The sequence below is a fragment of the Panthera pardus genome, unplaced genomic scaffold, assembly GCF_024362965.1.
Source record: "Panthera pardus isolate Hobbes unplaced genomic scaffold, ASM2436296v1 HiC_scaffold_1, whole genome shotgun sequence".
NCBI lineage: Eukaryota > Metazoa > Chordata > Mammalia > Carnivora > Felidae > Panthera > Panthera pardus.
In genome coordinates this window covers 14,813,914-14,886,002 of record NW_026526654.1, presented here as the reverse complement: position 1 = coordinate 14,886,002, position 72,089 = coordinate 14,813,914, and the positions used below count along the sequence as shown (strand labels likewise).

General features: G+C 46.2%; 2 long non-coding RNA genes across 2 annotated transcripts; both read right to left on the bottom strand.

Moving 5' to 3' along the window:
• Positions 1–38,366: 38,366 nt before the first annotated feature.
• On the bottom strand, positions 38,367–71,105 carry LOC109264088 (uncharacterized). The gene is made up of 3 exons (XR_008417299.1): positions 70,965–71,105; positions 70,592–70,802; positions 38,367–38,544 (listed from the first exon to the last, which is right to left on the bottom strand). It is a non-coding gene; the product is annotated as an uncharacterized LOC109264088 (long non-coding RNA).
• LOC128773055 (uncharacterized) lies at positions 62,792–64,018 on the bottom strand. Its single transcript, XR_008417310.1, has 2 exons — positions 63,776–64,018; positions 62,792–63,531 (listed from the first exon to the last, which is right to left on the bottom strand). It is a non-coding gene; the product is annotated as an uncharacterized LOC128773055 (long non-coding RNA).
• Positions 71,106–72,089: the final 984 nt, after the last annotated feature.

Genomic DNA, 72,089 nt, shown 5'->3' with positions numbered 1-72,089 from the left:
GGGGTTGTTTTTATTCCAGTCGCTTACTTTCTGGACTCCTTCTAATGCCGGCCCAAGTTACTAGTAGGAATCCCAAGCCTTTTATTTGCTGTGCATTAGTCTGCGTGGGCTGCCTTGCAAAATGCCACAGACCGGGGGCTTAAACAGAAGGAACGCATTTCCTCACAGTTCTGGAGGCCGGAAGTCCAAGACTGAGGGGCTGGAGGGGTGGGCTTATCCTGTGTTCTCTCCTTGGCCCGTGGGCGACCGCTCTCCCACTGCCTTGTCGCATGGCCACCCCTCTGTGTACGTGCACCCGTGGTGTTCCTCTGCCTATAAGGACACCAGGTCCAGCCTGGTGGCCGCATTTAACTTAATAACCTCTTCAAAGTCCCTGCTTCTAAATATGGCGAACTTTAGAGGGACTGGGGGCTGGAGGGACACAATTCAGCCCGCAGCACCAGGTCACGCGCATTCTCCACGCTCCCCGTGTGGTCACTTCACGCCCCCGCTGCCATGCAAGGCAGACCCAGAGAGCCTGCATTTTACCGAAAGGAAATGGAGGCCGGGCAGACAACTTGACCCCCTCGTGGGCGGGCCGGAAGTCTGTGCTGGAGGTGACACTCTCAGTCCCCCAGGCCGAGCTGACTTAGCTCTTTATTCAGAGCATCAGCATGTTTGCAAATGACTGTGCTCTGTTTGTGCGGAAGAGAACAGCTACTTGCTCCCATGTTAAAACAACTCCAGGATGCTGAGCTTTCGTGGCCTCTGGCCAAAGTGGCTATTGTTTTTCTGTGTCCTCCCTCGATACGCTCTGTTCTTGCTATTGTCCGTGCAGGATCCTCTCCGGGATGTGTGGGAGCTGCCTCGTTGTCCCCTGAAGCCAACCATGAACTTGTCTCCCACCCTCCTCCTTCAGTGACATCACATGGGGAACCCGGACAGGCCATGGTGGGAGTCTTCGATGTTTATTTATTTTTGAAAGAGAGAGAGCAGGGGAAGGGCGGAGACAGAGAATCCCAAGCAGGCTCCATGCTATCTGGCCCAGAGCCTGACGCAGGGCTCGAACCAACGTACTGTGAGATCACGACCTGAGCCGAAATCAAGAGTCCAACACTTACCTGACTGAGCGTCCCAGGTGCCCCGGTGGGAGTCTTTACATAATGGAAATTGGCAAACGCTACAAATGGGGGCTGTTTTTTGCTAGAAAACAAATTACACTTGGTTTTTAGAGCCAGTTTTTGAGCACGCCATTGCCTATGTGGCACCCAGTGCCATATCCTCTTACAATTTGCTCATAAAAAATACAATGAATCCTTATCTTGAATGTGTTATTGGGGAGACTGGGTGGCTCGGTCGGTGGGGCAGCTGACTCTTGATTTTGGCTCAGGTCATGATCCCAGGACATGGGATCAAGCCCCGAGTTGGGCTCCATGCTAAGCTTGGAGCCTGCTTAAGATTCTCTCTCTCTTCTTCTGCCCCTGTCCCCCACTCACGTGCTCTGTCTCTAAAATAAAAAATAATAGTAAACTCATTTTAAGAAGACAGTGTTATTTATTTACTTATTTATTTACTTATTTAATGCATGAACTTTGTGACAACTTGCAATGTTTCTCTTTAGAGATCGTTTTTCTTACCCCCTCTGTTAGCAAAATATATAAATATCCATGATGCTGCTTCTAAAGTGTTATAATACACATTTTTAAAATGCTATTGAACTGCTGTTTGTTTATTAAATAAAGGAAAACCAGAACGTCATTGCTGTACAAGGTTTTCCTACAAAAATTTACATGGTGTATAAATATGTATGTACCTATGTACAAAAATGTCAAACACCCCGAATTCAATTGTCAATTTTTAGTTCATGTAAAGCTACATCAGTGAATTTATTTCTAAGTCAATGATATCAGAGTTAGCGGTATAAATTTTGTATCACACAAAAATATACTGACTGGCTTCCTTCCGCATGTGGTTATACACATTGATTCCTCTATTAGTAAAGCACATGACTGTCGCTGACATTCTTTGGGATAAATGTGCATTGCTAGGGAAAGAACACCAAGCCCCAGTGGATGTGTTCCAGAAGGACACTGGGCCACAGGACCTCAAGCTTCCCTTTGGCATCAGTGGGCTAAAGTTTTAAAACGTTTGTTTAAATGGACTGTCCCTCCAGTTCTCATTATCACACCAAAGTCCCCACCCCTTCCTTACCCTCTGTCCCGTGGGACTTGGCTGCTCTCAAGTTCCTCCAGGGGAGATGAAGCCTCTCAGAATGACCTGGCCTGGGATGCCTCCTCACCCCAGCCACCAACTCCATGCACACCCCCCTGTGAGTTGCCATGGCCAGCAGCCCCCCACGGAGGAACCCAGCTGTCCTCAGGTGGCCCGCACACTTCATCAACACACATTGGATTCAAAGCCATCATATTCAGTGAAGCTAACCCTCTAATCACGACGCCTGAAATGAAAAACTGAACACAAACATCCGATTTTGTAATAAGAAGGACAGAATTTCCAACTCTTTCGCTACCGAACGGCCTGATAGGCAGGTAAGAGGCCACTTTCTGTCTCTGCGACCTTCAGGGCCTGCACCGGCTGGCACATTTCCTGAGGAACATCTCCCTGCCGGGCCCTGGGACAAGGACTCATCACCTCACTTTGTCCTCAGTACAAGCGCGTGAGGCAGAGATTAAATTTTCATCTCATGGCTGGAGACACTGAAGCTCACGTGAGTTCACGTCCTTGTTCAGCTTTGCCTCCCTAATGAGCGGCAAGGCCGGGACTCGAGCCCGGGATTACCCTGTTCCAGAGCCTGACCTCCCTCTGGCCGTCATGTCGCCTGTGGTTCTGGACTCAGCGACAGAATCTGGGAACTGGAAAGTCATCAAGCCCCAGATATTGGGTGTCCAGAGAAATCAGAGGTTTGGAAGGAAAGGACCATGTGGACACGATGAAATGAATCTTTCTCCTCACACCTTTGAAGAGACCAGGGTTTCCTGCTCTGTCATTGCCCTACTGTGAAGCTCAGTGGAGTCCAGCTCTGTATTCCTTTTACTCATTTGTAAACAAGATTCATTCTTACCCCCAACCCGCATCGCGGGTGGTGCAGATGAAGTATATAATGTCTGTAACAGCCTTTGAGCACATCAAAGGCAGCGCTGTATAAATACTATATTATTATACACGTTCCCATAGGAAGCATCTCCAGGACCCTTTGATCCATAAATATTTCATTGACTCAACTCGGCCAAAGCCATTGTAGACTCTGAGGCATCGTAAGGTAATTGACCACAGAGAGAGCTCAGAAAGGAATGCATTCTGCATCTGTCTCAGAGCTCTCTCTCTCTTCTTAACGCTTTCATTTCAGCTTGCCCATTTGAAAAAATTATTTAATATCAGTTTTTGGATTTTCAGGTTTTGCCTAAGTGTGTTCCTGCACATGGTTCCTGGTCTCATGAGAGCAAAAAGGAGGGTGGACATTGATGCGTTGAAAAAGGAAAAAACAACAACAAATCATACTATTTAAGGGGAAAGAAACCCTAAAATATTCAGGTCTCTGCCCTCAAAGATAACATCTGATGCTCCTAGAGCTACTTTTTCCTGTGTCTATAGCTTTTTGGATTTCATTTCATTTCTTTTCTAAAAGAAAGGCAACAAATAGATTTTTCACCTCATTTGAAGAAGGGATAAATTTAAATGATATCATTTTACCCAACATATCAAATCTGTTGTTACTTTCTTTAGGTCTTTTGGATGCCTTGATTTATTTAAAAAAATATTAAATATGACATAAAATGCGTTCTGTTTAACCACATTTACCTTTATTTATTATAAATCTACAAACGCTCCTCATCTTCAAACCCAGAAGGAACCCCAGGACAAACAGCAGGTGGTGATATTTTTTAAAGATGAATCTTCTTCAGCAAAATCTATGCATTTTAGGGAACATATGTAAATGCAACTCATATATGAAAATTACCAACAAGTAAAGAAAATTTTCAGAATTTTGGAGTAATACTATCATGACAGGTCAGCAATACTCTAACAAACATAAATGTCTGCAATCCCAGGAAAAGAGCGTAACTAAAAGCTAAAATCAGTTGGCTTAACCATTTAATCTCAACGATTTCTTCGACTTCCACTCTGCTGACTCAAAAAAATAAAAAAATCAACAACAAAAAAACCAAGGAAGAGGAATTGAAGAGGTTGAGTTCATTCACCTAAAAGGTTACATCAGTGAAATAAGAGCTCCCACTCAGCTTTGTAGCAGATGTGCGCTGACGTTTGTAAAGTGGTGTTAATCATCATGATCACACAAAAAAAGAAAAAGAAAAAAGAAAAGAGACTCATTTAACACACATTTATTTTCATACGGTATTCTCTTCGACCAACATGGCCACTGAAAATACTAATTTCTTTTTTTTTTTTTTGAGGGGGGTGGGCAGAGCATGTGTGAGCAGGGGAGGGGCGGGGCGAGAGGGAGAGAGAGAACCCCAACAGGCTCTGCACCATCAGCCTAGAGCCTGGTGCAGGGCTCGACCTCACAAGCTCTGAGATCATAACCTGAGCCGAAACCGAGTCAGACACTTAGCCTACTGAGCCAACCAGGCGCTCCCGGAAATGCAGATTTATTTTTATCTACATACTTTGACAAGTGCCAGATCCCTGCCGGTCTCCTGTCTTACTGCGGTAGCAACAGCTCTGTTTGCCTGGCCAGGATGCCCAACTTAGAAGTGTTTACTTACGTGTCTGCTTACGGATGTATGCCAAGTTTGTTGCTACCAGAAGGATCATGCTCAAATCAACGATAACACTTGACGACATGGATGAAACTTTGCATGTAATTCACAAGTCACTCAGATTCAAGTGCACATACTTAGGAATATCCCTCAGTCCTGTGAAATATTGCCTCCTCTATGATATAGAAATGCTGCTTCATGTTCTCACAGCTCTCATCTTGGACCATGGCCCGTATAAAGAATAGTCATACGCTCACCAAAACTTACTCAGTATACACCAGACACATCAAATTTGTCATTTTTATTAGCCTCTAAAACACATCCACCCATTCATTGCACAAATGACTATTGATCATCTACAAAGTATTGGACACTGTTCTAGGTGACGGGGAAATAATACAGAACAGGGACCTACCTTCCTGGAGTGGGCATGGATTGTTGGCAAGTAAACAAGTAATAGATAATATAAATCCAGGGAGTTGCACTGTTTATGAAAGAATTAAAACAGGGCCAGAGGATGTGGACCATCTGGTGGGGCTGAGGGGTTGTCAAGGAAGTCCTCCCCCCGGAGGTGACATTTCAGCAGCCACCTGAATGGTGAGAAGGAGCAGACCATTCAGAGATCTGTGGGAAGAAGTCCATAGTCAGGAAGCGCTGGGGCCCCACTGGGGCAATGGCATGACCGTCAAGGGGTGAAGCGTAGAGGAAGACCAGGATTTGATCCTGTAGGGGCATTAAGATTTGATTCTTTACCTTCATTGTAATGGAGGCCCTTTAGAATTGGATACAGGAAATGACATGATCTATTTTACATTTTTCCAAAATTGTGATCTGTGTGACAAATAGATTGTCCAAAAACGAGGATGCGTGCAGAAGACTATGTAAATGCTACTGCAGGGTCCAGGAGAGGGACGATGGGGCATGGAGGACAGGAGCTACAGTGGAGACCGGGAGCTAGGTTAATCTTGGGTCTTCAGCAGGTGATGTCAAGAAGGGATGCACTGGGCAATGGTGTTATTATGGAAACACCTTGTGGAGACCAGACGGGAGTCAGGAAGGTTGGAGGAACACCCAGAGGGCCCCCCAAGTCTCACCACAGGGCTGGGCTGGGCAGAAGCATCCTGCACCATCACACAGTCTGAGGAAGGTTGGGCAGAATCCTGAGCCAGAGTCAGCCAACAAGGAGGCTCACATCTCCAAGGAATGGCTGCTGTAGGAGCTCTGCCACACACAGTCCCTAGCAAGGAACAGCCCTGGAGAGGTGCAGCTACAGCTCAAACACAACAATGGATCTCAAAGCTCAGCAGGGTCCATGTTCAGCTACACAAGTTCAGTAGGAGGTCGGTGAGGTGCACACTCGAGGCTACCAGGGAGTAGAGGTCAGGCCAGCACTCACAGGAGAGAGGGAGAAGATGGTGCCTAGGGTCTGGTTCCAGGAGACAGAGTACGTTGTGGTATGTCCATGGTATATCCATGGATATGGTATATCCATGCAGTAAACTACTTCACAGCAGCCGGGGCACTGAGAAGCTTCCCATAAACTGACAAGATTTACTGAGAAGAACAACGTCTAACATCTGTACAAAGGAATGCTCTTCAGCAGGAAAAAGGATCAAACTACTGATACAGGGTCTGTCTGGATGAAGAGTCATTGCACATGCTGAGTGAAAGAAGCCCCACACAGAGGCCGCGTATCGCGTGGTCACACTCAGATCCACTTCTGACTAAGGCAAAACCATTGAGATAGGACTCAGAAGACAGGTTTCCAGGGGAAAAGACTGGCTTCAAAGGGGCATGAAGGAACTTCCAAAAAGGGTGATGGCCCATTCTAGATCCTGATCCTGGTGGTGCTTACACAATCGTAAGCATTGGTCAAAACTCATTGAACTATTCACATTTTTGTGGTCCACTTTACTGAATATAACTTATACTTCAATAAACCTGACTTTAAAAAAAAAACCCACAAAGTGCAGAAGAAAAGTATGTTGAAGATGCTACCTTTGACATAAAAAAAAAAAAAAAAAAAGTAAGAATAAAGATTGGCAGGGGCGCTTGGGTGGCTCGGTCGGTTAAGTGTCTGACTTCAGCTCAGGTCATGATCTCATGGCTCGTGAGTTTCAGCCCCATGTCAGGCTCTTCGCTGACAGCTCAGAATCTACTTCAGATCCTCTGTGCCCCCTCTCTCTCTGCCCCTCCCCTGCTCTCTCTCTCTCTGTCTCTCAACAATAAACATTAAACAAAAAGAACAAATATTTGCATTTTCTTGTATAATTGTGTTAAATTGTACAAGTATACACAAATGAATGAGTGGTAATGTTAGGAAAGGGAACACAGTGCATAAAAGACAGGTATGGGGGGGGTAATCTACTACACACCTACACCCAACATCATGTAAAATAAATAAGTAAAATTACTTTATTTTTATATAGTTATAAAGAAAAGAGAGAGGGAGGACTCGGGAGGAGAGCAGACACCTACCATGGGTCCACAATGGTGATGTGCTTGTGGATGTGTAGCAGCCCCGGGGAAGAATAAGGAAAGGAGGAGAAGCAAGGATGCCTGTTGCACTTGCTCAGAGGAATGGTTGATTTCATCTCAACTTGACCGGGCAAAGGGGCCCCTAGATGTCTGGTAAAACATTTTTCTGGTTGTGTCTGAGAGGATGTTTCCGGAAGGGATTAGTGATTGATGGGGTGGGCTGAATAAAGAAGATCGCCCTCACCAAAGCTGGTGGACATCATCCAATCCATGGAGGGGTTGGTTAGAACAAAAAAAGCAGAAAAGGGCAAATCTGTTCTTTCAGCCGGAACATCTAGCTCCCCCTGCTCTTGCACGCGAGCGCTCAGGTTCTCAGGCCTTCAGACTCGGACTGAGTCACCCTACCGGTGCTCCTGGTCTCCAGCTTGCAGACGGTAGGTGGCTCGGCCTCCATGATCGTGTGGGCCACTTCCTGTAGTAAGCCTCCTGTTGTAGCTCTCTTTCCATTTCCTTTTGGTTCTGTTTCTCTGGAGACCTCTGACTTACTGTTTGAGAAGCCTGATGGCACTTCCAGAGAGAGCCGATGAACAACCTGGGGGCTGTAGTAGTCTCACATTCAGGGCTGAACTCCAGGCTGGGGACGAATGTCAGCAGCAGCATAAGGTTAGGACAGGACAACGTGGAGAAGGAAGAGGAGTCTTGGGCAGTCCACAGGAGGCGTGCATGAAAAATAAGGGCAGCTGGATATGGCCACTGGTGTCAGGGGACAATGCAGGGAGAGAGGGGTCCTTAGGGGAAAGCCAACACCATGTCTTAAGAAGGAAAGTCTGGTCTACCGTGTCAGATGCGTCTGAGATGTCAGAGCACAGGAAGACCAAGAATTAATGGCTGGATCTCTCATGACGCTCACTAGTGATTCTGACAAAAGCTGCCTTAGAGAAGGTGGTGGGGACAGCACTATGTTGGAATGAATTTGTTAAGGGGAAGATGGGAGGTGGGGATTGGTGACAGTGAACAGACACCAACCGAGCAAGCTCTGTAAAGGGATCCCAGGTTGAGAAAGAGTTGTTTTTCCATCTGATTGCTGTCATCACACATCTGTGTACTGACAGGAATAACACGGAGGGGAGGGATCAGAGCGTGCAAAGAGCTTGAACAAAAGTTGGAACAAAATTGTTTCCAAGGTGCTGCTTGGTAAATTTCCATCTGAAAGTACACCATGCGTACCCGATATCACTGCATGAGAGAACTGCTCTGCTGCGGGTCTAATTATCTATTTGTCATGGCCTAAAACAGCACAACCTCGCGCCCTTTCCAAATTAATAATTCTGTGCAGAAGCAGCTATTCATTTTCAAATTCTCAATTTAATTAAGGTCATTACAGCTCTTTCAATAATATAATTTTCATTTGCTTTTAATACATCCCAACATTTTTCTTTCTTTGAAATCGGGTGACCTTTTAAAGTGTATCCTCCAATGTGCACCATGGGCATGAGGGATGTCCAATGGCCGTCAAAATCCTTTACCTAAAACCAAAGGTGGTCGTCTTAGCGTGGCTTCTATAATAGTCATCACGGAGTCGTTCTTTCAGGGAAGGAACACGAGAAATGCAAAAACAAGTAAGACACGGTATCTTTTTCATAGGAAATGTATCAGCGGAAGAGGGGAGTTAAAATACCTGTATAAATCACTAAAATACGTCATTCATTAAGTTGCGTAAAGGAGGGGCAAGCCACTCTCCAGACCTGCAGGGGGACGTCGATTTCCATCCAGTGTGCCAAAGGACGGTGGGGCTGGGAATGCCCCGGGAGGAAACTGAGGGTGCTTGCCAGTGAGGTGTGGGGTGGGAAACCACAACCCAGTACCCCAGAGCTGGTAGCAGCAAGAGCCACCACCCTCCCAGCCTCAAGGGACAAGTGTTCACTCAAAGGGAAGGGGTGGAGAGATTTCTGCAGAGAAGCAGCAAGAGTCCAAGGACACAACCAGCCAGAAGTGACCTCATGGCAGGACAGACTTCCCTGGCTTCTCTCTCCTCTTTCCTCCGACCTCCTCCCGGGGACCTCCCCCCCCCCCCCCCACCGGGCCTCCCCAACCAGAAGCTGCAGCCTGGGACCTGTCCGTGCAGCCCAGACAGCATCCTGCGACGCAGAGAAGGGCGAATCGGGAAGGGAAATGGAAGCAAGCTGGAACAACAGATGTGAAGGGGGCGGCAGGAGATCTGAGATAGGAAAGTGAACAGAGATGAGGTGTGTTTCTCCAGGCGGACGTCAGAGGCAGACCAAACGCAGAAAAGTGCGGACCAGAAGTCTGGCGTGCGTCAGCTGTGACTAGAAAGAGACAGAAAGAGACTAGGGACAGAAAGAGAACTAGAGAGAACTAGGCCTGGGCGGGAACACCGTGCTCAGGGCTTCAGTTTGATTTTGCAGAAAAGGAAGGAGAGCTGAAAGTAACAAACTGCCAGTGAGGCAAAGAGAAAAAGGGAGAAGCAGGAGGCAAGAGGCAGACAAAACAGGAAGAAACTGCCTGGGAAAGTACCAAGGTGTGGACCGCGGTCTGTCTTTCCATAGAGCCTTTTAATTAAAATCATTCTTATCGGGGCAACAATTTAAGTGAATTTTCCAGAATAGCAGAGATTCGGCTACAGCTAGAATATTTCCATCACCATTAGCACGATGAATAAGAAATATTTTGGGGAAAGGCAATGACCGTCATCTTGGAAGGGGCGAAATGCACTTTAGAACTTGACCGGACGCAGAAGCCACGTTTTCACTTTATAGAAATGGTGCTGCTGTTGTGGAAAACAGGTTGGCAGTTACTCAAGAGATTAAATGGAGAATGACCACGTGACCCAGCCGTTTCACTCCCAGGTGTAGGTTCCCCCAAAATGGAAAGCAGGGACTTCAATAGATATTGGCACCTGCATGTTCATGGCAGCATTATTCACAAGAGCTAAAAGGAGGAAAGAGCCCAAGTGTCCATCCACAGACAAACGGATAAACAAAACGTCGTAGGTACACACAGTGGAATATTATTCAGCCATAAAGACAATGAAATTTTGATATAAGTTACAATATGAATGGCTCTTAAGAACATGATACTTAGTGAAATAGATCAGACACAGGAGGACACACACTTGATAATTCCACGCAAACAAGATACCTCAAATAGGCAAATCCAGAAAAAAGGAAGGTAGAATAGAGGTTATGAGAAGTATGGGAAGAATTTTTAATTGTTTCTTGGGCTCAGGGTTTTTATTTGGTACGATAAAGAAGGTTGGGGTATAGATAGTGATGATGGTTATACAACATTAGGAATGTATTTTATTTCATTGACTTGTACAGTTGCAAATGGTCAAAATGGTAAACATCATGCTATTTGTACTTTACCATAATTAGAAAAAAATTGGGGCGCCTGGGTGGCTCGGTCAGTTAAGTGTTCAACTCTTAGTTTTGACTCGGGTCATGATCTCACAGTTCATGGGATTGAGCCCCATGTCAGGCTCTGCACTGACAGTGCAGAACCAGCTTGGGATTCTCTCTCTCTCCCCTTCTGTCTGCCCCTCCCCTGGTCACCCTCTCTTTCTCTCTCAAAATATATACACTTAAAAAAAAAACAAAATCAAGGGGTGCCTGGGTGGCTCTGTCGGTTAAACATCCAACTTCAGCTCAGGTCATGATCTCACGGTTCGTGGGTTCAGGCCCCACATCAGGCTCTGTGCCAACAGCTCAGAGCCTGGAGCCTGCTTCGGATTCTGTGTCTCCCTCTCTCTCCGACTCATGCCCTGTCTCTCTCTGTCTCTCAAAAAAGGAATAAAAACATTTAAAAAAAAAAAACAACCTACCAAACTACACAACAACAAATATTGGTGTCAATATTTGTTTTGCAACAAATAATGTGCAACAAATACCTGGAAGCAATAGTTATTAAATATTACACCAATATTACACCAATATTTTCTCTTGACGTAATTTGCATCAAGAAGAAAGAATCCCTGTGTTCACTTTTATGACGTCTCTTAAATTGCCATCCCTGCTAATGAAGAATAGAGCAGGTCCAGGCACCCAGAGTAAGCTCTGGAACACTCCACTAATAATCCTACTGTGTAGCAGGCACACTGCCTTTACTTCCCCATTAACAAAACACACACACACACACACACACACACACACACACAAGGGTCAGGGGACGGGGACTCCTTTCTTTGCTTATTCTAAGAAGCCATTCTGAGAGACCAATTTACATAGAAGTAAAGACCTAGTTGTACAAACTGTGGTAATTTTACAAACCATACACTGTCTGGGCTTCCGTTAAGGAAATACTGTGAGTTTAACGTTATCCAAGAAAACCAAAGAAGGATCATTCTAATGCAAATGACTCATTCTGAGCCATTCACCAATAGAAGTCTTCCTGAATGGCGCACAAGTTGAGTTGTTAATATAGTTTGTTTAGTTGCTTTTTGGTTGTTTCTTTTGGTCTATTTTACTTTAATCAGAGTAAAAAATAACGGAGAAAGAAAAGGGGGGGCATGGGTGGTGAATTTCAAAACTTTTAAGTGTCTATTTTGCGTCACAAGCACATTTCCGAGCTGTTCCTGAGTCAGGACAATAGGAAATCACCCACTCAAAAGTAGACACCGAAGTTAACAGAATTAAATTAAATTACTCCCCTTGCATGTTTAAAATCTTTTCTCAATCTTTCAGTGAGATTCATTTGATCCACATGAAAAAGAAATTTAGAACTTGCCCTTTAAAGACAAAAATTAAAAGACCAGCAGCATCTTCGTGTCCAAAAAAAAAAGGGACATTTCTTCTATTAATAAATTTTCTCTCGAAAAGTACCTCAAAGCATCTGTTATTTTCTGTTAAGATAAATGAGAAGGCAAAAATGACTTTGTTTCACACCTGCTTGAACAGGAACAAAGGTGGCTTCACTAAGAAATGAGCGATAATTTCAAAAAGATGTAAACTAACAAGTTTCTAATTTTCTTCTTAAAAGCGGATGTTTTTAAGAGGCAAAAATTTCCCACTATTCATACACAGAAAACATTTTTCTAAATACTCCCTCTTTCACTTTTATTCATCATAAAGCGAATCTCAGCCTACTAATACTGATGCTTTAGAGGAGCGTTTATAACAATAAAATTTTGTCTCGTGGCAAAAAGAAGTAAAAGGGAACTATTGAAATTAAATGCTCGTGTTATCTTGCGACCCAAAGCCACACTGATCCTGCAGTGTTCTGAAACTTTGCCTACGGTTTTGAAATAGTCACAAGGAAGATTCTCAGGTTCCTGGTGGATTTCTTTCCATAACACTTTGGATCCCCCGTTGACTCAGCTGCAAGCAGTCTCCTGCCGAGAGCGAAAACAATCAGCACTTTGGAAACTGAGGCCCACATCAGCAAGAAAGGGCCTCGTGATAAAGAACCCCCACGTCCCCAGGGGCCAGGCTGGGTGTGATTTCTATTCCACCTTCTGCAGGGAGATCTGTGAGCCCGCAGGAATATCTGGTGATTCCCCTTCTCACCTCCGGGAGCCAGCACCCAGGTCCCGTGTTTTGACAGAAGTCTGAAGACCGACCATCCCTCCTGTGTGCTGTTAAAATGTGTTCATCTAAGCAATAATTTTTTAGTGCCAAGCTTCAAAATTCTACCCTTAGTCCCCTTCCCCTTTCTCCTTTTTGATTCTTAACTGATGAAATAGATCTCCCGAATGACTTAGCATCAGTACAGAAAGGACTATCTTTGCCATCAAAGGGGTAACAAAGGCAGGAAAGCTGCCTCTCTGGGAAGCCCTCCCGGGCCCTGAATTCAATGTCATCTCTTTCAGGTAGCTATACTTTGGCCTTTCAAATACAATGAATCTGAGACTTTGCAGCAAAAATACCGTTTAGAGGGGGAAAAGTTAGACTTATTCTTTACATGGGCACTTTGTTTTGTCCGTTTCTTCCAGTTTCTCAAAATTAAATTTCGAAGACAAGTATTAAAATGCATGAAACAGATGATGCCGCCACCTAACATACACTTCTCAAGTTCACTTTCCTTCGATGTCTCTTCCTACCACAACAGCCTTGTGGTGACACAAGCACCGCCTTCCGAAACAGGGATGGTTATCACACGGGAAGCCATCGCGGTCACAGTGTATGATTAGATTATTCAGATCATTCTTTAACCATTACTATGCGATTAAAATCTAGCATATTTTCCTAATCAATGAACTATTTCATAGGTATTTATTTTTCTGAGCTCTGGGTGCAATGCGGCAAGCCCCCTGCCTATTCCCGTTTTATATTTATATATTATTCGTGTTAGAAGTCCCTGACTTTCTTGGGGCGCCCAAGGTGGGGGGCTCAGTCGGTTGAGCATCGGACTTCAGCTCAGGTCATAATCTTGCGCTTCGTGAGTTCAAGCCCCGCGTGGGGCTCTGTGCTGACAGGTCGGAGCCTCGAGCCTGCTTCGGATTCTGTGTTTCCCTCTCTCTCTGCCCCTCCCCCGCTCACACTCTGTCTCTCTCTCAAAAATAAAAAACTGGAAAAAAAAAAAAAAAAAAGGAAGTCCCTGACTTTCTTTAAATTGGCAAGCTGAGAGGTATTACTAGTTCTTTTTTTTTTTTTTTAAGTTTACTTATTTATTTTGAAAGAGAGAAAGCACGAGCAGGGGAGAGAACCCCGAGAAAAAGGGAGAAAGAGAATCCCAAGCAGGCTCCACACTGTCAGTGCAGAGCCCAATGCGGGGCTCGAACTCACGAACCATGAGATCGTGACCTGAGCCTAACTAAACCAAGACGTGGACACTTTACCAAGTGAACCACCCAGGCGTCCCAAGGTTCCAATCAAGTTTGTTGCTCTTCTTCTAAATATATATATATAAAAATATATATATATATATGTGTGTGTGTGTGTGTGTGTGTACATATATATGTGTGTGTGTGTGTGTGTGTATATATATATATATATATATATAATGTCACTCCTTGCTTATTTTTAAAGTTTTCCATCAACTTTGGTGATAATTATATAATTAAATTTTTGAGCTGCAGACGTTTTTTATAATGTAGGTTTACCTCCCATATTTTAACATAAGATAGATGCAGAACCAAATTTGCATTTATGTTTCCTTTACGTAATTGGAAAATGTTATTTCAACCTACCTACCTTCTCATGCTCTCAATATGTTCTCAAATCATTTTCTAGTTCGAATAATCTACACTTATGTACTTGTTATTTATTTATAAGAAATAAAATGTAATAATGCCATATTCATATTTTACCTTGAGCTAGGATATTTTGAATATCCTTTAGAAAATACCATCAAATGCTCATTTCAGTTTTCCCTCTAATAATAAATACCACCCTAAAAAGTCACAAAACAATTTTTATCCATTTTTCTATTACTCTGAATTATTTTATATAGCTACTTTTAGTAGAAACATCCAAGTAAAAATGAATGTAAAGACAAAATGACAGTAATTTCTTTCACTTCTTAAAGCTGTAGAGAATCACCTCATTTTTTAATTTTTTTTTTTACATTTATTCATTTCTGAGAGAGAGACAGAGTGCAGGCAAGGGTGGGGCAGAGAGACAGGGAGACAGAATCTGAAACAGGTTTCAGGCTCCAATCTGTCAGCACAGAGCCCAACGCGGGGCTCGAACCCACAAACCATGAGATCATGACCTGAGCCGAAGTTGGACACTCAAACGACTGAGCCACCCAGGCGCCCCACGAATCACCTCATTTTTATACATCTTCCCAATTACGTTAAAATAATGTCTTCGACTTACCTCGACGTAAATCGGCTGCCCCCAATGGGCATTGACAGATCTGAAACATAAGTTTATCTAAATGTTGGTGCAAGAGGTTGGCATCTGGGTGGCTCAGTCGGTTGAGTGTCCGACTCAGGTCATGATCCCAGGGTCATAGAATCGAGCCCCAAGTCTGGTTCTGAGCTGAGCACAGAGCCTGCATGAGACTTTCTCCCTCTCTCTCTCTCTCTCTCTCTCTCTCTCTGTCTCTCTCTCTCTCTCTCTCTCTCTCTTTCGCTCTCTCCTGCCCCCACTCACGTGCACTCTTTCTGTCTAAAACTAAATACACACATATATACGTAAGTATTTAAAAAAATAAATGTTGGTGCAAGAAAAAGAAAAAAACCCACATCCATAACCAGCAAGCTAACTGTCGTCTGTGTAATTTAAAGGAAAAAATCTGCAAAAGAAAAAACATTTTCCCTTTCATGTTTAACATTTACTATAATCTCTCATCTCATTCTTTTGTCCCCCCTGAAACTATAATCTCTCATCTCATTCTTTTGTCCCCCCTGAAGCATCCAGTCATTGTTAAGATTGTCAAGCATATTCTTCAGCCTGAATCTGTATCCCCAGCCCATTTTGAGGAGTAATTCTGTAAATCTGCCCCAGAGCCCCCATGCACACCAGGGATTGGGTCCTGTCTCAGTGGGAAGATTCTTTAACTGGGGTGGTTGCTTTCTGAGCTTTTGCACAAGACCTTAAGAAGAGTCGGAGAGAGATGTTCATCTAAACTGATATTTGAGGGGCACCTGGGTGGCTCAGTCGGTTGGGCATCCGACTTTGGCTCAGGTCATGATCTCGAGGTTTGAGAGTTCGAGCCCCGCATCGGGCTCTGTGCTGACGGCTCAGAGCCTGGAGCCTGCTTCGGATTCTGTGTCTCCCTCGCTCTCTGCCCCTTCCCCGCTCATGCTCTGTCTCTCTCTGTCTCAAAAATAAATAAAGCATTTAAAAAAAATTTTTTTAATTAAAAATAAATAAACTAATATTTGAGTTGGACTTTCCAAAATTACCCTCCTTTTAATAACAACTGCATAAAATAAGAAGTGCCCTTGAAGAAACATGATTACACACCTCAAAGTAGAATAACACAAAACTTCTCAGACGCTTTACTCTTTACTGCCAATGTGGATTTTTAACAAGCTCTTACCAAAAATACGCGAGGAACTGGAAAATCTTATGAGTAAAAGAGCCATTTACCTTTAGATGACATTTGAAACTTGAACACCCACAGTGTTGACAGAGGGTTATTTAAAATGCAAGGGGTGAGGTGGGTAAGTAGAACATGGCAGAACCAAGAGGAAATCAGCAGCCTGTGTGCTCGTCTTTATTTATTAAAATGTTTTTGGTGCTGGAAAGTCATATCTTTTGAATCCATTTAATGCTGTTTGAGATCAGATGACCAGACAGCCAACGAAAAACAGGAAAGCCATGTAGAGCTCATGTTTGCAAGGAACCACAGAGGCAAGTTTTTAATCCCTCTTTTAGTCCAATACATGTGGTATAAATAAAAATAGAAAATTAATAATAAAAACAGACACACCTGTAACTGACCATGGTCCCCATGCACACATTCAAGGTTTTGAGCACTGAAACTGATGTAGGTTTGAAGACCATTTGCTTCATCCAGGTCAACACCATCGCTCTTTGCGCTTTGAAAATTCGAGACCCCTAAAGAGGAGAAGCTTCGCTTAATGTTCACGCCAGCCACAAATCCTACCTGTAAGTGCAGCACAATCCTCTATCAATTCCTTCCAGCCCCTGCCTTGTGATTATACAAACTCTAGCTTCCGCATTTATTAAAGATGAGAACAACAAAAACCCCCAGAGGTGACAAAGGAATCTGATACAATGGAATGTTCTGGAATAAGGAGACTGAGTGATGAACACATGTGGAAAGGTGGCTTTTCACCCCATTCCTTTTGCATCTTTTGGACCATGTGAACGTGTTGCCTGCTCAAAAAGTAAATAAATATTTTTGTGTGTGGGGAGATTCCGGGGCCCCACTCTAGACCTACTGAAACAGAATCTGTAAAGCGGGGCCCCGGAATCTTCATGGGAACGAGCTCACCAGGTAGGCCTGGTGTATAAGGAGGTAAGCAACAAAGGATGGAGAATATACATTTTTTATTTTAATGTTTATTTTTGACAGAGAGAGAGAGACAGAGCATGAGCAGGGGAGGGGCAGAAAGAGAGGGAGACGCAGAATCAGAAGGAGGCTCCAGGCTCTGAGCTGTCAGCACAGAGCCTGACGCAGGGCTCGAACTCATGGACTATGAGATCATGATCTGAGCCGAAGTCGGACGCTCAACCGCCTGGGCCACCCAGTTGCCCAGAGGATGGAGAATATACACACAGAGACGCCCTACGAGTCCGGTAACACAAAGAACACTGAAAATCCACCAACGCCAGAAGGACCCTCCCACGCCAGCCTGCTCTGATGTCTGACTCCGTCTCCAATGTGTCCTTGTAAAATTGTATGCCGCGTGGCATGCAGAGGGAATTCTTGCCCTCACCAGGCTCACCCCTCAATCTACTCACCCGCTGATCCCTGATCAGTACGAACTCTTCCCTGAAGAGACAGGTTCCTCATATGCTCCTCCTTCATCACCCTCTTGGGCCCATCGCGATCCCCTTCGATACTTGTCAGTTACTGTAATGATCTGAAGGCCACCCACCAATGACTGTCCAGCAGCCGCGTGCACCTGTTTTTCACCCTCCATCCTTCCTGAAACTCTGTCTTCCCAGGAACTGTGTGATATTACGCTGTCCTGATTCTCCCCTCTCTCTATCGTGCTGTCAGCGCAGAGCCCAGTTTGCATCCTCTGTTCTTCTCTGTCCCTCCCCCACTGACTCCCCCCACCTCTCAAAAATGAATAAATAAACTTTCTTGTAAAAAAGGCATCATCGGGAACTTAAGACTACAATTTTAGCTTCTCTCTACTTAATTTTACAGCCACGCCTCCGGTTATTCTCTCCCATGCGTAGTAAATGTTCCAAACAGAAAACAATATAAAGGGGGCACCTGGGAGGCTCAGTCAGTTAAGCATCTGACTTCAGCTCAAGTCATGATCTCACAGTTCGTGAGTTCGAGCCCCGCATCAGGTGAGCATGAGCCCCACTTCGGGTGATCCCTGCTTTTCTCTCTCTCTCTCTCTCTCTCTCTCTCTCTCTCTCTCTGTTCCTCTCTCACTTGTGTCCTTTTGCTCAAAAAGAAAGGAAGAAAGAAAGAAAGAAAAGAAAAGAATATAAATTATTTCTCATTTCAAGGTTATAATTTAAACTTTTTTCCTCCAGTCTGAATTTTTCTCTTTACATATCAAAATTTTACCAGAAGTCTGTCTAGAATCTAAAACTTTGATACGTGTAGGAAAAATACAAATTCAAGCCAGAAGTATCAAAGATTGCATTTAGCCTCTTACCTGTACAACCAATAAACCAGAAATCTATGTACAAAATAACAATTTCAAGGCACTGGATATTTAACAACAAAGACAATGATGCCAGAGGACACGAACAGGGTGAGTCCTATCATCACCCCAGCTCACTTCCTGCAGAAAGTTTCCAAGCTGAGCCACCAGAAGCGAAAATCCAGGCTGGGTCTGGCAGTTGAGGAGACCGAGCTGGGAAAGGTCTGGAGGAGCGAAGGGTGCCGTAGTTTGCAGGGTAGAGTATCCCTGAGCTATGGGACAGGTTCAAGAGGCCTAAGAGAGGGGTCATTGGAGTCCCCATAAGGAGAGAAGGAGGAGACTGAGAAAATAATCGAGGATTTAAAAGCCAAAAACTTTTCAAAAGTTGGTGAGATCTCTGTGCCCACACATCCAAGAAACTCAACACGCTCCAAGAAAAAGAAACACGAAGAAAACTACACAAAGACATGTCAAAATCAAATCGCCCAAAACCAGGGAAGAAACACAAAATGGATCCAAAATAAGACAGGAAATGAAGAAAAGAAAATCAAAGAGCCGATGAGGCAAGGAGAAAACGGAAGCATCATGGCAGATCTGGGCCCAGTTGCAACAATTATGTTAACTATAATGGTGGAAACACACCAAGTAAATGCAGTCGTTGTCAAATTAGATAAAAAAGCAAGATCCAACTATCTGCTGCCTTCAACAAGCCCACTTTAAATATTGAACACAAAGGGGCGCCTGGGTGGCTCGGTCGGATGAGCATCTGACTTCGGCTCAGGTCATGATCTCCCGGTTCATGGGTTCGAGCCCCGAGTGAGGCTCTGTGCTAACAGCTAACTTGGAGCCTGGAGCCCATCTTTGGATTCTGTGGCTCCCTCTCTGTCTGTCCCTCCCCTGCTCATGCTGTCTCTCTCTCTCTCTCCCAAAAATAAATAAAACATTAAAAAAAATTGAATATTGAACACATGTAGGTTAAAAGTAAGTGAGTGGCAAAAGATATACTGTGCTGACACTATCAGAAGAAAGCAGGAATGGCTATGTTGACATCAGACAAAGCAAAGACAATTATTAGAGATTTTTTTAAAGTCATTTCATATTTGATGAAAACCAAAGACTCACACATCCAAGAAGCTCCACAAACCCCATACAAAAGAAAGATGAAGAAAATTACGCAAAGGCACATCAAAATCCAAGTGCCAGAAACCAGTGATAAAGATCGAGTCTTCATTCCATATCAAAATCAGAAGATATACTCATCATCTGAGAACACGATTTTTTAATGTTTATTTTTGAGAGAGAGAGACAGAGTGTGAACGGGGGAGGGGCAGAGAGCGAGGAAGACACAGAATCAGAAGCAGGCTCCAGGCTCTGAGCTGTCAGCACGGAGCCCGACACGGGGCTCGAACCCACAAACCCCAAGTAGGACGCTCAACCGACTGAGCTTCCCAAGCACCCCTGAGAACACAATTTTAAGCAGGAATGATACGAGAGTCCAGAAGCTTCCATAAGGCACAAGGGGCTGATCGGTGCTGAATCCAATGGCAGCAAAAAGCCCGAGACAGGCGAGGGAGCCACGTGCCGTGAATCAGAGCCACACATTTCCTTTTTAGTTTTTATTTCAAACACCCGGTGCCCATCGTGACAAGGGCACTCCTTAATCTGCATCCCTTATTTACCCCATCCCCCCACCCCCTTTCCTCCGGTTACCGTCAGTGCGTTCAGAGTCTCGGTTTGTTTTGGTTCGTCTGTCTTTTTTTTCCCTTTGTTCATCTGTTCTCTTAAATTCCACATAAGGGTGACTGGTTATTTGTCTTTCTCTGGCTTATTTCACTTAGCATTATCTCTCTAGCTGCATCCGCGTTGCTGCGATTGGCCAGATTTCATTCTTTTTTATGACTGAGTAATATTTCTTCTTTAGCCACTCATCAATCGATGGACATTTGGGCAGTTTCCATAATTTGGCTATTTGTTCATAATGATGCTATAAACACCGGGGTGCATGTATGCCTTTGAGTTAGCCACAGTTTTTCTCCCGGATCCCGTGAGGAGCTATTGAAGGAATCTGTGCTAGGCAGTGGAATGAACAAATGTGAGAGGGGAAAAAAAACACCTTTCTGGCAGCAGGTTCAGATTTGTGGCGCCCAGAGGGGAGCCACAGGAGAACAGGTGGGAGGAAGCAGCAGCTGGGGGTGGGAAAGAAGGGCTAGGGTAGACAGGCATGTGACTGTAGAAAAATCAGGGAAAACACTGTTATCATAATCCAAAACCGGTGAGCCTTCTAACTACAATTATTGTCTACCTTCCAAAAAGCCCTGTAGGCTTCCAGAAGGCACCAAATGGCTTTTTGTCTTTCTCTCTCCAGCACGGGGCACAGAGCTTGCCATAAATATTTTTAGAACAAATGAATGAATGGATCTGATCGAGACTTCTATTTTTATTTGCTTTTTAAAGCCAGAGACACTGGTGCTTGTAATTCGAGAAATTTCTCATATGTAAAGTTCTGAGGGAAAAAAAATGTCCTCAATCAAACGTTAGTCGCGGCCTTTCTTCCACACTGTTCAAATTGCATATTATCGTCCTAGATACATCGCATGTATAATTACAAGAAAATCATAAATTACATTAGGTATGATTCAAAAGTAAAACAACTGGGTTTGGTTCCTGTCTTTTGGAAACACTGCCCTAATGGTATTGTTTCTTTGGGAGACAGTCACATCCCCAAGTACACGGGAAAACACACGCACTTTGAGCACAGGGGGTGGGGAGGAGACCAAGAAAGAAGGCTTTTTTAGTCATTCTAATTTCAGACTAAAAATGTACCACTGGCAACATTCCCATTTTTTCACTGAGTTTCCTTTCATCTCTATTAACATTGAATATCACTTTCGAAAACAAAACCGCAACAGAAATTAAAACGTGTTAACTCAAATTTGAAGGTGCTCATGTGGTACTACACTTTTGCCTTTTGAATCGCTTCCCAATGTAAAAATTGTCCCCTTTTTAATCTCAAGTTTTTAAATCGTTTCGCTACTTTTCTCTCCCAATCATCTATGTGCTCAGAATTACACTTTTAGGCAGAAATAAATACATCCTTATGCATCGTGAAGGAGGTTTGCCCACAGTTAGAGATTTGCGGCAGAACGGAAAAAGCCAGGCTTTGGAGTCACAGAGGTGACTGTGAGTGATTAACAAGGTGGCCTTGGTTACTCTCTTGGAGACGCTCAGTTTCCGTATCTGTAAAATGGGGATGTATTAGATGCTTGTGCAGGACTCCAAATATTCTCTGCCCAGCTTCTTCCTTCAGCCACCGCTGGAGAGATCGGCTGCACCGAAGTCCCACCAGCTTTGAGAAGGTCAAGGGGGAGAGCAGCTCATTTGAGGCCTGCCCTGGGATGTCTTTTAACACCCCTGCGTGTGGTACCCGTGGAACACGCCCCAGCAGGCACAAACGGGGCGGTTAGCAGCTACTCATCGGCCTTGACTGATGGGACAATGGAAGCCGAGGGATAAACATTCTCCCTTCTGCCCACCAAGTAGACACTTCTGGGATGCATTTCTCAAGCCTTTCCAAGGGGCCCCGTGGAATCGTGTCCAGCCCACTGAGGGGACAACTTCAAAGTACATGCTTGCATTGGCTTTCCCTCCACCCCTGGTTCCCTCCCCAGTCTTTTACTCCAGCTCTCTGGAGTTATTTACTGGGCACAGGCTTCGCTTTCAAAGGAACCAGGGCTGGGGCTCCTGGGTGGCTCCAATTTCGGCTCAGGTCATCATCTCGCGGTTCGTGGGATCGAGGCCCGCATCGGGCTCTGTGCTGACAGCTCGGAGCCTGGAACCTGCTTCAGATTCTGTCTCTCTGTCTCTCTCTCTTTCAAAAAATAAATGAACATTAAAAAAAAAAAAAATCAAAGGAACCAGGGCTAAGGCAGAACATAAGAAAGAATGCTTCTCACCTTCCAGGGGCAGGGGAGGGATGTAAATGAGGTACCTCCACAGGTCCGTATATTAACACGTAAACCTCCCAACGACCCAGTACTACCGTTATCTCCCCTTGGTAAAGAACGGCAGAGAAGTTAGGAATTTTATCCGAGGCCACGCAGCTGTTACGTGGCTCCAGAGACCACGATGCATCCCGGACTCTGAGCCACAGAAGCACAGAGTAGGTGCCAGATAAGAGGTGGCTTCACGTTGGTAGGGTGCTATTTCAGACCGAACACGCGCTTTGAAGGTTGGAAAATTGGGAGGGACACGAAGGAATTCAGAGCAGCGGGGGTGACAAATCTGCCCCCATAAGAAGTTGGTATTCGAGTCGGCTTTGATCTCTGAGATGAGACGCGCAGACGGGCTCTGTTCTGTACACGCAGGGAGGCCACCGCTCGCCAGCCCTACTGGCACATAAAAATAGTGGTGGGACTAAATTGATTTAGAAGCCCGGTTTCCTGCTTAAATTCCACTTATCCTATTGACTTTAAACCCAGGCTTTGGCTTGCAGTGTAGATTCCCCCCATTATCTAGTCCCCCAAGGTAACTCCCACTAACAGATGTCTATCTAGCCCTTACGTAGTAAAGCTTGAGGTCCAAAATCCCCTTATCAAAGGAGATTGCAGCCTGTTTTCCCAATTTAAAGGCCACCGATATCTAGGTACAAGAAATAAAGATAGAGCTGGCAAGTAAAACCCAGGGCCCCCAGATCCCGGCTGTGTAAGCCAGATACTGCTGTCCTGACAGGACGGGAAGATAAGAAAAGCTTCTGAGGTCGCAGCAGTCTGGCATCACTCCGCTGCCCGAAGAGCCCCCTGCCCCCCAGTCCCCAGGTATCTACAAATTGGCTGTTACAAACTCAGGAAGTGGGGAAGAGGCACCATCCCCAAGTCAGCTGTAGAGCTGGGCACCTTTTCCATCTCAAACCAAACTATCAGACCGCCATTTTAGCAGGTACGGGCCCCCGTAGGCCTGAGCCCAGGGATTTTCCTAATCCGAGGGCCCACTCAGCTCCAGCCAGGGATGCGAGCCCCCTCTCGCTGCCCTCACTTTTTTCCTTTCTGTTATTTTTTCATTCACATTAAAAAGGAAACACGCTGCATTTCTCTCCAGAGAAGCAAATCAGAAAGACAACAATTCGACTTCATGGCAGGTCTTTAAAGTTATCACCCAGGCCCATAAAGATTGAACACCGGGTAAAGAACACAGAGACTCAGAGGATAGGCTGGATTTCTCAAGTGAAAATGCTGCTTATGATTTGTCAACGGAGAAGTCCTATAAAATATTTGGCATTCAGAGACAAGGAAATTGCAAGGGTTTCCCTAACTATAAATAAGGCTTCTTTTCTTTTGCAAAAGGCTAGATGCTGTAATATATCCTGGGGCTTTGACAGACCTCTCCGGCCCTGCCCGGCTGTCACCCCAGCCCTGGATTCAGGAGACGGGACACAAAGACACTGGGGAGGTTTCTGAGAAACGTCTGGGCCCCCGCACAAAATGAAACTGCTGTGTCTTCCAGGCTGCATTTTGTTTCTTTAAAAACCGTGCCTATTTTATTAAGGAGGGGAAAAAATTCACCTAAAGATTACACAGGAAGAGGTGAGGGAGCCGATTAAACCCCAGTCAGGAACTACTGCCCTACGAGCAGGGAAAGCAATTCTCCAAACGCAGCCCAGTGAATCTGGTCATGACCTCAACGTTGCTTTCAAGTTCATTTTCGTAGAAAGGTGATCAAAATTTCAACCTGAATGTTTTTTGCAGCTGCGTTTGCTTGCTGCTTCCTGAAATCTGGAATTCTACTTTTTGGGAAAAGATCATTTCTGAAGGATCTTTCTTCAAAGGTTTGTAGTATATTCCCCTTGGAAATTACTTTTTTGAGCCTATAAAGTATTACCGGGTCAGTCAGAAGTGACCCTATTGGGTGTATACTTGTCCCTGAAAGAGATACATACAATTACAATTCAAAAATAAAGGATATCGAACGTTAAAAATAAATCTCCTTGTGAACACCTCTCAGTTTACCCTGATTGAGAAACACATGTGGAGTCTACGTTTGCAGCAGATATGTTCCCCTCTCCCACAGCAGCCACCAAAAATCAGGGAAAACATTTGCTATTATACTTACAAACTCCGTTTTTGTCAAAAATGAAATAAATAAGCCAGGCCGAACAAAAATTTCTGCACGGCTTACCGAAGACTTTACTGACAGCTAAAAGAAGAACGCATTTTAAACAAAACACTCTGAGTGAACCAACCTAAAACTTTTCACCGCATCGTTGCTATTTTAATTTAATTCACGGGGAAAATCAACTCAAAGTGTGAAAAGGTTAGTCACTCAGGAGGCCTGAACTGTTCCAACATCATTAACATGTCATTACTGTCAGGTAAAACAATTACTTTGAACTCACTCCAAACCCTATGTACACTCGATGAAGGCAACAGAATTCGCCTTCTGCTGACTTTCGGGCATTGCCACGAACAGGTACAATGCACTATAACGCGGTGCTTTATTGTGTAGAACAGCCCTCATTATTTTTTTAAATTTTTTTCAATGTTTATTTTTGAAGGAGAGAAAGACAGAGCAGGAGCAGGTAAAGGGGCAGAGAGAGAGGGAGACACAGACTCCAAAGCAGGCTCCAGGCTCTGAGCTGTCAACACAGAGCCCGACATGGCGGGGTTGGGGGGGGGAGGGCGTGGGGGGTTCGAACTCACCAACCTTGAGATGACGGCCTGAGTCGAAGTTGGACTGAGCCACCCAGCGCCCCTCAAATAGCCCTAATTGATAACCAGAGAGAGACTTTGTCCTAGCCCCAGTTTAAGAAGTTACTTTGTAAAATTAGTAAATATACAAGGAATGTACTTGAAAACAATGAATTACATTTTACACCAAATATACTATTTGAAAGCGTAATACATTCAAAAGCCCCATTACCTTTGTCAAGAAAAACAGGTAATTATGAGCATTCTATAGAAATATGCATGCTGTCTGCTCCACTCAAAGTCACTTAAGACCAGGCAAGCTTTGCTGTCCCATACACCAGCCGACTTGGTGCCGTCGACCAGGAATGCGTCTGCTGACCAGAAGCAGGCCAGCACAAATATTACGTTGTCTGGGAATCCCAATTCCTAGTTCGTTATAAAAGTCTTGAATTGGATTAAAAAGATTACTGAAAGAATGCAAACGTCCTATTTCTCTGTTTTACCTAACCTCTAGCTTCAAGGGATAATAAAAATAAGGGTAATTAAAACAATAGCATTAAAAAAAAAAGTTCAAATCCAAATTCTGCATTCATTTGAAAGCATCATCTCATCATTGGCTGAGGAAAAGTTCAGGCCTAGGTTTCAGAAGCTCGTGTCTCGTCCCTTTTGTCGAAAGGCAATAAAACCTCACATATACAATTCAAGTTCACATACCTCCTCTGCCTCATAAAAGGAAATGATGCTTGGGGCGCCTGGGTGGCTCAGTCGGTTAAGCGCCCGACTTCAGCTCAGGTCACGATCTCGCGGTCCGTGAGTTCGAGCCCCGCGTCGGGCTCTGTGCTGACAGCTCAGAGCCTGGAGCCTGTTTCAGATTCTGTGTCTCCCTCTCTCTCTGCCCCTCCCCCGTTCATGCTCTGTCTCTCTCTGTCTCGAAAATAAATAAAACGTTAAAAAATTAAAAAAAAAAAAAAAAGGAAATGATGCTGAAGCCATCAACGTTTGGCTTTGTTTTATCAAATGGCATACCCTCCATAGCACCTCTTCACGTAGACTTCATCGGTGTCTTATGTATTTATCAGGGGCATCAGTATTAATGCTTGTAATGGCCATCCTAATGAGGAGCTACACTTAATTAAACAGTGGGTGTTAAAGTTACTTTGTTAACATGCATGCTGTGTGTTATTATTCACTTTATATATTCACTTATATAATATTATCACTTTATTATTCACTTAGATAATATTATCTGCGTGCCATCACCATACGCTTACTCTGTGAGACATGCAGGACACGTGATGTTAAAAGAATGAAATGAAGGGAATTTTGTATCTTTGTGTAAATGCAACTTTTGGTCCAGATTGCAGAAACAGTCAAGAGGTGAGCTGCGGAGGTTATCAGTGCCGCAGAACAAAATAATACGGAGTTTAATAAAAATGATACATCGGGTCAGTTTCATTGAAACAATACTAATGGTAGCATTTAACACAAATTGGATCTAATGCAGATTCCTTTAACTCACACATATATTTAAATTTTATCGTCAGCTTAGCAACTCGGACATCAAATATCTTTCAATAAAGAACAACGATATCAAATTTTTTTTTTTACATTTATTTATTTTTGAGAGACAGAGCACAAGGTGGGGAGGGGCTGAGAGAGGAGACACAGAATCCGAAGCAGGCTCCAGGCTCCGAGCCGTCAGCACACAGCCCGACGCGGGGCTCGAACCCACAAACCGGGAGCTCATGACCTGAGCCGAAGTCGAATGCTCAGCCCAGGGAGCCACCCAGGCGCCCCAAGGGCAATGATATGAAAATGTTAAGTGCAGTCATTGCAGAATTTCCAAAGAAACATTATACAGTTGAGAAAATTAGCCTTATATATTAAGTGCGTATCCTTAGAAATTGGCCAATAAATAGAGTAATATAAAATAAGAAATGTTAAAAATCATATTTTCATTTTAAAGTTTTTGCAGTTTCCCAGGACATGAGAAAATTTTAGTCTTAATCATAAGTATTCATCAAGAAATTGATTAGTCCAAAATAATTTTTTAAACAATCTATGCTTAGAAAAAGATCAAAAGAGTAGTATAGTTTTTAGCCCGTAAGAATTCTTAGCCTCTCTCAAAAAAAAAAAAAAAAAAAAACTGATCCCACTTCCCATAATGCCAATAATGCAGTAGTAATGGAGCTTGCCAGGTAAAATTAATTGTGTTTGTATTGTATTGTAATTGTATTATTTTCTAATTAAACTGGGCACAAACCAGTAAAACAGAAGCCAAAAGAGAGAGAATTCTGCCACTACTAATTGATTCTGGCCTCCGGTGATTTTTAAATGTCTCAGGTCAAGCAACAAACACACATTTATATATTTTTTTATCCCTTTCTCTATTATTCCCCAAATTAAAGTACGAGACCTGGCATTTGCAAAGAGTTCAGCCAATCAAATTCTTGTAAGCAGACAGGAAATATTTATTTTTAAAAGCTGTTTATCACTCTAAAATTTTAACAACTGATGGTGTTTTTTTCTAAAAAAAAAAAAAAGGATTATTTTTAAATAATGCAAAGAAGGATTTCAACGTGAAATGCTGTTAATGCCAATTCATTAATTTCAAATAAGTTGTTCTTATTTTTAAGACTTGCAAAGGAGTAGTATTTCCCCCTAGCCATTGTGAAATGGCTAAATAAACACTGGCTCTGTGAATTTGAGTGTCTTTTGCTTTCACTGTTGTAACCCTATTTCATTAGTGCATATGACTCATTACAAACATACACACAAACAGACACTTGTTTTAAACCTGTTCAGATAGATTAAAATCAGAATGGACCGCTTGGCCTTGTGCAGTGGACACCCCACCCAAGTGTATATGACAGACCTGTTCATTGGTATATTTGATCATTTTTACAATCATTATTTCAAGCAAAATCATGATGTTATGACTCAGTCCCTTTCGGTTGGGGCAAAACTTTAGATACATTGCTATATTGTTACGAGTCACAAAAGAGAACATAGGGCCCATGGCAACAGAGGCAGAATAAATGCCTGAGTGAGATTCCAAGAGCATTAGTCATTTGAAGGCGGCTGCTTGTTCACAACAAAGCAAGGGCAAGCTCAAGCCTTTCGGATACACTGAAGGACAAGCGAAAGACTGATACTAGAGTCTGATATTTCAGAACAAATGACAACTCTTAAAATGTGCTGTAGCTCTGAAACGCTCAAGAAAATATGAAAGTAATTTTCTAAGCCTATTCCTTGATGTTTCTCTTTTAAAAGAAACATGATCTCTGAAGCCTTTGATTAAAGAAGGGTGTAATCACTCTTTTTAATTCACTCTGATTTCACCTCAAAAGGGACGCCCAGATTCTCTTATCCCAGGTTGGCTCTCACTTCAAACCAGAGGAAGGCAAAAAAAAAAAAAACAAAAAAGCAAGTCCATTTGAAGAGCTCTTCCCAAATGCTTGGAACTTCAGGGGCATTGACAGATACTAAACTGTACTGTAAAAGAAAGAAAGAAATTGATGGTCCTGATGTGGTGTGGGACAAGTCGGAAGAATTTTAGTTGAGTGGAACATAGGGCATGTGGGATACCCCTGAGGTGGGCACAGCTTCAAAGATGGCTCCTGTCGTGTATCTGCACGCTGCCACACCTCTAGGGTGAACACGGACTGTTTTTAAGAAGGAGAAGCATGAGGGGCACCTGAGTGGCTTAGTTGGTTAGGTGTCCACCTCTTGATTTCAGCTCAGGTGGTGATCTCGTGGACCAGGAGTTCGAGCCCCTCATCAGGGCTCTGTGCTGACGGTGTGGAGTCTGCTTGGGATGCTCTCTCTCTCTCCCTCTCTCTCTGCCCCTTCCCCTGCTTGCACTCTCTCTCCCTCTCCCTCTCTCTCTCTCTCTCTCTCAAAGTGAACAAATAAACATTAAGAGAATAATAATGAAAGTTACCCTTATTTAAAAAAAAATAAATCATATATTGTGTTTAAATATTTAAAAAGAATCTCAGAATCTGTTAATTGCAGGGCTGAAGCTGAGGGATCCTGCTTAATAGAGCATAATACAAGGAGGAGGAGGAGGAGGAAGAGGAGAGGAGGGGAAGGGGGGGGGAGGAAAGAAAGTATGGGGAGGAGGGGGAGGAGGAGGGGAGGAGGAGGAGGAAAGGAGGGGAGGAGAAGGAGGGGAGGATGGAGGGGGAGGAGGAGGGGAGGAGGAGGAGGGGAGGAGGAGGAGGAAAAAAAGGATGGGGAGGAGGGGGAGGAGGAGGGGAGGAGGAAAAACAGGATGGGGAGGAGGGGGAGGAGAAGGAGGGGAGGAGGGGGGAGGAGGGGAGGAGGAGGGGGGGAGGAGGGGAGGAGGAGGGGAGAAGGAGGGAAGGAGAAGGAGGGGAGGAGGGAGGAGGAGGAGAGGAGGAGGAGGGGGGAAGGAGGAAAAAAGGATGGGGAGGAGGGGAGGAGAAGAAGGGGAGAAGGAGGAGGAGGATGGGGGAGGGAGAGGGAGGAGGAGAAGGAGAAGCAGGAAAGGAGGGGGATGAGGGAGAAGAGAGGAGGAGGAGAAGCAGGAAGGAGGGAGGAGGAGGGAGGAGGAGGAGGAGGGAGGGAGGAGGAGGAAACAAGGGAGGAGGAGGAGCAGGAAAGGAGGGAGGAGGAGGGAGGGAGGAGGGGGAGGAGGAGGAGGAGGGAGGGAGGAGGAGGAAACAAGGGAGGAGGAGGAGCAGGAAAGGAGGGAGGAGGAGGGAGGGAGGAGGGGGAGGAGGAGGAGGAGGGAGGGAGGGAGGAGGGGGAGGAGGAGGAGGAGGGAGGGAGGAGGAGGGCCTGGGGAGAAGAGCTCAGCCTCGCGGCGCCCACTAGTACGTGGCCGCTAATGAACCCGGGAGGCGGAGGAGCAGGGCGGCCGGGGCGGCCCCAACTTAAAGGCCCCGGGGCCCGTCCTACGAATCGGCCCGTTTGTTTTGACAGCTTCGCCGGGAACCCTCGCAGGCCCGGCCCGCACTCCCCGCGGGGCCCGCGAGCGAGTGGCCCGCCCAGATACCGGCCGCACATTGTGTCACCTGCGCCGCCGGAGACTCGGGAAACAGCGCGCACCGCTGTGTCAAAACAGCCGCGGACGCCGCGCTCGGGTTCCCCGCAGCCCCCGGCCCGGCCGCCAAGGGCCAGGCTACCTGCCCGGCGGGGCGGGGCGAGCAGGGACCGATGAAGGGGACCGAGGGCTACCTGCCACGGGCCGGCCGGACACACCCAGTCGGCCCCGCGGCCACGCGGCCCGAGTCCGCACTGGGCCTGCGGAGACTCAGACTCGAGGAGCCGTCGGGGCCAGGACGGCTCCGAGCTTCCCGGGACACTGGGGCCTTGTCCGTCCCCTGCTGCCGCTGGAATCGCTTGACTGGGAAAGAAGACACTAGAGCTCGCACACACACCTAAGGCAGGGCCGTCTGCGTGGTCCCCTCTTTGTTCCCGCGCAGAGCGGGCGTCAGGACCCCCTTTGTTGGCGCCTCCACTCATCCCCCCGCAGAAGCGCCTGGAATAAGAACCTTCTGATGAGGCTCTAAACCTTTGGCACATATCAGCAATGCCTAATTATGACGGATCCAATAATATGTTCCTTGTGTTTCTCTGACAACCACATGTTCGGCATCCGGGCCGCGACTGGGAGCAGAGAAAGACCCTGACGCTACAGAGCATTGCCAGGGTCCTTCCACCGTCCCCACACTGGCGGGGCTGAAGTCCCCATTAGACACACACCTAGAGAAAGGGAAAACAGGCTGTGCACCGAAGCAGTTTGTGGAAAGGAAAGGAAATTTGTGTATGGGGGGGGGGGGGGGGGGATCAAGTGTTGCTTGGCAATTAAAATAAGTGGAATGAGGTATCTTTTAATTAACATTCTTCGAGTGGCAGGGAGTGTTCCAATGTTGCCGCTTTAAGATTTCCTGCCTCATCTTGCGTCTTCCTGAGATTATATATTTCTAAAAATACATTAGGTGACAGTGTAACAGGCAGGAGAAAGCATATCGTGGCTCCATACATATGGAAATCAGCTCTCTCCGGCAGTACCTGGAACAATGGTGGCAAAATCTGTATCAAAGAAGACGGAACCTGCAAGGCTTTGCCTTTGTGCGGGCCCGTGTGTGAGCCCCGACTTAATGAGCTTCAGCTAGAGGTGCCACTTTGAACAAATAAATGCCGGGCCACCTCGGCTCTCCGGCCCACGGGCTGCCTGAAAAGGACATAAAAGGGGGCTGCTCGGGAGAGAGATTTACCGTATACACTTGACACTGGATCAAAGCGCGTGCATTCGCCGCCCTGAAACGAAGGGAAAGACCCCGAAACGCTGTAGCTGTTACCAGTGGTTCCAGGGGGCTTCCTTCGAAGCCTTCTGGGGAAACGATTATGCCCTTCTGTCCCCAGGCATGCTTTAAAATGCACTTTCTAGACGATGATCATGGGTTCTTACACGGAATTCAGAGGGTGTCCATGAAACACCCACTCACACTCTCTGGTGCAACCCAGCCAGCGGTGGGGAGCCAACAGGTGAAAAGGTACCCTCTCTCCACGCACCCACACCTCCACAGAGAACACCTGGCCTAAGAACCCCACTCCCCGCTCCTCTACCTACATTCCAAGAAATGTGAAGTGCGGGTAAAATCTGAACCCTCAAAGCAGAAGACTCAAAAACAGAGGAACTAATCCAGTTTCCAGATGGCGAAGTCACTCCGTGATGCCTTTTCACAGCCCGTCTTGTATCACAGGGTTCTATCTGCTTGTCTTATTGGACTCAGACACTTAAAAAGTCCCAATCCTGTGGCTCTACTGGGTATTTTCTAGCCTTTCACTAAATTAGCTCATTAGACCTGATGATATACAATTGATTTTTAATTTTTTTAAATGTTTACTTATTCTTGAGACAGAGACAGACAGAGCGTGAGCAGGGGAGAGACAGAGAGAGAGGGAGACACAGAATTGGAAGCAGGCTCCAGGCTCTGAGCCATCAGCCCAGAGCCCGACGCGGGGCTCGAACTCACGGACCGCGAGATCGTGACCTGAGCTGAAGTTGGCCGCTTAACCGACTGAGCCACCCAGGCGCCCCTATTATTATTATTTTAAATGTTTATTAATTTGAGAGAGAGAGAGAGAGCGCGCACAAGCGGGGGAGGGGCAGAGAGAGAGGGAAACACAGAATCCGAAGCGGGCTCCAGGCTCCGAGCCGTCAGCACGAGCCTGACACAGGGCTTGAACTCACCGACTGTGAGATCATGACCTGAGCTGAAGTCAGTCACTCAACCGACTGAGCCACCCAGGAGCCCCTACAATTAATTTTTAAGTGTATTTTTCCTGCATAGAACAAAGAGCTGGATTTTTTTTTTTTTTTTTTACATGTTATCGCCATCAGGCCTGAACTTCCCATGAAAAAATCAGGTATTTTCCCCCCTAGGTATGGTAACGGTTTCTAGCAAAGAGCAATCTTTAAATCCCTGGAACCCTCCAAAAGGTTCACCAGGCAGCGAAAAGGTTTTTCTTTTTCCTTGGTACAAACACAGTTCATTAACTGCTGAGTCCTGGCGTCTGCGGGCCCACTCACAGTCACCTCCTGCGAAGCAGAGCAGAAATCACTTTCACTGATCAAGGGGAGGAGATTCCCGATCATTAAAGCAGTTTTCAAAGACAGCTAATTGGTAGAAATGGCCTCAGATGTGCAGCTAATCTCATCATTCAAATTTCCTGGTTGTCCTGTTTTCCTCTGCCCTGATAACACTTTATCAGACTGTAATGGGACTTCTCTGATCTGGAGTAGGGCATTGCAACAAAATATACACATACCTTTGATATCTTCCTTTTTGGAAAGCCAGGGAATTTAGTTGATACAGCAGCGAAATACAAAGCTCGGGTCCTGAGGTCTAGACTCAGTTTCAGCCACCAAATTGTAACTCCGTGGGCTTAGTTTTGACAGTCGTATTAATCACAAACGACTGGAAATTTTTACTATCCTGGTCTTTCTTGAACTAAATATGTTGAGCAAAAGAAAAAAATACAAATGGGAAGTGCTTTCAAGCAATCTGGAAAGTGCTTTTGAAACACCGTGTTAAAAATTAACTTTTAACATTGACTTTAAATTTATTTAATACCTCTGAGAAACCAGTACACGGAGGCAAAATTAATTCTTGGATTTTTCTTTTTGTAAAAAATTAAAATAAAAACGTGTGTATTCTTAAGATCTCTTTTTTTTTAAAGCAAAATATAGGCGAGAGAACTAAGAGAAAACTCACAAATGGTACGAGCACCTGACTACCAAAATGTTGAGACCAAGGCTGTATGAAAACAAAAAAAGCTTAAAAAAAAATTAATAACCACTTTGGAAAAGAGTTTGGCAGTTTCTTAGAAAACTAAACACACTCTTGCCATACGATCCAGCCTGTGTGCTCACTGGTACTTTCCAAAATGATTTGAAAGCTTGTGTTCACACAAAAACCTGACCGTGAATAGCAGCTTTATTCGTAACTGCCAAAACGTGGAAACAAGCAAGTGTCCTTCAGTACTTCGTGAATGGATAAACGAGCAATCCAGATAATGAAATATTATTTATCAAGACAAAGAAATGAGCTATCAAGCCTCAAAAAGACACGAAGGAACCTTAAATGCATGTTGCTGTAGGAAACAAAACAAATCTGAAAAGGCTGTATGTTACCTGATCCCACCTGGACGGCATTCTGGGAATGGTCACACTGTGGGGGCAAAGAAAAGGAGTGTTTCCCAGGGTGCAGGGGGCGGGGTGAAGGGTGGATAGGTGAAATACAGGAGCTCTTTAGGAAAGGGCAACAATTCTGTGCAAGGCTGAAATGGTGGGTACATGTAGCTATACATTTGTCTGAACCCCAATAATGTACAACACAAAGCAGAACCTTTCTGTAAACTATGCACTTTGGGTTGTGAGGCTAGGTCTATATGGTCTCGTCGACTGTATCAGATAAACCACGCTAATGCAAGATGTTACCAACAGAGGAAACTAGCCCGAGTGGGGGAGAGCGTGAGAGGGGGATATACTGGAACCCTCTACTTCGGGGATATACTGGAACTCTCTACTTCGGGGATATACTGGAACTCTACTTCAGGGATATACTGGAACTCTACTTCCTGCTCCATTTTCCTGTAAAACCGAAACTGTGCTACAGATAGTCTATTAACTTAAAAAGATAACAGTCCCCAAAATATACGCTCATAGTACAAAATGTCATTGAAAAGAATGTTACTCCAGAAATATGCCTTTTAACAATGTAGCATTTCTAAATATGTATTGTTCAGATTGGAGACAAAAGTCAGTACTAATGCTTTTCCTTCACCAATAAATTACTTACTAGCATGGAGAGTTAATCATTGGGACCCCAAAACGTCTTTGTTTTTGTTACGTATAAAAGGGAAACATTGTCTCCATACCCCACTTGACTTCACCAGTATAACCCCAGCACAGTGAGACAGACACCTTCCACTTGCCCCTAGTAAATCTGTTCCACTTTGACAGCTTATTACGTCGTAGACACAACCTTACCAAGAATGCTCTTGACCCCATCATCTTATTCAATGATGGATTATCACCCACCTCTCCAAGACCGACCTCTGGTTACCCTTAATCAGTGTGTCTGTCCCACACTGGCCAATCTGCCGGGAGGATGTTAACAACCACCTTAGAGCATGGATGTCCAGTGCCTTTCACAACGGAGGGCGGGGCCTCAAAGCCTGACTCTTGGAACGCCATTCTTCCAACCCTCCACCCCAATACCCCCCACCCCAGCTGGAAAGGAAACAGCTCCTACTTTCTGTTCGCCTCAGCGAAGCTCCAAGTAAGATTTCTTTTGGGGGAAAAAAAAAATTCTGCTGCCAAAATGCTTTTCTGAAAAACCTCTTATATAGACCATATTATCTGCTTTCGTGTAATGAAATCAATTGAATTTCCTCTTAAATTGCTGTTGAAACTGCTCATTTGGCTAGTAAGGGAAATTGCCTCTTTAAAACAAAATGCACCCGAGAACTGAAATTATGTAGCTACCTAGTAAGAAACGTGGTGGAGGAATTGGGGCAAATCAAGGCAGTAGAGACTGACCTAGAAAAGACTGGAAGGTGGGGCCCGGGCTGTCACCGGTGGGCACAGCAAGAGGCGGCCATCTGTGAACCCCCAAGACAGCCCTCACCGGGAGCCCAGCCTCCATAACTGGGGGAAAATGTCTACTGCTTAAGCCCCCCGGTCTGTGGCATTCTGGCAAGCAGTCCAAAGGGGACTAAGACCCTCCGGGACTGTGAGGAAATGAAAATGTGTTGTTGAACCCCCCCGCCCCCCTCTCGGTCCTTGGCACTTTGTTCAGGCGACCCCAGCACACTGACACAGCTTTCAGAAGGCTGATAGTTCTAGATATCATTACACAGCTGTCCAAGATGGAGTAAGCCCCAGAAAAGAAAAACCCGGAGGCCAACAAGAAAAGGACTGTCCGCATCTACAGGGTTGCGGGGCCCAAGGGTCGACTAACAGTAAGTCAAAGAAGATGTTTTTAAGCAGCTCCCCCAGCTCTGGCCACTGGCACACCCCCGTGTCCACAGTTTTGATTCCAGTGTCCAACCTCTTCCCGGGCAAGACTGGCCTCCATGGGAAGGTCTAGAGAGAGTGGAGAAAAGCAGCAACAAAAAAGTTACTTTTATTTGGACGAAGACAAAAGAACTCTAACACTTTCTAGGTGCCCTTCCGTGTTCCCAACCACCCCCCACCCCACCCCCAGAACCAGACTGCCAAAAGAGGGTCATTTCGGAGATGGTAGAGGGAAGGACCTATAGCAGAAATGGGTGACAAGCTGTCAGAGAGAATTTAGAATGAAGTCAGAGAAAAGCTAAAGTTCTCCAGGAATCGGACTTCAGGTTAAAAGTCACAGAGACTTAGAAAACTATTAGGATTCTAATTAGGGTCTTTGAACATGATAAAAGCCCACTGAAACAAGCATCAGGCAGGGTTCCGGCAAACGAAGAGGAAGGTGTGGGTGAAACACATTGAATGGGGGAATTGTTTGGAAGGTGTGGGCTGGGTTACGGGTGACCTCCAGGGATGCCCAAACACCCTGGGGCCTACACAGTGCGGGAGGCCCCCACCCCAGGCCGGAAGAAAGGGGAGGGGATGGTGTCAGCAGAGCTGAGCAAGACCCCAATGTTAATGCTCCGGGGCAGGAGCTGGGGCCCTGGAGACTGGGGCATCAGGACGGCAAAGGGAGGAAGTTCCTCCCCTCCTCGCCTCCCAAATCACACCGTGCTCCCACGCTAACCCCCACAGGGAGGCAGAGGGCAAGAGAGCCCTGTGCTTTGTCTATAGTGCTGACCCGCATGCACCCAGCAGGGACAGACAGGAGCCGGGAGAGCTGGGCAAGGGTGAGAGAGGCAGGGCCAGCACTCCCGGCCTCATCCTGTTGGATGGTTTGGGCTCAAAGGTCCCAAACACCCTGACTTCATGCTGCTTAACCAATAAGGAAGATAGGCTGTCACAGACAAGGCTGCAAGACAGAACCAATGTTCTCAGATGCCCAACAAAATCCTCGGAAAACCACACTCTTTTCTCTCTCCTCTGCTCACACGGCCTTGACCTCGGGCTAACTCAGCAGGCTCAGTGACTTGCCTAGGGGCAAAGTGGCTGGCTGTCTCTCCCTGCCCCTCCCCTCCCCTCCCCTGCAGGGCGCAGAAGATGTATTATCTCTAGCGAATGTGAAAACAATAATAAAACCGACTTAACGTCTGTTTTCAGTTATCACCGTGCAAAGCTAAACAATGTTGGCAATGAGAATGTTCCTCCCAGAAAGAAACCTTTTGTTCCCCAAGTTCTAAGCGATTACTGTAGCCACCGTTGAGTTTTAGTAAAACGTGTAAGCTTCAAATTAGCACATTTTATGACTCATCCTTTAACAAACAAAGGGTCCGAGAACCCCCAGTTATACAGTTCTGGTACGCAGAAAACAAGTACCACACAGAAGGTTCTGGAGTAACTTCCTAAGAATTTGGGACAGTTGGAGCTCACTGCAGAGGCAGCCCATATCCTCAGTCCCTGAGTTTCTAAATATTCCGGCATTTAAACGGGAGCTTTGGCATAAACCATGAGAACGAAAATGGTATAAATAACAGTTTGAGCTACTCCAGTCCTGTCATTCAACGTGAACATTTAGAGAGGGATAAAGACAGCTTTTGACACCTATAACCGCGAAGCGATATAAACCCAGGATGTAGTATTTGTGTTTGATAAGTGTGGGCTTCAGTTCAGCCGTGAATAATTGCGCCTGGGTGGCTCAGTCCATTAAGGATGTTAAGCATCAGACTCTTGATTTCGGCTCAGGTCATGATCTCCTATGCCCTATGCTGGGCAGCGCGGAGCCTGCTTGGGATTCTCTGTCTCCCTCTCTCTGCCCCTCCCCACTCTCAAAATAAATAAACATTAAAAAATGTATTTGAAAAATCATTCTAAATCTCATGTGCTCTTTATTATTTGCAGACCTTGTTCTAAATGCCAAGTAGCTCCTGGTGTGGGCCTGGACTCGTGTTGGAGTAGAGATGACAGAGGCTATCACCCCACTTGGGCTTGGAATTCAGCCTGGTTGTGGCCCCCAGGCCCCAGGGAGCGCGGCACAGGTGGGGAGACGGCGCCTCGTGCAAAGACAGAGGCTCCCAGGGTCCGGGACCCTGCTGCAGGCAGAGCTTTATAACACTGCAGGTACTGACATGATTACAACGAAGCGGAGGGTCAGGGGAAGGGCACAAAGGACTGCTCTGGATCCACTGCGAGACGCCCCAGGAACCCCTTGGATCGGCTGTGAAACACCCACGAACCCCCTAGATCTGCTGTGAAACAAACACCCAGGAACCCCCTAGATCCCCTGTGAAACAGCCCAGGAAACCCCTAGAAACAGGGAATTGGGACTTTGGAAGGGAGCGGTCTGAGGCACTGTGCACCTCCGGGGGGTACTAGTTTACGACCTCGAGTCCTGTCTGTGGGATCTCATCGTATCCCCTGGCTCAGGAACCTGTGGCAAACGCAGGTTACCGAATAAAGTGCATAGAGATTTTTACTATACATAAGGAATGAAAACTGTATGATTTCAACTGGGTGGCCCTAAGGCAGAAAACCTCCATCTTTGGGGGCACCTGAGTGGCTCAGTTGGTTGACCATCTGACTCCTGATTTGGGCTCAGATCATGATCCCGGGGTCGTAGGATGATCAAGCCCCGCATCGGGCTCTGCACTGACAGCGCGGATCCTACTTGGGATTCTCTCTCCCTGTCTGCCTCTCCCCTGCTCACCCGTGGTTTTTTCCTCTCTCGCTCTCTAAAAGAAAAAAGAAAAAAAGCCTCCGTCTTGCATCTTCACGAGCAGATTCGGGTTCAAACACTGAATGAGGCACACTACCACAGTGAATAGCAATGTGGTCACTGGGCAACTGTGAAATGATTAAATCCGTTTGAATCTAAAACAGAAGAAAAAAAGAGTTGAATTCTGGACGGTATTTTGGAGTTAAGAAAAGTACTTTAAGTGCCTGTCTGAAATATATACCGTTTATTTGGTATTTCTTCATTCTTTTCTGGCATATCACTTTATCATCAAAGAAATGAATGTTTAGGAAATAAATCTGTGCACATGTCCGTTAAAAACAGAATGCCTGACCAAAAGTAACCTCAGTAAACAGACTCACTGCAGAAACCAGTGGCCACTAGCCTTGACTCTACACTTGGGCGGCTGTCTGTCTAACTCCCTTGACCTTTGCTGATGACTGCAGCTTCAGAATCACAGGAAGGCTGCCGTGCCTCCAGCCATCAAATCCAAACCGTGGAGAATGTAGGGTTTTCTTTTCTTGGGCTTCTACTGTTTACCAGAAAAGTACGGTTCTCCCTAGAAACTTACTGCTGCACCTCATTGGCCCAGAACTATGTTCCAAAACTCCTCCTGACTATGATGGGGACGAGAAGATTCAGTATTTCATTTTCCAGATGATACCTGCCTTCTTTCCTGAATTATAAAATGCAAGAGACAACACAAAACAAAACCCAAATTCACTCCTGTGTTGTTTTTTTTTTTCTTTCTTTCATACCTGGGGAATGGGCTTAATAGTTTCATCAGAAGAATCTAGAATAGTTCTGAACCATGAGATGACCCAACAACTTTTATGATCTGACCCCTCAGGCTTTGAGACATGGTAGCTGAGGTGGGAGCCACAAAGCCTAGGGCTTGCGATGGGAGCTGATCCCTGGGAGTCTGTGGGATGTGCCAGATACTGTCCTGTCATCTGATGACAGACTGGCTGTTGGACACCTATTTTAAGGTTCTGGGTTACAGTTTTGTGATATACTAACTGGATGACATTCTGAGTCTCGGTTCTCAATCCTGTAAATGAGGAAAACTAGACTATTCCTTTCCCTACAGAATATTAGGGGGTTCAAAAAAAATATTCCAAAAGGGTTGTTAACACCTGAAAACATTATAGCAAAGACAGGGATTATCATAACCTCCATGTTAAAATTAGTCCGAAAAGAAGAGTTTAAAAAAAAAAAAAAAAAAAGGTACACATGGAGGTCTGTGGCTCACTGCCCGTCCTGGGGGCCTTCCTCAGTCCTTTCCAATCTTCTCCAAAACATCAGCCCCCAAATCCTCACGTTGGTCTGTAGAGGCGATGTCACTTTTTCCCCCTCGGGAGCCCAGCTCCCCATTCCCACCCAGCTCCCTCTCTCTGGCTGGCACCCACCCCCAGGGGCGTTTCATCTGCAAATGTCGTGTTGTTTTCATCAACAGACTCTGCATGCCTAGAAACAGTCCCCGCTTGGCTGCTGGGAGCTGCCTTTCGTGTCTGAACAGGTTTAGTGGCATGAATCAGTATTCGGTGCTTCCAAAAATATACACATCTATAGTAAGATAACTGTTCCTCCGTCAGAATATCATGAACATTAGGGGAGACAAATATACTGTCAGATGTAATGACATCCTCCTCCCAGGTCCCTCATAAAGAAGTATTGAGAACACATAATTGCCCTCAAAAGATGTCTATTTTATGATAATCATTACCTAAATATTACACACTAGAGATTTGTACTATTAAAGAGGGCTGAAATTACTCATGAAATATTAGCTGTGTTTTACTTAAGCTCTTTGGACCTAATTCATAAAAATTAATTCACAGTTTGTAAGAGTGATCTCTTATTCCTTAATAGAATACTTCTGTAATTCATTAAATTCCTTAATGCCATCATCCCTGATCACATACATTTCAATTCTAGTCTTCCAGTATGAAAAAAAGAAAAAAGAAAAAACCCGAACTTTCGGCAAGTCGAGGAAACATCAGAGTTTTCAAGCAGGACCCACCTCTCCGAAGATCATGAGAAACTTACAGAATATGGAGGGGGAGACAAAATGCAACAAAAGTCAACCCAGATATGTCTGGCTTTCAAACACATGTGTGACTATCTGGGAGTAAACCTACATTAAGAAAATGTTCATTTTGGAGGAACTGCTCTCAGAACAGACGGGTCCTCTCCGACAAGGGAAGCCCGATTTCTAAACTGTCAAAGCACATCCTAGATTTCCTGGAATTGCTTGGCCGTGAGATTTTCATTGTCCTTAAGCTGTTAACAACAAGGAGCTCTGGGTTGTGTGGGGAGACCGTGACCTGCACGCTTCTCAGCTTTGCCTAAGAGTCTCAGGGACGCCGTACTGTAAAACCTAATTTACGATTTCCCACACTGACGATTCAGTAAGTCTTGGTTCACATCATCTCCACCTCTGGGCTGTAACACCCATGAGGGCAAGGCGTTCCTCTGTCTTGTTGACTTTTGCATCCTTGGCCACGTGCTAGAATTTCCATCAGTATATATATTTTTTTCCATCAATATTTTTAAATCAAAAGCTAACAGGGATGCCGGGGTGGCTCCGTCGGTTGAGCCTCTGACTTTAGCTCAGGTCATGATCTCACAGTTTGAGGGTTCAAGCCCCGTGTCGGGTTCTGTGCTGACAGCTCAGAGCCTGGAGGCTGCTTTGGATTCTGTGTCCCCCTCGCTGTCCCTCCCCTGCTCATGCTCGTCTCTCTCTGTTGCTCAAAAGTGAATAAAGGTTAAAAAAAATTTTTTTTTAAAAAGCTAACATATTTTACTAATTCCCTCTTGTCCAACAAGGAGAAATGACATCAATTCAAGTCACCATACATTTATTGATTTTCCACTAGAAATACTGATAAAGATGGAGAAAATAATCCCTTACATTTATATTATTCTTAAGAGTTTACTAACTTTGCATGTGTCACGGAGTGTTGTGCTCACATTAACCCTACGGGGAATTAGGGTCCATTTTCTTCCAGTACTTTGTAAGTAAGGATACTGAGATTCCAGGAAGGGACATAATGCAAAGTGACCCCACAGTGGGGTAAAATGTGACAGGGCTGAACGTCAGCACGTGTAGACTCTGTATCTATCTGCCACTGTTTACAATGAACAAGTCACTTAATTTTGGTGTCTTCATTAGAGAAATGATTAGGAACGCCATGACTTATTGTTCTCTAAAAATTATTAGGAAGAAGATGAACAAGACCCTTTCTGGTTAAATCTGCCTCTGCCGAGAACACTGGTCCTAAGGGACGTGCAGAGAGACACGTGTATGGTGTCTCCAGGATGTTGCCTTCAGCCTCATGGAACAGAATCAGGTTGCAGGAGCACGAGGAAAGGGGGGCAGTTCTCTCACGTGACACCAACCGGGCTGGGTCAGCCACTGGCCGGGTGAGTCAGGCACTTTTCCTGCCTCATCCTTCCAGGGAGGCCCTTGACCTTCACGGTCCAAGGTGATTACTCCGCTTCCCGGCCTCGGCCTCGGGACTCTGTTCCAGGCAGGTGGGTGAAGGGCAAATTCTCTTGCTAGCTCTCAGTATAACCAAAAATTTTACTCAGAAGACTCCCGCTTAAATCGCGTTGGCCAGAACTGGATCACATGTTCACCTCCGGCTAAAGCGAGTGTGGACTTGTAAGCGTGTTAGCCTCCTGGACGAGAGTGTGGTTTTCTTCCAAAGGAAGAAAGGTAGAACAGACATTGGCTGGGCATCATCAGTACCGATGCACATGGCGGAGCGATTGAGGACAGAACGAGGAAGGAATTTTTCCAATTATTTTGTGAATCCATACACTGGGGATCTCAGGGTAAACGTGCATGAGGGTTGAATTATATCCTCCCTCCCAAAGTTACATGTTGAAATCCCACCTCCCAGGACCTCACATTGTAACCTGTTTTGTTTTGTCAACAAGGCCATTGCCGGTGTAATTAGTTAAGAAGAGGTGATTGGAATGGGTCATAATCTAATATGGCCGCTGTCCTTATAAAAAGGAGAAATTTGGACACAGACACCCATGGAGGGAGAACACCGTAGGACCATGAAGAGGGCCATCTACCAGCCAAAGAGAGAGGGCTCAAATGGATCCTTCCCTCACAGCCCTGAAAGGAAACCAACACTCCCGACCCCTTGATCTTACACTTCCAGCCCCTGGCACTCTTGAGACAATAAAGAAACTGTTGTTCGAGCCACCCAGTTTGTGGTAGTCTCTTACAGCAACCCTAGCAAGCTACAACAGGGTGACTACAGTAGATACACTTTCCCATGTTTTTTGACCAGGAGGCACTTTTTCACAAAACACTTGAAAAAAAAATACTGTCCCGCAGAATGTAGTTTTTTTTTTCAATTCCATTGAAGTGGAGTCATTTCACCTAAAACCAGGGTGTCTGACATCCCACAGCACTTTGCTTTTGACTGTATCATGTACTGAGTGTTCCATAATAGAGTTTCAGTACGTGTGTTTCAGTGATTTTTCTCCAGGTTGGTACCATAAGGTCCTACCAAATAAAGATAACAATAGTGTCCATAACCTCTACAGTACTTTTCTGTATGTCAACCATTGGGCTTAGCGCTTTACATTTTCTTTTCTAACCATCACAAAAGAACAATGAAGCAGGTACCCCTACCTTTTCCAGTTTACGAATGTGAAAACTTAACATATAAACAGCTTCTTGACACTGAGTGTAGATTGTTGTTGATTCTTTAAATAAACTTCTTTATTAAAGTGTAACCAACCTAATGAAAAGCACACGAATCGCAAGCGTGCAGCCCAATGGATTTTCACAAAGCAAAACCACATCTATGCAAACGCCACGAGACCAACAAATAGAATATCGCGAACACCCTCCTTTCCAAAGATTAACACCATCCTGACCTCTGTCACCATAGAATACTTTTACTGGTTCTAGACTTTAAACAATATACCCTGCACTCTTTTGTGGCAGATCAGGTCTTTCTTTTCTTTTTCCTTGTTTTTACTATGATTAGAAAAAGTAAGACAATCCTATGGAGTAGCAATGATACTCTGACTCTGTACCCAATAGAAACTCATACATATGTACCCCAGATGCACATACAAAAACCTTTCGTAGAAAGACTATTTGTAATAGCCAAACCTGGAAACAGTCCAATAGACCAGCCTTGCCCTGACACCCAAACCAGACAAAAATATTACAAGGAGAGAAAACCACACTATCCCTCATTAACAAAGGGATTAACAATTACCAAATCAAACACAGCAATATATGGAAACAATAATACTACAACCAACTGTGGTTTATCTCAAGAATGCAAAGTTGGTTCAATATCTGAAACTCAATCAGTATAACCTACACTGTATTAAAAGTCTAAACACACACACACACACACACCCCCACATGATTATATCGATTGACGGAGAAAAAAATTTTGACAAAATTCAACAACCATTCATAATTTAAACACAGGGAAAAAAGAAAAAGAAAACCTCTTAGTAAACTAGGAATACAAGGGAATGTCTGATAAAGGACAACAACCAGAGCAAGCAAACAATCAGGAACAACTTTAGTTAAAATTGTACTTGATGATGGAAGACCAACTATTTTCCCCGTAAGACTGGGGACAAGTCGAGGGTGCATTCTCTCACTACTCCACTCAACATCATCCTGGAGGGCCTATTCAGCCCAATAACATAAGAAAAAGAAATACGAAGCATACAGATTCTAAAGGAATGAAAAAAACTGTCCCTAATTGCAGATGATACAAATTTCTTTTTTAAAAGTTCCAAGGAATCTTTTTTATTTTTTTTTTAAATGTTTTATTTTTTTTTTGAGACAGAGAGAGACAGAGCATGAGCAGGGGAGGGGCACAGAGAGGAGGAGACACAGAACCCGAAGCAGGCTCCAGGCTCGGAGCTGTCAGCACAGAGCCCGAAGTGGGGCTCGGACTCACAAACCGCGAGATCATGACCTGAGCCAAAGTCGGACGCTTAACCGACCGAGCCACCCAGGCGCCCAAAGGAATCTTTTTTAAAAAAAATAGCTTCCTAGGGGTGCCTGGGTGGCTCGGTCGGTTAAGCATCCGACTTCGGCTCAGGGCATGATCTCATGAACTCGGTGAGTTCGAGCCCCATGTCGGGGTCTGTGATGACAGCTCGGAGCCTGGGGCCTGCTTCGGCTTCTGTGTCTCCCCCTCTCTCTGCCCCTCCCCTGCTCATGCTCTCTCTCTGTCTCAAAAATAAATTTTTAAAAAAATTTTTAAAAATTAAAGAAAAAAGCCTCCTAGAATGAAAAAGTGAATTTTGTAAGACTGTAAGGTACAAGACCAACACACAAAATTTAGTTGCATTTTTATACACTAGCAACAAACAATTGGAAACCAGAATTTCAAAAAGCAGTAGCATTTCCAAAGACCCAATTTCTTATAAAATCACACACACTTAACCGTATCATCCAGCAACCCCACTCCTAAGTATGTACGCTAGAGAAACTGAACGTTATTTTCACATAGAAACTTGAACGCAAATGTTTACAGTAGGTCTGTCCATAATCGTCAACAACTAACAACAATCCAGATGTTCTCCGACAGGAAACCACTTCTTGCGCAACCACACAATGGAATACTACTTAGCAATGAAAAGGTACGACCCAGGGGTACACACAACTTGGGTGAATCTCAAAGCCATGAACGTGTGCAAAGGCCATTAAGCCATTAAGTTGGGTACAAGAAGCCGGTCTCAGAAGGGTTTTGCGCTGTATGGTTCCACTTCCTTGTCATTCTCAAAAGGACAAAATACATAGTCATGGCACCTCCCAGGTCAGTGGTTGCCAGGGGTGACGGTGGGTGTGGCTAGAAATCGGTAGCTTGGGAAAGTTTGGGGAGAGGTGCAATTGTTCTGTAGGTGATGCAGGTGATGGTTACACAATCTATACCCGTGCTAAAATGCACAGACCAAAATAACGAAAGCTCTACTTTGCTGTATATTAACTCAAACAATAAAATTTTACAAATCAGTCACGTGTGCCTATTTAAAGGGGCCATCGCGCAGAGTGAGAAAAGTAGACGGTACAAAACCCAAGCAACGATGCCTCTGCGACATCGCAATAGTTTTAAACATTTCAGAGGCAGGGCCCTCCTTCCCGCCACCCCCTCCCAGCCCACAAACTCATTCTGCCATTCGTTCAATGATCCCAGCATTTTCACCGGTAAGAATTAACATATTTGTCTTAAAATATTTTAAATTAATCAACTCATTTGGTTTGGCCTTGCGCACCTATTCCCCAGAAAGGAGTAATATTTTAAGTATTAACATCCATTTCCACCTTCCCTGGAAGAGGTTTAAATGATTATGATACTAGCTAGCCTGGTCCCTTGTCTACAAAGTGACCAGAAATGTTCTTGAGTCCAGGAAAGAAACGAGCTCAGGATCTAAAGCAAAGGAAAATGAGATGTGAAGGGCACTTGGACGCTCAGGGCCCTTCGGGGAACAGCAGGGACAAAAAGAAGAGAGTCTGGGGCTCATGACACGCGTCCAGCCGATCTCACCCCCTTACTGCTTCCCCTTAAGTCCTTTTCACATCAGTGTACGGAGCTCTGTATCTTTTACAAATGACCGTATAGCATCCCAATGTAAGTATTTACATTTTTTTACACAATAACAGGCGTTTGGATCGACTCGAATGCTTTATCATTACAAACAATTCCTGCGAGTTAGATATTCTTGTTTATGCGGTTGTACCAGAGTTTGTATAGGATCATTCCTAAAATTGGAACCACTAGAATCATTCAGAGCTGGGACTATTTTAAATTATAATAGATATTGCCAAATTATTCTTCAGCAGACTTATATTAATTTGCACATCTATCAATAATATACGAGACTGCCTGTGTCCCCAACCTCCCCCCCACCACCGCCACGGTAGAGAGCGATCAAATTTATATATTCGCATCTGTCTTTCCAAGTCAAAATATGTCTTTTGTATTGATTTGATTTTTCTGAAACTTAGCATATTTTATATTGGATATTCTTCTTAGTGTGTGAAATATGCGCTTCTATGATTTATCCATTTTTCTGTGGGAATGTTTGATTGCAGACATTTAAACCTCTTTGCATATCACAAATAAGAATTGTTCTCAATGACGTTTCAGTATTTGTTTCCAGTTCTTTTGTATTTCGACCTTTCGTAGTTTTTTCGCATGGAATTTAAATTTTCCTTGGAGTCAACTTGATCAATTTTTTTTATGGGCTTCATGATTTGCTTAAAATGTCTGCCTTACGCAGTTTAGAGCAACAATAAACATCCATTTCAGCGGTTTGGTTAGCTATTTTTCTTCTTTTCTTTTCTTTCTTTCTTTTTTTTTTTTTTTTTTTTTGGTTTTTTTTGAGTGGAGATTTGAATGCTATGGTACCCCCAGGGCTCCCAGCTTGTCCCAGGGAGTGCCAGACTGGTCCCTGCCTCAGTGCAAGGCCCAGTTAAGAGAGTGGATGTTTCCCCGTCGAAGCCGAGGTAACCGCGAGACATTATCAATTGGCTGAGTGAAGAAAAACTTGTTCCCAAGGCAACACATACTTGGGGTCCCAGCACACCCTCTCAAGTATGATCTTCACTCTCTCTAAAAAGCCTAGTCACTAGACTTTTTACCAGTTGGAGACCAAATCATCACTTGGCCCAGAATTCCACAGCCTCCAAAACAGTAAAGAAAAGCAGGTGGGGGGCAAACAAAAGCCCAGGTGCATAGGGCTGTGTGGCTTGTGTACGTGTAGGTGTTCACGTGTCTTTGTGCACACGCTTGCAGCTTACTCTTTCTCTTGTTTTCAGTGAGTCTTAGTTGCGAGAACCCTGCCAAAGTCATCCTATTTCAAAGAGCTGAAGAATTTGGACAGGAATAGTTGAATCACTGGCCATAATCATATGAAACTTCCTTACGTCCCATAGTAGGATTTTTCTTGGTTTCTTGGTAATCGCATAATCCTAGAACAGCTTCTTGAAAACCGGCCTCTGTCTGCTTGGGCTCATACGTTGCAGAGGGAGTCACATCTCGGTCATTAGGGCTTTCAGAGAACCTACAGGAAGAGGGTTGTGAGTTCACGGGTCAAAGGGTCCAGATTTGAAACAGAGTTTAGCTTTTTCTTCCTGCTTCAGCCCAGCGGGGGTGTGTTTCCCATGAGAGGCTTGTTTTTTTTTAAGAATAGCCATAGTAACTGGGTCATCTGGTAGAGAATTAGTCAAATCTCCCCAGGAAGTGTTAATTTAGTGCAAATGACCGGACCCTGGATGGGCGGATCACAGAGCCAACCACCCCCCTCCCGATCTTCAAGATGAGACACAGTAGGACTCGGCAAAAAAAAATAATTTGTGATGAGCATTTACCACATAAAAACACTTTGTAGTTGTTATTTTTAAAGCCCCAAGCTTTCAAGAGGAAAGACTTGTTTTCTTAAGAAAGATGAACAGCAAAATGCCTGGGCGGTGATGGCCAAAGTGAACATTCTGAGGGATTACACAGTCCCTTCTCAACACGTAGGGACACAGGAGACTTTCCTGCGTTTATTTGGGAAAGAGCACTAAAAGCGAGGAGATTATAGTTGTTTGAGATAACACCAGAAAATTGTTTATTTAACAGAAGGAAAGCATTGCGAAGGAGTGATGCTATTATTTTGATCCTTAGGATGAAAAATTAGTAATCAACAACAAAAAATATGAATAAAAGAAAAGGCTGTATACCTAATTAGTTTGAATACATTTAATTTGTAGCTTAAAACTAAAGCTATTAGTGAATTTAATGGTGGCTCTACCTCCTGATAAATTGCTGTGTAGGCCAAATACATATTCCATTACCTGTGATAACTCTAGGTTAGAATCTTTGGATTAATTGGATTAATTTGAGTTTACCTTCTAAGAATATCTATTTAGAGTCTAGGTATTAATCCTTTATACTTTTAGATGGTTTAATATGTAATTAAAGCAAATGTACATTAATCCTCTTAGACTGGTTTTTCCAGAAATAGACAATGGCGACAGATTGTATACAGCACGACGCCTGAATATCTTTGTAAGAGTTGAGCAAATGGTCGATGACAACCTTGAAACTTTCTGCAACTGCTGGTGTTTGTCACATCCGAAATGTTTTTATTCGAGAAGATTTTTGGTTTTTCGCACATCACCCAGTTGTCTGGATTCCGGGGCCTCGGCGTCTGTTCCACGGAGAATGTCTTCAGCCGGAGCGGCACATAGACTGGCCGGTGGAAAATCAGTGAGTCCGTAATGGGGTCCGTTCGCTCTCTCCTGGCTGACGTCTGAAGCCAAAGGTCTTTTCTTAAAAGCACAGGACACGGTGGCCTCAGAGGAAGGCGTGTGTGAGGGCTGTCACACACGCAAAAGAGTGACCTCTTTTGCACTCTCTTCCAAACCTGTGACCTGCAGGGGGGCCACGTTGACAAGTCAGTTCCTCAGGCCTCTCCCAGGCCACTCAAGGGCAACCGGGAGGAAGAAAGGCCATTTCTGAAAAAGGGAGCGACTCCCTCACGCCCAGGGCACCCATTCCCACTGCGTGGCTGTGGCCCACCTGCAGGCCGTGCACCACACCCCCACGCACGCACAGTCTCTCTGTGGCGTCCGAGTTCATTGCCCAGTTTCAGCAGAACAGAAGAGCTTTGGTATTTCCTCAAGCCACCAACTGAGATTGAACTTGATCTGGATACAAAAACACAAAACGAAAAAAAAGCTCTACTGAGAGCAGCTTTGAGGGGGAGAGCGGGGGGGCAGAGCCCTGTCTAGAGCCCCCTCCGTGCCTCGGAACCCAGCACGTGACAGCTCAGGCTCTGGGCAGCGTTGGCTTCTGAGCCAGTGGCCACAACAGGGCGTCACGGTCGTCACTTATGGCCGTTGCAGGTATAGTGGCAGAAAATCACCATCGCGTCTAGATGAAATGGCAGAACGGGTTAATAACAAAACCACACGCTTTCTGGTACCCGATAAAAAGGACTCAAACGCTAAGAAAACAGGCGAACTTCACTTTAACAACAGAGACGGAGCCCTTGCCTACCTGTACTCCCAATGCCAGAAATACCAATTAATATCAAAAGATAGGGAACTGATTTGTGCTTACCTGCTTGTACCCGCAATGCCAGAAAGGCCGGTTAATATCAAAGATAGGAAACTGATTTGCTTCTTAATGACTTTACGCATCATTCTTAAAGGGCCAAGAACAAGGTTACATAAAGATGATATAATAGTAATACATGTATTAGTTCTTCTTACTGTACAAATGTATTAGTTCTTGCGATTGTAGCTGTGCTAACATACGGTTTTATTAAGGTGTTTTAAAGCTAAACCTGGTACTATGTTTAATATATTTAAAATAAAATAAATATATTTAATGATTTAAACATTAAATATATTTTAAATATTTAGATATGTTAAATTTGTATCTTTGTCATGGCGTATACTAATTTTATCAGCGAAAGATATTTCGTTGCCACAATCGCAGCTAAATAAATGGTAGAACAACACAAGAGGCCACAGACCAAGGAAATAGCCTGGAAAAGACAAACTCCCACCAGATTCTCAAACGCAAGTCCTCCCACGAAGGGACAGCTGTGTTAGTCTGCAGACGCTCGTGGCCGGTGAGCAATAAAAGGGATGAGCACCCCAGGACACCAGTAAGCACATTTCCAGAGCTCGCCTTTGGGTCACCCCTGCCTCCCTCTCGCCGGTGCTGCCCTTTTGTCTTGAGTCTGCAAATCACAGCCTCTAGTCATAACCTCCTGTTCCTGAGTCCAAAGTAAATGGAGATCTTCTCGTCTACCTGTGAAACCCGTTGCCAGAAGAACGGGGAGGGCCTTCTTTGTCTCCATATGGCACTCGGAAGTGCCACGTGCATCATCACTGCACGGGGCAGGGTGAGGCTGGCAGGTGGACACCGATTTGCTAGCTAGCGGGCTTCGCAGAGGAAAGCGTTGCTTTCGATGTTATTTGTGCCAGGGTCAACGCTGTCAGCTCTTCGTGTGTTCCCGCGCTAGGAAATCGCACGGTTGCACCCACACCTGCCAGTGGGGTATCGTTTCCAGCAGCCTGCCTGTTTCTGAGATGTTATATTTCTCGACAATACCAAATCGATAACCTAATTTGCGGCAACGTACCACATCACAGCATTTTGTATCACACTTCCAAGAGCTAGCAGCCTGAAATCTTGACAATTGAAGCCCCGTACCAACTCCTGACATTCGGATCTTTGCCAGTAAGAAATAGGATAATCAGGCTTTTTGTTACACAACACGGCGCCTGTCCTTCCTACTTCTGTCAATAGGCCCGTCACTTAGGTTGTGACCTTTGTCACTGTTACCTTACCTTCTTCCTCTCCTGTGTGGCTGACGGCATCTCGTCAGGCACCAAGTCCTGTGACTTTTCAGGGCGTCTTCCTCTTCTCTATTCCACCTACCTGCAGTGGCGTCCTCCTCCTGCTGAGATCGGTCACCGCATACCTGGGCTTTCCCTGTCCCTTCCCAGTCCTGCCGCCGTCTCCGGGCTCTCCCCGCTCCGGCTCGTTCTACTTCAAACACTACCTGACTGGTCTTCATACGATCCTCGTTCTTCATTCTGATAGCCTGCTTAGAAGTTTCCAGTACCCAGTCTCCCTGATCCTGCTTTCCAAGCTCGCTCTGTGTCATCCACGCAGTGAGGGATCAGACTCGTCATACGTCCTCGACCACCACACCGATGCCTCACACCGCACCTCCACACCTCTGTCCAGGTGCAGTGCCTCACCAGGGGTCTGCTTCCCGAACTTTCTCTTTATCAGACTGTACCCATCCTTCAAGCTCTGTCCAAATCCAACCTTTTCCATGAAACTGCTCCCAAACATCCCTGCCCACAAAGATTTCTCTCTCTGAACTTCTCCTGTCCACTGGCTCTCCAGACATAATCTGTGCCTTTAAAATAGCCTCTCTAGGGGTGACTGGGTGGCTCAGTCCATTAAGCATCCGAGTCTTAATTTTGCCTCAGGTCATGATCTCACGGTTCATGAGTTCGAGCCCCACATCTGGCTCTGTGCTGACAGCAGGGAGCCTGCTGAGGATTCTCTCTCTCTCTCTCTCTCTCTCTCTCTCTCTCTCTCTCAAAATAAATAAATAAACATTAAAAACTAAAAATAAAATAAATTAGCCTTTCCATCTTTATTAGTCACTCATATCCATGGATATACCCATATAGAAACACAGCCATCCGTGTGCACACATATATTTTCCTTACGTAATTGCTGTCATATAAATATTGTTACATAAAATATTGTTACGTGATTTGGTTTTTCTAGACACTACCAGTACACGTTGGAGATCTGTCCCTATGATACATATGGGAAAACGGGTGGCTATTTCCTTTTCGTATGTCTTTATTTTTCCGGACTGTCTCCAATCATCATGTGCAAACTTTGTCATGACATGAAAACACGTGCTTTTCAGACCACAAAACAAGGGGACAAGGAGAAGATATCAACAAGAGGGATCACACCTCAACTTTCTACCCGGTAAGGAAAAAAAAAAAGAATTTCAATGACGATAAGCATGAGTAATTGGAGAGCACAAAACTGTATCACCTTTGACATTCAAAGATTTTCATAGAAGAACTGAGGACAGCTTATCTACCACAATATTCATATTTTCGTTCAATATACGTTTAAGCACCTGCTAGACCCAAGGATCATAGAGTGCACATCTGAACCAGAAATGAACTGTCTCCAATCCCTGCTCTAGGCTGACATGTTATAGAAGTCTGCAGTGATGACCTTACATATGTGTGTGTTTCCTTCCTTGAAACTCCCATTGCACAGAAACTACACCTTGGAAAGAAGGTCACTTGACCATATCAACCTATGACCTATCAGCCAGAGAGTTATAGATAAAGAGTTTACATGAAACATGTATAACTTGACTTGAATATCGAAAACATGATATTTGGGACCTAAAATGCTTCTGACTTTTTAAAGCGTCTTCATAGCTATTAATTCATGTTACAGCCACAACATCCTTTGCAGTAGGTAAGCTTTCTGCAGTCTATGGATAGAAAAACAAGCATGAGGTGGTCCCGGGACTTGCCTGAACTCAGCGTGCTAGCGAGGCAATGATAGAAAGCTGGCTTCTAAGGTCATGTCTTTCCCCTGAGCAGAGTCAAGGAACAAAGCGTTGTGTTGACCAGAAAAATTCGCTCCTGGTACCAGAACCAACTTTAACATTAGAACAGAGATATAAATAAGTCGTATGGCAAGGACCTGGTGCCCAGGGATCTCTGTTGCATGGCCACGGTCACAAGGCACGACTGAACGTTCCAGTCCGTCTTTCCCCTGCTGAACCTGGGTCACTAGGAACCAGAAAGCACATTTGTTCAAGCACATTCCATTTGATAAGCACAAATAAATGTATTCAGTCGCCTGTATTCTAAAATTCTCCAAGCAACACCACCATCACATAAATAAAAGAAGCCAAGCTGGAAACATACCTATAACTTCAGGCTCGTGCGATGTTTTGTAAAATACTGATTTTAATATCTGCTCAAATGCAGAGAATGAGTGGGAGTAGGGGACACACACACACACACACACACACACACATACACACACAAAGACCATCTGTTACTTATTTAAGCCATTCTTAGACAAGAATATATTACTTTTCAGGGGAAAAATATTGTTCTTTCCAGAGGAATAGGAATGTGATATAAACAATGAGATGAGATAAAGCTGTTTATATCAAAGGGTGAATCAGATTATAACACTGAAAAATAGTACACATTTCCTGTTATTGCTGCTATAAGTAAAACAGTATTTGAAAGACAAATTGCCATGTTACTATTCTTGAAAATCCCAGGCTCTTCTATAAGTAATGACATCTTGGTAGACATGAGACCAACCGAGTGCAGACATATCTCCATCTACATAATTTAAGGGGGAAAAAGAAATCAAATGTCTCTCCTTCAGAAAAGAGAACACGTTTTCCTTTAAAACGTAAGGAATCTACAGAAGCTTAAATTTAAGGCAAACAAAAGCCACAAACAGGGAAGGGAAGACATAAGCATCAAGGATGCTCCCAGGGGACTGGATGCACAGCCCCGGCTCTGGAGACCGTGTTTGGGGCATGAGTGCCAGGCAGTGACCCAGCAGGTCCCCAGATTGGACGTGATCCCAGCTGTGCACAAGCCCCAGGAGCCTCGATGACTGCAGCTTTAACAAGACACAGGACAGAGGACACTGACATCCTCACCTCGGGCAGTGGGCACAGCACATTGCCCACGTCAACCACACAGGGACACACACGTCGTAGGTATTTACCACCCACCCCACCACTGGCTCCCATTCAGGGCGGGCATCCACGGAAAGCAGCCTGGGTCTCAGCGTGGACAGACAGCGGCTCTCAGCGACTGGCCCCTGCCTCACTCCCACCCCACCGTATCTGGAAGCTCTAATCCCACCTTTTAGCAACTCCGATCTCCTGAAGGCAAGGAGCAATTACAGCAACAAAACTGGGATGTCTACAGGTCTCAAACATCCAGCGAAAGTTGGCTCCTAGCCCTGCCCTCTCTGGCGGCCAACGGGGAAGCATCTGTGTCCCAAAGTCACAGCCAACTTTGAAGGGCAGGCTAACAGTGGATCTAAATCCTTGTAACATAAAGTTGGCCTTCTTGGAATAGTTCTTACAAGTTTGAGTCTAGAGATGTCCTCCAGAGAGGGGTAGAGAGATAAATACCTATCTCTGCTCCTCCCCCCTTCCCTGATTGGCCTGTCTCCCTTGCTATGGTGCCTAGACTGTCCCCAGTGAGGCCGTGAGAGGTCTCAAGAGGACTTTGGGAGGCTCCCGAATGTCGCCCAGAGTGCCCACCTCTCTGCTTGAGGAGCCTCAGTGCCACAGGGGACGTGTGGCCACCTCTGGGCCATGGGGGGAGAACAGTGTTAAGAACTTGGTAGCAGTCCCGTACTCCATCTACATCACATCTCCTCTGGCCCTTCAGCATCTCACATCTCTTCCCTTGATCCCCAATCTCACTGTCCCTTCTGTTTGTGCCCCTCTTGGAAGACAATGCCTCATGGTGGAAAGACGCGCAAAGGAAAGAATCGGCATTCCAGAGTCGTCCAGGCTCAGGTTTGAATAATCAGCTCGATCACATCAATCGCTCAACCTCAGGCAAAGTTTAACCTCTGTGTCTCCACCTGTCCAATGTGACAATAATGCTATGTGCTTCCCACATTTGTTACGATAATTAAATGAAATAATGAGCCTATGGTGCTTGGTATTTGGTTGATACTTGTTCAATAGTTGTCTTTTTTTTTTCCCTCCCTCACTGCCCTTTCTCTACCCACTTCCTGATTGAAATTGGATCGGGGGGGAAAACAAATGAACGAGTTATGGAAAAATCAGAGAATTTCAGACCCAGAAAGTCATGGAAGGCTCGTACAATCCAATGTGCTTATTTTAAAACAATAGATGAGGGCATTGAGGCTCAGAAAAGTGAAACAACTTTCCGGCCACACACCAGGTACATGGGTAGTTCACGACCCCGTGAACAAACCAAAGGGAGAGAGAAGGTGTGTGGCTGCCATTTCTGCGTTCTCTCTGATCCATATTTCATTCAGAAAACATAATTCTATGACTAAAAAAAAAAAGCCTAAATGATTTTTATTGAAATTCTTCAAAACTGGGATCATTAATCAGTTTACACTTCTAACCCATAAGTTCAAATCTTTAAAATGGTTTGCCCAATTTTTAAATGATTTCGTTATTTTTGAGGGGGGGGGGAGCGCTTGAGCGGGGGAGGGGCACAGAGAGAGGGGGACAGAGGATCCGAAGTGGGTTCGGCGCTGACAGCAGAGAGCCCGATGCGGAGCTCGAACTCACGAACTAAGAGATCGTGACCTGAGCCAAAGTCAGATGCTCAACCGACGGAGCCACCCAGGCGCCCCAGTTTACCTGCTTTTACAATCCCTCCCAAAACATCCAAAGAGTCGAATGCACATATTTCCTATCCGTCAAACCACAAGTATCTGGCCACGCTCTGGTTTTCCTCTACCAGCTCCTGAGCCCCGCACTGGAGCCAACCCAGGGCCACCCTCTGCGCCCCACCAGGCTCCCGGGCTTTCTGCCTGCCCAACAACATTGAGGCTGGCTGGCCCTTGTCTCTGTAGGATGGGACACGGTGACTTGATAAGACAATCCATGCTGGGGTGAGGGCTGAGTGGAGGCTGCTCAACTCACCCCTCACACTTCTCTGTGGTTTTAGGTAAAATGTCTCACTTAGCAGTGACTTGTGACAGTGTGCCATCGCCGTTTCTCCGAGGGGCTTTCTCGGGAGAAAAACGTCTGTGTGTGTGTGTGTGTGTGTGTAGGGAGGACGGGGTGCTTTCTTTGTTCCCAAAGCCCTGGAAGAGGCTTCTCTGACTACAGCATCTAGACCCCTGTCTGAGTCAAGCCCCGTAGTCATGAATTCTTTCTTCAACACCATTCATAAAAACAAGCATGCGTGACTAACCACGAGGTGAAGCAGTGACACAGTTGATGGGACTTATCTCATCTACCCAGCGTGTCAGCTCCATGTTGAAGGGGGAGACTTTGGGCACCAAATCCCAGGCTGGAAAAAGATAAAGAGCTTAAAGCAGCAAGCATTTATGTATGGGTGGCTCTGTGATCCGTCTGAAACCAGCACCCTTGAGCAGCTCCCCGAGCCCCACTTGGCCGAATTCTTAGCCTAAAAAGGACGGAATTGGTTCTGTGCTCTTCCTGCCCTCAGAGGGTCTGCAAAGCCAAAGCCCCACATTGGTTAAAGGCCCCTCTCCACCTTTATAAGTGCAATTCTGAAAATTATTCTTAATTAATTAATTAACTTATTTATTTATTTATATTTGAGAGAGCACGGGAGAAAGAGAAAGAGAGAGTCGCAAGCGGGCTCCACGCTCTGTGTGGAGCCCCACAGGGGGCTCGATCCCACGACTCTAGGATCGTGACCTGAGCTGAAATCAACCACCAATTGAGCCCCTTGTAAATTTTTTTAAACTTTTTTTTGTTTATTCATTATTGGGAGATAGAGACAGCATGAGCAGGGGAGCGGCAGAGAGAGGGGGAGACACAGAATCCGAAGCAGGCTCCAGGCTCCAAGCTGTCCGCACAGAGCCTGACGCGGGGCTCAAACTCACCAACTGCGAGATCGTGACCTGAGCCGAAGTCGGATGCCCAACCGACTGAGCCACCCAGGCGCCCCTGAAAATTATTTTTAAATGCATTATGCAAGGGACGGGGTATTTCTTGCTGTAAGATATTGAACCGGCCAGTCAAATATGCATTCATTTGTTCATTCAGTCTTTAGCCAATCACTCAAAGCACAGGTGTGTAATGGATCATCTATGGATTTGGGGTCAGAAAGACCAAAGGCAGAATGTTAGCTCCACTATTTCCCAGTTGAATACTCTGCTCTCTGATCCTAGGAAAGCTCTTTCAGTATCTGAGCCTCAGTATCATCGTGTAGTAAAAATTAGGGAAATAAGGGGCGCCTGGGGGGGCTCAGTCAGTTAAGCATCCAACTCTGATTTCAGCTCAGGTTGTGATCTCACAGTTCAGGAGTTCAAGCCCCTCGTTGGGCTCCGTGCTGGCAGGTGGAGTCTGCTTGGGATTCTCTCTCTCTCTCCCTCTCTTTGTGCCCCTCCCCCACCTCTCTCTCAAAATAAATACAATAAACTTAGGAAAATAATGCCAACCTCACAGGTTTGTTGTGAAGACTAATCCAGATTAACCATAACCCGTGCAGAGTGCTCCACACACAGCAGCGACTGGGTAGGAGAAAGCGCCTCGCCACCGACTTCCAACTTAAGGGCATCAGCTATCAGTTCGCATCAGATCAAGATCCAGGCCAACGTTGTGGGCAACGGCGCCATTGGATGTACCGAAATCCACGTTCCTCCCGCATGCAGCTCTCCCGATCGCTGCTTTGCTGTGCCCAACTTCTTGGCATTTTCCCGAGTCCCCCACCACAAGGCTGCTTCTGGTTTCCCACCTCGTCTCTGGACCTTCTAATCGGTTCCAGACAAACCACCTCATCCAACTGCCCTGCAGCCGAGCAGTGACGCCATCCTGGGTTGGGACCACTGCCTGGTTCTCAGCACAGCTGGTCAAGGGAGTGCGCTCACGGGCAAAGAGCGTAAGAGACAGCACGACGGGGCAGGACAGCATCCTCAGGAACCTGTCACCCTGTGGAACTGGACAATGAATCTACAAGATCATTTACCTCCAACGTTCTCGTTTTTAGGAAGGAACAAGGCTTATGTTTACACAGTTACAGTTACACAGTGAGTTAAATGGCTAGATTTCCCCCTTTCTCTGCTACTCAGAAGTAAATTCTTGCTTGGTTGTCCCCCAAACTATCCCCACACTTCAAAAGATTAAGTGCTTATATCAAAAATACCACATATTCCCCTCAAACAACTCCATGATTTCCTGATTACCCACAATAGGTTCCCAATGGTCACGAAACAGCATTTTCCATTTTGACAACTGATACTATGTGGAGGCCAACTTCCACTTTAGGAATTCGAGTCTAGTTAGCACCTGCCCGTCCAGAAGCCACAAGCTGGCACACCCTCACCCTTATGCCCCCCGGGGGCTCCTGAAGTGACTCTGTAGCAGACAGTCTCCATGCCTGCACGTCTCAGGTGTTGAATGAAGAAGCATCCAAGAGTCTGCCCCACATCTATCTACACCCTGAAATCCAGTAGTTTCTTTTATGAAAATAATACACGGCTGCGGTTAAAGATAAATTCAAATAGCACAAGAGCACAGTGTATCAGTCGGGGTCCTTCAGAAAAACAGAAGCAACGAGACACATATCTGTATGGGGAGACAAAGTGATTTTAAAGAATTGGCTCACGTGATCACGGTACTGGCAAGCCTCCAGTCGGTAGGTCAGGCTGGCAGGTCCGAAGTTAAGGCAGGAACTCGGTGCTGTGGGCTTGAGGCAAAATTCCTTCTCCTGGAAACCTCAGTATTGGCTCTTGAGGTCTTCCGCTGATGGGATGAGCTCAGAGTAAGGGGACAACTGTTTTACTTAAAGTCAACTGGTTGAAAGTGTTCATCACATCTGAAAACTATGTTCACAGCAACATCTCGAGCATGTTTTCAGGGACAGAGTCAGCTCTGTTGGCATCTAAAGGTCCAGTTTGGAAGAAAGCCCTTGACTTTATGCCTGATAGTCGTTCAATCTTTGCTTTTTGCCAGGCTGTGTGGCCGTCTCGTGTATGGCCAGCGGCTCTGTGATGTGGGTGCTATTAACAAACCCATGGAGCTACAAAGGAAAGGTATTAAGATCCTTTCCACCAAACACATCTGATGACAAGAAACCCTCAATCTGCAGATGGGAAAACAAAACCATGTGACCTGTTTTTATTGGGGAATTAGAGGGAGAACAGCTTGAGAAAAAATCCAGAGGTAGCGGTGCCCGGGTGGCTCAGTTGGTTAAATGTCCAACTTCGACTCGGGTCATGATCGTGCGGTCCGTGGGTTCGAGCCCCGTGTCGGGCCCTGTGCTGCCAGCTCGGAGCCTGGAGCCTGCTTCGGATTCTGTGTCTCCCTCCCTCTCTGCACCTCCCCCCACCCCCGTCTCTCTCTCTCTCTCTCTCTCTCTCTCTCTCTCTCTCTCAAAAATAAATAAACATTAAACAAATTTTGAAAGAGAAGATTCAGAAGCATTCTCGGTGCAAATTTTATTTAAAACACCACAGGTCTAGAACCCTTGAGCAACACCAGAGGGACCTAATCTGGGTTGTGTTTTCCTCGCCTCCCTATACAGACAGCAATATTCCTATTTTAAATTATTTATTATGTTGTGTTCCCAATTAAGCTATAATGTGACAGGCAAGCTACTTTACAAGGCAATAAAAAAAATAATCATGCTCCCCAGTGAGTAAACTACAAGGCCAAAAGGTGAGTTGTTTATATCCACGAGAGAACCGTTTTACGGCGGTGAAAAATGGTGGTCACGTCTTCTCGTTGTTGCTACAAGTAAAAACAGCCATAGAGGAGAACAAGATCAACCAGTTACCAGGCTCCTTGAAAGCACCTATTTTTGGAACAATGACAAAGCCGTGTTTGCACAGGGAGCAAAAAATGATTGATAGAAGGGGTGAAAGGAACCCAGTCCTGCCCCAAATTAGGGCCCCCAGGCGTAGACTGAAATGTTGGAAGGTTCAGGAGCAGAAAAGGCTCTCCCTGAGTATGTGAATGGCCGGAAAATGCACTAGTAGATTAACCTGACTTGAGAGACCCATCTTCTTAACAAGATGAACGAATCGTATCTTAATTTCAGGTTAGCGCGTCTACGAAAAACTAGAATGATGTTAAGGGCCCTGCCTTGTCGCCAGGGTGGTTTATGGGAGGCCTGAGGGGCTACATATGGCCACCAGAAGGGAGCCGGTCTCCAAACAAAAACAAAACCCACCGAAAGCCCTCACCCTCCAGGAACGCCAGAGTGACCACCTGCCGAGAGGCTTCATACGTTGCAGCTGGAAGTGGCTGGTGACAGGTGAGCCCCAGGGGTGAGAGAGGGGACCGGGGTGGGAGGGGAGGCATGCCGTCACAGCTGTCTTCTGCCCCCACCCCGGGGGGTGGCACAGGCTGTCTGTGTTGCGAGTCTGTGTATCCAAGGAGGCTGCAAGAAGCAGGAGGGAAGGGAGAGGAGGAGAAAGCATATGGACTTTCCACGGACTGAGCCAGGTCCGGAACCCAGAAGAGAAGTGCCCTCCTTCCAGGCGTCGGATGCAGTCCCTCCGAGAAAGGACCTTCTTCTCCATCCTGTTACTCATTCGGCGTCCTCACTGCCAAGAACCGCGCCCACCGAGCAGCGCCCTCCGTGCCATTCGCTGCCTGCAGCGATGACTCAGCGCGTCTCCGAAAGTTGTACTTTTCAGCCTCAAAGGCAAGGAGTCCTACCAGCCCCTCGCTCCGTTAAATTCTGTCTCTTGCTGTCGCGTCTTGGTCCACTGGGGCTGTCATCACAAAATACCATAGTCTGGGGGCTGAAGCAACAACCGTTTATTTCCCAGAGTTCCGGAGGCTGCAAGTCCGAGATCGGGTGCTGGCAGACGCAGGGTCTGGCGAACTCCCTTCCTTGTTTGCAGATGGCTGCTTCGCTGCCGTGGCCTCACGTGACAGGGAGACGGAGATCCCGTGTCCCTTCTCCTTTCAAAAGGCCACTAATGGCGTCACAAGGATCGCACTCCTAACCTCATCTGACGGTACTCACCTCTCAAAGGCCCTTCCTCCAAACAGCATCACCTTGGGGGTGAGGGCACAAACGTATGAATGGGGGCGGGTGCATAGGGGACAGTCTCCCACGAAGGCCACCATCCATTCTCTACCCCTCTGGAGCATATGCTGCTCCTCAAGCCGGAGGAAAACCCTTGTCCCTCTCCCCTTGGGTTCCCACTGGTCTCGGACAGTGCCGCAAGCGACAAAATGTGGCAACAGAGGTGCCGTGCCTGTGCCGAGGCCAGCCTTCCAGCTTTCTTCAGCCTGCTGCTTGGAAGCCCGTCTCCATGCCGGAAGGCCGACTACTCCCAAGTCAGCAAGTGGTGAAAAGCTCAAGCTGGCTCATGTGGCGAGAAAGGGGCACCGCGGAGCCAGCCGCGTGAGGAAAGCCTGTTTGGACCTTCCAGCTCAGCCCCAACGGTCCGCTGAGCGGAGGAAAAAGTGAGACCCGCCAATGGCACGAGGAGCAGCCTCGTGAGCCCTGCCCGAATTCCTAACCCACCATGTGCTTTCAAGCACTCAACCTGAAGGTCGACAGGTCTGCAGCAGTCGAGCGTTAAAACACACAGAAAGGTTAAAACATGTGTTTGAAGAAAAGCCATCCGGCAGCCACATAACCAGGACTCACAGAAGCTGAGGCTGTCTGGGTGTTTCTTACGTCTCAAAAACTTCCTGCGTCCCTTTCGGTGGGTCTCCATTCGCAGTCTTTGAACAAGCGGCAGGTTTTTGTGTTTTGGGGGGGGGTGGGGGGTGGGGGGTGGTTTCATGTTATTTTGAGAGCGCCAGGGGCAGAGAGAGAGAATCCCAAGCAGGCTCTGCGCTGTCAGCCCAGAGCCCAGTGCGGGGCTCGCACTCACAACCTCAGATCATGACCTGAACCAAAGCCAAGAGCTAGACGCGTAACCACGGGAGCCACCCAGGCGCCCCAAGGGTCAGGTGTTCAGTCACCCCTGGGGTCAGAGTGCTAAAGCAAGGCCAACTTGTAGATTGCTGTTCAGCTTGAGGATGGCTGACTTTGGATCAGAAGCAAATCCTTGGCTGTCACCTGGGGCACGGAATCACACTCTTACAACCTTGACGGATACCAGAGAGCTGGGGCTGTGTTCTTCCCTCTGGAACATCCCACCTCTCGGTCTCTTTAGGCTAACCTGACTGCACCAGGCCAGAACCCCGGGGTGGGCCGGGGACCCTGCTTGCTCTCATATCCGTGTGGATCCCCCACAATTTCGGGGGACACTGTATGTAGGTCACAGAGACAAATGGGAATGGAGAGGAACACAACTCTCGCCTCCAACAACCCAATACCGTTGCCTTCCACGTGCTAAAGAGATTTTCGGCTTTTCCACAGTTTGGAGGAGTGGTTATTACCATAGGACACTTTCCTCAGTCTTCAGTAAATTTCTGGATTCAATTTGCGAGTTTGGACATGGATGTGAATATTTTCCTGCCACTGGGAAAACAAATTAAGCCTGAGACTTGCTGGGAATGACTGGGACTCCAAAGGAATCCCTCTACTAACACGCAGTGCAAATTAGAAGCCAGAATAATGCCTCATCATTATAGCCCCACCGACAACTAGTGCTTTGGGATCTTTTTGATTTGGGGTTTCTCCTTGGAAGAGCCATGTCCCCTGGATCAGTCCTCATGATCCTTCCCACGTCGGATATGTATCTTGCCCTATTAAAGAAATGCAACCCACCCCCCCCCCCACCCCCAGACAACTCTCTCATTTCCTAGAGACACCTGCAGAATGAAATTCATCGCAAGGGATGGAACATGGACCTTGGGTAATTAACACACTGCAGGGTCCAGTGCTTTCCAGTAGGTGCTCTCTGGCTAAAAAGTCAGTTCACAGCATTAAAAATTGAACGGTCATGCAGAAACTGCTGCTGATTCATCACGAGCAGCCCCCCAACTGCCCCATCACCTCATGAAGTTTCATTTTTCTGGTCAAAAGCACCAGGGAGATTGGTGATTTCACAGACTGTCCTGAGAAGAAAATAGAAGAAATTCACTCCCACCCCCGAAAAATGTGGCTTTTCCCGGATGGAACTCATTGTGCAAAGCAGCATGAAAGTAAAGACACTTTGGGCAAATTCGATGTAATGTTTACAAAATGCATTTATTAAACAGACTTTCTCCGATTGAAAATTTCCATTGCAGGCCCGGAAAAAGAACAAGGTCGGTTTCTATTAAATAAGCCTATTTTATGCAAACTTCCAAGTCAAGTCAGCCAAAAACAGTTATAAAAGCATTCAGAGAAGGAGGACCAGCCTGCGCCCCGGACAAAACCGTGAACTTGGTGAACTCCGTCTCTGGCACCTCCGGCTTCCCTTTATCAGCCCATTTCTTCCCTACCCCGGGGGGACTTTGCTATTTGGTTCTCAAAAGGGTCATTCAGTGTGCCCCTGCCACCGATTCGAATGCCAGAACCCCACACCAGGCATAGACTGCAGAAAGTGAATTTAAGCTAAGGACTTTTCTCCCCCTCAGTTGTAGAAGGAATGTTTTCTCCAACTAAAGGGAAGGTGTTGGGGTGCAGGGGGAGCTTCCCTGGCTCCCACATTACATCCTGGAAAACGATGTTTAGTCTTCTCACGTGGAGGCCAGCTCGAGTACAGAGAAGCGTGTAGGCGTTTTTCCGGGATGACATAGAGCAGTGGTTGATGAACGGTGAACTCTCTGGAACTTCAGATTTTACAGGTATTTTCTTAAAGGACACTAAGAATACAGCTACTGTCCTGGGGGAGGGAAGGGAGTTCTGGGGCTTCAAAAGAGGCAGGTTTTTCACTTGAAAATGGTGTGAGGTAATGCAACTTTAAAAAAGAACATTATGGGGGCGCCTGGGTGGCGCAGTCGGTTAAGCATCCGACTTCAGCCAGGTCACGATCTCGCGGTCCGTGAGTTCGAGCCCCGCGTCAGGCTCTGGGCTGATGGCTCGGAGCCTGGAGCCTGCTTCTGATTCTGTGTCTCCCTCTCTCTCTGCCCCTCCCCCGTTCATGCTCTGTCTCTCTCTGTCCCAAAAATAAATAAAAAACGTTGAAAAAAAATTAAAAAAAAAAAAAAAAAAGAACATTATGGTCCCACCAAAGAACTGATAGAGAAATAGTAGGTCAATTAGACAGAAGAAAAGTAGCCAAACATAATGTGCAGAATTTTAAAATAATACCGGGGGCACCTGGGTGGCTCAGTCGGTTAAGCGCCCCACTTTGGCTCAGGTCATGATCTCACAGTTCATGGGTTCAAGCCCCGAATCGGGCTCTATGCTCACAGCATGGAACCTGGTTGAGACTCTCTCTCTCTCTGTCTCTCTGGGCCTTCCTTGCACATGCTCTCTCTCTCTCTCTCAAAATAAATATAAACAAACTTTAAAAAAAAGTTTCTCTCCCTCTGCCCCTCCACCCTGCTCATGTACACTCTCTCTAAAATATATATATATATTTTAATTTAAAAAGTAATTTTAGAATTAATATATGCCCATTGCTTTTCCAAAATCAGAAAATACAGAAATTTTTTTTAATTTTTTTTTTTAACGTTTTATTTATTTTTGAGACAGAGAGAGACAGAGCATGAACGGGGGAGGGGCAGAGAGAGAGGGAGACACAGAATCAGAAGCAGGCTCCAAGCTCTGAGCCATCAGCCCAGAGCCCGATGCGGGGCTCGAACTCACGGACCGCGAGATCGTGACCTGAGCTGAAGTCGGACGCTTAACCGACTGAGCCACCCAGGCGCCCCAAATACAGAAATTTTTAATGTTTATTTATTTTTGAGAGAGACAGAGACACAGTGTTAGTGGCGGAGGGGCAGAGAGAGAGGGGGACACAGAATCTGAAACAGGCTCCTGGCTCCGAGCTGTCAGCACAGAGCCCGACGCAGGGCTTGAACTCAAAAATTGTGAGATCATGATATGAGCTGAAGTCGGATGCTCAACTGACTGAGCCACCCAGGTGTCCCAGAAAATACAGAAATCGCTAAAGAAATTTTTTAAATAGGGGTGCCTGGGTGGCTCAGTCGGTGGTTACAGGTTGAACTCTTGGTTTCGGCTCAGGTCATGAGCTCACAGATCATGGGATTGAGCCCGGCGTCAGGCTGTGGGCTGACAGTACAGAGCCTGCTTGGGATTCTCTCTCCCTCTCTCTCTCTCCACCCCTCCCTCCTCTCTCTCAAAATAAATACACATTAAAAAAAAAAAGTACAAAAAAATAAAATACGATGATCCTGGAAATAGATATTATACATGCAAGTACTACTCATATATATACACATAGATACAGAGATAGGTAGATAACATAGAGCTTTCCTGCATTTACCAAACCAAGTGGAGAGAGTGAGGTTAGTTGTGAAGGTCTGTGGAGAAGTTGATATTGGAGAGGATATTCTTTTTTTTTTTTTTTTTAATGTTTATTTTTGAGAGAGAGGGAGCGTGTGAGCAGGAGAGGGGCAGACAGAGAAGGGACAGCGGACCTAAAGCAGAGTCTGAGCTGTCAGCACAGAGCCCGATGCGGGGCTTGAGCTCACAAACCGTGAGATCGGGACCTGAGCCGAAGTGGGACAGCCAACCCAACCGACTGAGCCACGCGGGCGCCCCTCCAGCGGATCTTCTTACTATGGTGTCATTTCATTCGTTCATTCAACAAAGCATCGTCCCAGGCAGCGCGAGATCTATCAGCTGCCCCAGGTAAGTAGACACAGCCTTGCCCTCAAGATATTGTCACTCTGTCGTGGAGGGCAGACGCGATCACAGCTATCTGATGTGATCTACTTTCACTAGACAGGGGTACAAACCTACTGTAGGGCTGACCCTTCCCAGTCGAGCACACAAGCGTCCCCAGGTGCTTTCACGCACCAGATCCAGCGGGGAGCCTGCGGGCGGACCCAGGATCCGGTGCACCGCTTACTTAAGTCACACTCACACACGCCCTCATCGCTCCCAAAGCACCCGGTCCAGGACCAGATGCTTAGGCACGTAGGTGGCTCCAGCTTCAGGCAAAATGGTTGCTGCGAGTTTTGCAAAATCATGCCAGCTCGGTCTCTCCTCTCCCCCGGCAGGCTTGTCCAGGCATTCCGCCCTCTCTCCGGCGTCACCCACGTTGAAATGGGGGCTACCGCAGGGAGCTCAGTCCCCTCCCTCCCAAAGGCCTGTGGGCTCCTAATGAAAACCCCTGCCTCCTTCGCCAGGCATTATAGACGCCAAAGGGAAGCGCAGCCTTTGCTCAGACAGAGGAAAAAGAAATCTGAAAAGATGATTCAGCGATCCGGCACCCCCTCACATACCCAAGCTGGGAGGGATTTGCATCACCCCCACATGGCCAAAGGCAGGAAGTCAAATGACTTGTTTTTTCCATAATTGGGAACATCCCAGATGTGTAGGAGATAGGCGATGTTTTTTGTGCTTGAATCTCACCAGCATGCTACATACACACACGATCAAGTCCTTATAATAATGACACGTGTTACACGGAAAAGCACGAGGTAATGTGGACGTATCCATCAGAACTCTAAACTAGTATGCGGGTGGGGGCGGTGGTGGAAAACTGGGGTACAGAAGAAGGCTTTCCCAGGGGGATGATGGCAGGCCAAGGCTGCTGGGTGAATACGAGTTCCCCAGGTAAGTGGACAGGCAGGGACAGGTGTGCATGAGGGTCCACAGCCCAAAGGAGCTAGCTTGCCCAGGGAGACCCAGAGGTGACAGTGACCCAAGGTCAGGATGGAGGGGGGCCACCAGGTCCTGGTGGTACGCAGGGACTCCCCAGTGCAGACCAACGAGAGGCATGTGTTCCTGCAGAGCCCACGAGAAGGCGTGGAAAGCATCTTCCGGAAGGACAGGTCGACAGCACAGGACAACGTCTCCACTGGCCAAGGCAGTAGAAAATCATGAAGCGTGTTGGTGGACCAAGCTGATCTTCCCAGAGCAGCCCTGGTCTGACTTCTTGTCCTGTCCGACTACAGAAAACGTGCCGGGTCACTACTCTCCCCTGATTCACAGGGGTTACAGCACCACCACCCATAACAAAGCGTCTATACACATAAGAGGAAGAATGAAGGAACAGAAAAGCAAATGGGGTAACATGTTAAGAATAAGTGAATCTGGGTTGATTCGTTTCCTATTGCAGCTGTGACCAATTAGCACAACTTTAGTGGTTTGAAACAACACAAATGTATTCTCTTGAGGTCCTGGAGGCCACAAGTGTGAGGTTGGGTCTCGGTGAGAAGTCAGGGGGCGGCAGGGTGGGGCGCCCCGGCAGGGGGAGGGGAGATTCCCTGGCCCTCTCCTTGGCTCATGGCCCCTTCCTCTAGCTTCAAAGTACGTCACTCAGGGAGGGTCCTGCTTCTTTCGTCAACTTCTCTTTACAGTCAAATCTCCCTTGCCCTCCCTCTTATAAGGGCATTTCCAAAACCGGTAGGGACCCACGTGGATCATGCAGGATAACCCTCCATGCAAAGTCCTAGAGGGGTCCCGTCTGCAAGGTCTCTTTCTGCCCTACAAGCTGACACTCTCTGCTTCCAGGCAGTATAACCTGATAGGTGTGATTCATCCTACCGCCCCAAGAACAGGCAGTATGGGAGCCCTGATACCCTTTTTTTTTGGTAAATTTTCCATCCATCTGAAATTATTTTAGAATAAATTGTTTTGGGGGTGGGGGGTGCCTGGGTGGCTCAGTCAGTTAAGCGTCCGACTCCTGATTTGGGCTCAGGTCATGATCTCATGGTCATGAGATCAAGCCCCGCGTTGGGTTCTGCGCAGACAGCGTGGTAACTGCTTGGGATCCTCTCTCTCCCTCTCTCTCTGTCCCTCTCCTGCTCGCTCACTCTCTCTCTCTCTCAAAATAAAGAAATAAACTTTAAAAAAGTGTTTTTAAAAGACGAACACGTTTGGAAATAAATTATAATAAATTATAAGATCCCTCTAGTCAAGGACGTCAGCGTCCCTTGACGCAATGTCTTCGACCCTCTTCCCCCTCTGTTCCGTGAAAATATTTATTAAATCATGCCTGCCCAACAGCATCTTGATTCCAACACCCACACGCTTGATTTTATTTTAAAGGCAAACGCTGACACGTGATCCCCCCCCACCACTATCTTTTTTAAAGGCTGAGAAAAATCCTTAAGTTTTCCCAGCCCTGAAATTTATAAATTTGACCTTGTCAGAGAAGTCATGCTTCTACAATCTTACGAAGACTGTAGCAATTGAAGACGTAAGAAATCATCTCGGGGGCTTTTATTTTCCTGAACATTCTTGCCTGCACGGGGGACAATCCAGCACAACGGTGAACGTCCCCTTGCATCGGCTCCGGGTCTCTGCTCACCGCCACCCGGGCGCACAGGCAGGTGGTTTGAGCTTCCCCGGGGCTGTTGCTCCAGTAACGTGGGACTTTTCGGTTGTCCCTGGGCTCCAGCCCCTCATGTTTACACGGATAAGCCTCTCCTTCCTCCCAGCTCTGTCCTTTCATTTCGATCAATTGTTCACGGGGGCACCTGGGTGGCTCAGTCGGTTGAACATTGGCTTCGGCTCAGGTCATGATCTCACAGTTCACGAGTTCGAGCCCCACATTGGGCTTGCTGCTGTGGGAGCAGAGTCCGCTCCAGATCCTGTCTCTCTCTCTCTCTCTCCACCCCTCCCCTGCTTGTGCTGTCTCCCCCTCTGTCAAATATAAATAACCAGTAAAAAAAAAAAAAAAAAAAAAAGAGAGAGAGAGACAGAAGGGTCTGAGAACTGTACAGATGTTAGTTTGTTTATTTAAATAAATAAATACATTGTCCAGGAACCGTACCTACTGTATTATTGTATTATTACCATCCTGTTATCATGACTGATCTTAAGGTTTTTGTGTGGTGGGAAGGTCAGTGGGAAGGAGGAAAACAGGTGCATGAGCCAGGGGTCCAAAGAGCTAAGGGGCCTCGGTCAGGATTTTGCAACCCTCCCTGTACCCCAGCACAACCGACCGTCGGACCCAGAGGATATTCCTGTTGCAGATACACAAGCAACAGCTGTCGGCAGGGGGGCGGGGAGGGGGCTGGGGAGAAAGATCTGGAAAACCAGGCGAGGCTCAGAAGTTTCCCTAAGCTTCAGTTGCCGTGGATTGGGCAGGATGGCCTGGAGCCCCGGCTAAGACAGTTTCTCAAGTGGATATAAAGCTAAATTCAGGTTTTAGGGCAACAGCTCCATTCTAGGGAGGGGTCTGGAAAACTCATAACAAAACATTTGAAAACCTATACAAGCAATTTCCCGAAAAAAGTTATTTGAGTCACCAAAAAAAAAAAAAAAAAAGCAGTGGGGGTGGACTTTGGACTTCCATTCGGACTTTGAAAGAATCGCTAAACAAATAAGGGATATTAAACATAGAGTAATAAAGCTGGTTTGCAACTTGTGCCTTGACCATATTTCTGTAAGAAAAGGAAGTCCTGGAGATTGTCGTCTCGGCTATTTTCATTGAATAAGAACTGCTTTCCAGTGTTTCGAGCATTGGGCAGAGCAGCGGATTACCGTTCAAAGCCTTTTTCCAGAATATCCACAGAACCACCTTGCCTCTCAAAGGTTATTTGCTTCTCTGAATTACAACCCCTTCGGGGTCCACCCCACAAATTTCCTTTCCTATGGTCTTCCCCACAATCAGGTGGGGGGGGGGCGGGGAACATGATAGGCCCCCGTGTGTTTCAATATGTTATCTTGTCTTTCCAGTATGCTCCAGACCGAATGTTTGCACCGTCCCCGAATTCATGCGTTGAAATCCTAACCCTCAATGTGATTGGTGTTCCTGGGAGATGGGAGCTTTGGGAGGTGATTGGGTAGTGAGGCAGAGCCCTCAAGAATGGAATCAGTGCCTTTAGAATAGACCCCAGAGAGCTCCCTCCCTCGGCCCTCCCGCCTGGTGAGGACACTGGGAGAAGACACCACCATCTGGTTCTGTGAACCAGGAATCGTGTCCTCGCCAGACGCTGGATGGGCCAGCACCTAGACCTCAGGCTTCCAGTCCCCAGAACTGCGAGAATTAAATTCCTGTTGTTTACAAGCCCCAGTCTGTAGGATTTCGTTACAGCAGCCTGAATTAAGACAAATTCCTTCATAACAATTTTGCTCGTTTACCCGACGAAAGGTACCCTAGTGACGGCTCCACCTGCTCCAGATGTTTCCCCACAGATATTTTAGGAGGGACCTGTCACCGTGATGACTAGGTTACTATTAATACAACAGCACCGTCAGCAAAAAAAGAACAAAGTTCGCACTTCCCCTTTGGCAGACGTCGCCATCCAGATCTCTGTCACCTTCTATTTCACAGAATGATAGAGGAGGCTCATTTCTTCAGTCTTCGGTACGTCCTTATCTTATGCTGGGTCTAAGGAACACTTGGGGAACCAGAGTGATTGTAACCTCCTACCTCTTCCGCCTTCCTCTCTCTTCTCAGATCAAAATCACAATCTCTGCGGTTAACTGGCTGGCTCCCCCAACACGTTTCCTGATTATCCCCTACTGACCTTCGGGACTTTCAGCAAGGTGCCTGCAAGCAGGGGGTAGGTTCTGGCTTTATCTGATCCTGTGTCAGGACAAGTAATGACGGCGCCCTCTTTGATTTCAGCTGCTTTCAAACCTCACCAAAGGAGGACTTGAATCCCTCCAGATGACTCTCCGGCTTCCCTATCCTCCTTCATCTCCAAACGCAAAACCCTCACATTGCCTCCCCTCCTCCTCCTCCTCCTCCTCCTCCTCCCCCTCCTCCTCCTCCTCCTCCTTCCCATAAAAGAGAAAAAGATCTCAGGTTGTTTCACGGACAAAGGGGGACCCTGTTGTTATAGATGTGCGTGAATATTAAGGAGCCTATATTTAGCGTGTTAACAACCACATCTAAGAGACGACATTAACGTTTCACAGAAAAGGGGCTGTTTGCCAAACCGGCTTACACTGACCTGAAGAGGTACTGGGAATTTTCAATTTTGAGGTTTCTGACCGCAGTGAGGAGGCCCGCCGTGGCCCACTCTGCCTGGGTGCACCGTCTCATGAGATCTCTGTGTGGGGGTTCCTCTGGCGACATCGAATGACACTCCCCCCTGGCAGCCTCTTGAAAAACGGCTGTTGTGTACTTTCACTGGGAAGAGCCATTGAAAGCAAAACTTGATGCTGAAATACGGACAAATCTACAATTAACTACTCAAAACACATGTTGAATTTGCCACCAAGAAACAATGGACGCGCACAGAGATTTTAAATCGGACATCCACTACGCCTAAAGACACACATCTAAGCTTACGAAATTCAAAATAACGCTTGCTCAAACTTTACCAAATTTGAGAGCAGGCTGGCTCCCTCGGTGGCCGCGAGGGACATCCGGTCCATACCTCTCTCCCAGCCTCTGGTGGTTTCCTGGCAATCTTTGGTGTCCCTTGGCTTGCGGAAGCTTCACCCCCATCTCTGTCTGCAGACATGTGTATGTGTCCAAGTTTGTCCTCTGTACAAGGACACCAATCATATTGGCTCAGAGAGACCCGCCCCTCCCCCCCCGCCCCTCCCCCACTGCAGTGTGACCTCATCTCACCTGATTACATCTGCCAGGACCCTATTTCCAAAGATGGTCACATTCTAGGGTAATGAGGCTTAGGAATCCAGCATCTGAATTCAGAGGGAACACAATGCAATCTGTGACACACCACAATGTTTCCTCTTCCTTGGAGACACTTAGAAAAAGAGGCCAATTGTGCCACCTAGGTTGCTAGAACTTTCCAGTCAGCCTCCGCCCCCTGCACCCTGTGGGGCCCTCCACGGGGCTTATCCTCCTAAGTAAGACTCCATCTCTGTACCCCACTTGAATGGTCCCCCACGTTAAAACCAGCTTTCCACAGCTGATAACGGATGCTGCTTGTTTTTGAGACGGCCTGGACGGCAAACCCGTCCTCCCCGATTTCTTAACTCCAAACAGTGAGCATCTCATGGCTGCAAAGGGCCGGGGCCGGCGTCCCTGGCAACCTCCAAATCAGAGGCCACAGGTCACCACCGAGGCTCAGCACCAGCTTCCGGCCCTGAGGCCACGCCCACCAGCCTGAACACTGCATCGGGCCCTCCTTCCGTCTACCTCCTCTCCTCAATCATCTTCCGAGCTCTCCCCAGTTTCTGAAATACGCCCCCCACCTGCCCAGGTAAACTGGTCAACCCTTAAAATTCACGGGCACGAGGTATCCCTGACGTCACCGTGTTCCCTTTTGTGAGAAACCCAGGCAGCTTGGCATTTTTCTTTTTCAAATGCCTCCCTTGGGGACAGGCTGTGACCCGGAACCCTATATGTAGGACTCTTAGTATCCAGAAACTTCTAACCCTCAAAGAGAATTCTAACCTCAGAGCTTCAAGAAAGAGTCATCCACTAATAAAACCACTATATTCTGCTCCCTTGTTAGTGTAAAATGTCAGGGTCAC